This window comes from Rutidosis leptorrhynchoides, chromosome 1 (assembly GCF_046630445.1).
Source record: "Rutidosis leptorrhynchoides isolate AG116_Rl617_1_P2 chromosome 1, CSIRO_AGI_Rlap_v1, whole genome shotgun sequence".
Lineage (NCBI taxonomy): Eukaryota > Viridiplantae > Streptophyta > Magnoliopsida > Asterales > Asteraceae > Rutidosis > Rutidosis leptorrhynchoides.
The window spans coordinates 59,236,914-59,309,002 of record NC_092333.1 but is presented as its reverse complement, the minus strand read 5'-3'; the positions used below and the strand labels follow the sequence as shown (position 1 = coordinate 59,309,002).

Sequence of the window (72,089 nt, the reverse complement as noted above, 5' to 3'; positions counted from 1 at the left end):
CTTCAACCCCCAGAACTCAGCCTCCATTTTCTGTATCTCTGTTCTGGGGCAGTACTCTTCGATCATGGCTCCATTAAATTCTTCCCAAGGAGTAGCATAAGCCTCGTCAATACCTTTGGCCTGAGCAAGTGTGTTCCACCAGGTTAGGGCGCCGTCCGACAGCGTACAGGAGGCATACTTGGTTTTGTTCATCTCTGAGCAGTAGATTACACGGAACACAGCTTCTAGTTTTTCAAACCACCTAGTCAATCCAACTGGCCCCTCAGTACCACTAAAGTTGTGGGGCTTGCAGCTTTGAAACTCCTTATATGTACACCCGTTACGGATGGGCTGGTTAACTGGTGGAGCTTGTGGCTTGATTTCCGCAATAGCTGCGGCTACTCTTTCAGCAATCATTTCCTCAATTTGTGCTGCTGTGAGCGCTGCTCTTCCGTTTGCCATTGCTCTACTAAACAAAAATTTTGACTTAAGTCAAAATCCAGCATTTAATAAATAATAATATAGTATATGGCAACCAACATGGAATCAACGCAACACACGTTAACTAAGTAATGCAACAAGATACAGATACCACAGAATTATCATACAGTAATGTAATTAGAACACCGTACAAAAAGTAAACAACACTAAGTTCCATTCATTAATAATAAGTTGCATACATCCGCATAGGTTCGTACAATACATGAGTAAAACATGAAACTACAAACGAGATTACATAATGAAATCTACTACAATGCCCTATGGTGACGGTGGGTAAAGGATGTCCATTACGTGGGACATCTAGTCCTCGAGCTCAGTTACCCGAGCATGGAGGATCTCCACTTCCCTCGTCAGTTCCTCGACGGAGGGAGATGGTGGGGCAGGCGGTGCAGTCGGTACAGGTGGTGCAGGTGGTGCAGACGGTCCAGCGCCAGAAGTAGGTGGTGCGTAACGGTAAGTGTGACGACCCGGGAAATTCCGACCAAATTTAAACTTAATTCTTAATATAGTTTCGACACGATAAGCAAAGTCTGTAATGTTAAGTCACAAAAATTTTGAACTGTTTCATATATTCGTTTGACTTTCAACCATTCCCGACGATTTACGAACAACTATTTGTAAATAGATAACATATATATTTAAATAGGTATTTATAATTTGAAATATAATTTGGAATATTATATAATTTAATTATTAGAAATTATATTGTAAAGTAAATAAAATAAAATGCGATGTAAGGAAAACTATATTTAAGAATATATTGTTATATATAAATATGTATATAAATATTACTTGTAAATATATAAAGTTATATTAAATCTATTTGTTTGAAAATATATAATAAATTCGGTTTAGTAACTAAACTTGCTATTTAAAACTGTTTATATATAGAAAGAGAATATATTAAAAATAATTGATTTCGAGCCTAATTAGTAAACGTCAGGAACACTCGGTTAACGTTTCGTTAGTTTAAATATAGATATAATACATGTTCATGAATGATTAAGATAAAAGTTGGACTGTAAATTGATTACGAAGATTTTAGATTTGTTAAAAATATTTTTACATTTTTAAGTTTAAATATTAGTACTCCGTACACATAAATTGGAACAGAAAATAAACAATTATCGAACCTTTTTGATCATGTTTCAAACAGTTAATAAGTGAAATAATTAATTATATTTAATCTAAAAGTTTGGGATTTTTAGGAACACTTTTTATTTCGTAACTGTTTAGCAATGGACACGATATAGTTATTCGGGAAAAACTGTCGGCACATTAATCCAATTTTGAAGGCTGCTTTACTGTTATATACTATTTGGTACTGTTTGCTTTTTGATTTCAGTTCACAACTGAATTACATACATATTATAAATATGTAGATAGCATATAATTATATTTAGGCATTTGCATATACATAGATATATACTCGTGCACCATTTCAACTCTCCACCACCATCTTCAAACGGTTCATCCACCCTCCAACACTCACCACTGCAACCATCACCATCGGTTATTACTAACCAATCACCACAACCAAACACCACCACCGTCGGCCACCATCACCCCATATCCTTTCCTCTCTCTCTTGTCCGATGACACCCAACACACATATAACCGAAATCACCACCATGATTAACACAGCTGCATCATTTGTTTCTGTTTTCTGTTTACCTTTAAAACCCACACAACCACCACGAAACACCATCGATCCCTCCAACTACTTCTTCGCTGTTTATGTTAAAAATCATCACGAAACCACCATCACTGCCAGCTGCTACTGCACCTGTTTGCAGCCACTTTTATTACTGTTTCTTTCCGTTTTTCAATCCACAAAAACCACCACCTTAACACCATTCTATTACAACTTATCAATATTTGCTGCCACGTTGTATATCTTCTGTTTCTATTCAGTTCAACAGCCACCACCTACAGCCCTTTTTAACGTTAACTGCTACTGCTGTATACTTCTGTTTATACTTCTGTTTTGCTCCTATTAAAACCCACAATCCACGACCCAAAATGAACAAGGTGATATGGATGATGTAGCGTGAATGATGATTAAATGATGAATGCTGGTGACGATGGGATGCTGAGATGATGAAGACGAGATGATGCTCGATGAATTATGATGATGATGATGATGAACGAGGTTGATGACGATGAATAGTGATGAAAGATGATGATGATTCTAAAATTTAATGATAATACTGTGAAGATTACGAGTATTGATGATGAAGATGGATAGATGATGATGGACTGATAATGATGATGAGTGATGATGAAGATAAACGTTTTCATACATAATAAACAAATAATCAAACATGTTAAAACAAAAACAAATTAACGGTTCAATGGTTCGATGGGTGTTTGCGAAACGAGTGGTCTTGGGTTCGAAACCGGGTAGCTACATATTTTTTTTTTCCTTTAAAAGCTACCTTAAGAGAGTGGGCCTGTTAGGCCGAGATATGGAGTTTGCTGTTGGACTTAGTTTAGTTAATGGACCGATATTAAACTTCTACAAATTAAGCCGTTCCAGATGCTTGGTTTGATGACATACGGTTTAAATACAATTGGAATTTGATTATAATCAGAGAAGCGAGTGCAGCGTAATGGTTGAGAGTGTTTGTAGTTAAGCGAGAGGTCTCAGGTTCAAGCCCGGGCCATGACATTATTTTTTTAAGGAGCTTATTCTATTAAGATAGTCTTATTTTTATTATTATTATTATTATTATTATTATTATTATTATTATTATTATTATTATTATTATTATTATTATTATTATTATTATTATTATTATTATTATTATTATTGTTGTTGTTATTAATATTATTATTAGTATTATCCTTAAAATTATCAATTTTGAAATAAGTATTATTAACAAAGGTATCTTCATTAAAATTATCATTTTTATTATCATTATGAGTATTATTATTATTTTTATTATCATTACTAACATTGTTATTATTATTATTACTATTATTTTTATCACTTTTTTTATTATTATTATCATTATTAACATATAACATTTTATCATTTTATTATTAGTATTATCATTCTTATTATTATTATTACTATTATTATTTTTAGTATTATTATAATTATTATTTTCAAACAAGTGTTATCTATATGAAAATATATTACAAGTAAACTAATATTACATACTAATATGTTTTAACTAATATATTACCATTTATATTGATAAAACTTTGATTAAATTATATACCATATGTTTAATATAAGTGAATTTAGTTGATTAAATGGGATATGTGTTAATATATAATTGAATATAGGTTCGTGAATTCGAGATCAACCCTACACTTGTTCAAATGTCGTCATATGTATTTTTACTACAAAATACAGTATGGTGAGTTTCATTTGCTCCCTTTTATATATATTTTTGGGACTGAGAATACATGCGCTGTTTTTATAAATGTTTACGAAATAGACACAAGTACTTAAAATATATTCTACGTTGAGTTGTACCACCCTGCATATCTTCCCTAATAGCTTGGTAACTACTATTTACATGTGCTATTGTAAACGCGAATCCTGTTGATAGATCTATCGGGCCTGACAACCCCAATCGGACTGGACGACCAGCATTCAACGGTTGCACAGTACTTCGTTTCGGTGACTACTTTTGGTACAGTGTAGTGAGATTTCATAATAAAGGGAATATGCGACGTTGATTAAATGTTAAGTATGGTTACCAAGTGCTCAACCACTTAGAATATTGTTATTAAAATGTTTGTGTATATGAAATCTTGTGGTCTATTAAGATATTGAAATGATTGTTATGATAAATCTATGAACTCACCAACCTTTTGGTTGACACTTTTAAGAATGTTTATTCTCAGGTATTAAAGAAATCTTCCACTGTGCATTTGCTCATTTTATAGACATTATTTGGAGTTGATCATCGCAATGGGACCAGATGTTGGTGACTTCGTCCAGATGGATTAGCACGAGTCATCACAGGTGGTATCAGAGCGATATTCTTAGCGAACCAGGTCTTGCATTAGTGTATCCAACTGATAGTCGTCAGGATGCATTAGTGAGTCTGGACTTTGACCGTGTCTGTGTGTCAAAAGTTTTGCTTATTATTTAGTGTTGAAAATTATTTGCTTATCATCCATAAAGTCTAGACACGTCTTACTGCCTCTATTGCATAGACAGTGTATAGATAAATTCATATCTTAGCGTATCTGTTACTATAGACTTTTCCTGACAACTTCCGTAGATTTCTCCGTAACTTATGAGATTTTAGTATTACATATGCATATGTAAATTATGTATTGCAGGGTACTAATCTACATCCTATAATCTATTTCTTATCGAAAATCCTTCATCTGATCGTACGAGATGAATCCTGCAACCAGTTCGAGTCCCTCAGATTCCGATAACTATTCCGATAGTTATCCCGACAGCTATTCCGATAAGGATGTTCACCTAAGCTCCGAAAGCAGCGTTACCAAAATAAATCAACCAATCAGCCATCCCCAATTCATCTTATGGATTCGTAGTCTACTCAATCATTGAAGACAAGAAGAAGGCGATCCCTTCCATCCACCACATTGCCCTCTTGGTGATGAACCTGAAGCACTTACCGGCGAACCTGTTCGAGACACCATTTTCTCACTCATTGCTAGAGTATCTCGTCACAATTATATACTATCCCACATTCTGAACCTTATTCATTCACTCGTTTTGACCAACAATCATCCCGGAATAATATAAGAAATCAACGAGTTTCGCGCCCTAGTTGTAGCCCTGGAAAATATGGTGCAAAATGTACCAGCTTCAACAAAATCACCGGCACCAACAGTACCACTAATATCAATACCATTACCACCAACAACCTAAGTTTCAACGTCACATGCCTCAACCTCTCATTCTGTACCTCGAGTATAATCATCGTTCTACGAATCGTTCTACATAAACTATCTTCGTCCTTCATGGCAATTATGTAATCTCTAATGTTTTAGAGATTATGTACTCTAGTTTTAGCCATAAATCTGATGAGTTTAATATCACATTGACTCATTAAATCCATGATTACATCTGAAGAAAATATATACGTATATATGTTTTCATAAAGATTGTAATTAAAAATTCTTTTGTACAAACTGTTAATGGTGAAAATATTTTAACGGGTAGGTAATACCCGAGGAATATTTAGATTTCACATTAATAAGTTACACTGTACATTCTATCAAATCAGATTCAACAGTCATTTACTATCATATTTACATCCACTGATGCACGTATCCGTTCACCACATAATAACCATTTTCATTCAATTTCATATTTGGATTTTGACCTATCAGAATCCGACAAGTGGCATAATGAAGAAAACATTGGACAAAATAAAAATTGTTAGAAACAAACAAATTAACTATGAGAATTTTGATAAGAATCCACGCTAACTGTTCCTAGCTAACTATTCCTAGCTAACCGATTATATTATATTTATCGCAATTTATTTATCGCAATTTATATTCTCGCAATTTTATTTATCGTCATTTAATTTCTGTTATTTACTTTACGCACTTTATTTATCGTCATTTAATTTCTGTTATTTATTTTACGAACTTTAAATATCGGGACACGTATACAAGGTTTTGACATATCATATCGATGCATCTATATATATTATTTGGAATCACCATAGACACTCTATATGCAGTAATGATCGAGTTCTCTATACAGGGCTAAGGTTGATTCTACAATAATATATATAGTTTGAGTTGTGATCGAGTCTGAGACATGTACACGGGTCACGATACGTATTAATTAATTCTAATATTATATATTAAGCTATATATGAATGATTGGACTGTTAACTGTGGACTATCGACTGTGGACGAATAATATTGGACAATTAAAATGAATTAAAATACTGATTATAACATATGAAACTAAATAATTCTTCAAGTTTGCCACTTGATTTTATCTTAAACCTCATTTGTATTTTGACGATTATAATATGCGTTCAAACCTTTCATGATTCTTGAAAACACCTCAATCGAGAGGAAGGACCAACCACAATTCATCTACGGAAGAAAAGATTGATGCATATAGTTATGCACCTGAAAAACCCTCGGAAACTGAGTAAACGTTTAACACGTAGCTGTGCTAATTCCTTTAGTGTTATTATTACCCAAAATAATTTGGTAATCCTTTTCAAAGTAGCAAATTTTGTCACAGCTCCAGCAAGTCAACTCTGACTTTTCATCCGAAACAACCTTATTATAACCTTGATATATATGCGTACTCTTTATTGTTACTGGGGAACCTTTTATATTCCACCATATTACCATCAGCGTTTAATCATCTAAAAACACAATTCTCCTGAAACCACCTCGGATTGATAACCGACGATTCAGATATGGCGACAATAAATGCAGAGGAAACAGTAAAATTATAGATGGCCTAAATGGCCAAGAGTTTGATGATAAAGAATGGAGTGTTGGAAACACTCAATAGAAAATTTGGTACTGAAAAATGGATTGAGCTAACCATAAAGAAGACCAAGGACAAATACAAGGACCAAACCCTGTATTCAAAGAATCCAGGTAATTCTGGATCCGATGAAATCTTTAGAGAATATCTTGCTCCGAAGTCATGTTAAAATCTTGCGAAAAATCTTTCTTCATCAACCTTCGAACTTAGAAATTCCAAAATATCATCATAAATATCTTCGATATTTCTGAGGATATTTTCATAAATATTCTTGTCCGAAATTATCTACCTCTTCGTGTTTTCTGTATTCCATTATATTGGAAACTTCTGTAAAAATCTAAGTATAAATTATGAATGAATTGTGGAGAAGTGTTGGGAATTGAAGCATGTGTTAGTATAATATAATGACGCCCGGCCAACGTGGTTATATTACAGTAAGTCATGCTGAGTTTCTAATGGAACGTGATGATTCACAGATCCTAACGTCATCATGTGCCATGTTACATAACTCTTTCATTCTACTTAACTTCTGAACATATCAAGAAAATGTATTCTTGATGGTTCTATCTTCCGTGATGTTGATAAATTTGAAAATCAAATTGTGCTATCATGTTCTACCCTGCTTAGAACATTATAATCATTCGAAACTCTATATCTATGAATTCTGGACCATTATTCGCTTGACTTGGAGTTGGGAAGAGAAAACCAGAGCATGGAGCTCCGAAGAATAAAGGAAAATATAAATCCGATCACAAAAACAGGAATTACAAACCGTGTATATCAATGTTTATCGCAACATAAAGACACGGGAGAATTAAAAACATTATAACCCCAAGGGCGAAGTAGAAGAAAACAGATTCCTCCGGTGGTAATTGAAAAAGGAGAATGATTGTTGCGATAGTGAGGATAAGGATAAGAATCAGAACTGGATTAAGCATTTTCACAATCTTTTGAATTTAGGATTGAGTATAGAAGTGGTAAAAACTAATGGAACGGAAAAGGTAAATTTATACTGGAAATATCAGACGTAGTAATCGGGACAGATCACCGTATTTAATTAGAGAGATCCTAATTTCCTAAATCTCAAGGAAAATCAGATCTTATTCAGATTTCAAAGATTTTCTTTAAATCCCTTGAATTCCGAAATTCTACCATGACTACGTCAAAAGTAAAGACGAATAACTATTACCTTACCTCAATCTTTTGTGATAGCTTCACTTATACGCTTCGAATAACCGAATTGTTTTATGTATATTACTCAATAATGATAAAACTCTATTTATCAACTCATATTCGTCATAAAAACATTTTTATTGTTAACTATGACGACCTCGGTCAAATTTCGGGACGAAATTTCTTTAACGGGTAGGTACTGTGACGACCCGGGAAATTCTGACCAAATTTAAACTTAATTCTTAATATAGTTTCGATACGATAAGCAAAGTCTGTAATGTTAAGTCACAAAAATTTTGAACTGTTTCATATATTCGTTTGACTTTCGACCATTCTCGACGATTCACGAACAACTATTTGTAAATAGATAACATATATATTTAAATAGGTATTTATAATTTGAAATATAATTTGGAATATTATATAATTTAATTATTAGAAATTATATTGTAAAGTAAATAAAATAAAATGCGATGTAAGGTAAACTATATTTAAGAATATATTGTTATATATAAATATGTATATAAATATTACTTGTAAATATATAAAGTTATATTAAATCTATTTGTTTAAAAATATATAATAAATTTGGTTTAGTAACTAAACTTGCTATTTAAAACTGTTTATATATAGAAAGAGAATATATTAAAAATAATTGATTTCGAGCCTAATTAGTAAACGTCAGGAACACTCGGTTAACGTTTCGTTAGTTTAAATATAGATATAATACATGTTCATGAATGATTAAGATAAAAGTTGGACTGTAAATTGATTACGAAGATTTTAGATTTGTTAAAAATATTTTTACATTTTTAAGTTTAAATATAGTACTCCGTACACATAAATTGGAACAGAAAATAAACAATTATCGAACCTTTTTGATCAGGTTTCAAACAGTTAATGAGTGAAATAATTAATTATATTTAATCTAAAAGTTTGGATTTTTAGGAACACTTTTTATTTCGTAACTGTTTAGCAATGGACACGATATAGTCATTCGGGAAAAACTGTCGGCACATTAATCCAATTTTGAAGGCTGCTTTACTGTTATATACTATTTGGTACTGTGTCTTTTTGATTTCAGTTCACAACTGAATTACATACATATTATAAATATGTAGATAGCATATAATTATATTTAGGCATTTGCATATACATAGATATATACTCGTGCACCATTTCAACTCTCCACCACCATCTTCAAACGGTTCATCCACCCTCCAACACTCACCACTACAACCATCACCATCGGTTATTACTAACCGATCACCACAACCAAACACCACCACCGTCGGCCGCCATCACCCCATATCCTTTCCTCTCTCTCTTGTCCGATGACACCCAACACACATATAACCGAAATCACCACCATGATTAACACAGCTGCATCATTTGTTTCTGTTTTCTGTTTAGCTTTAAAACCCACACAACCACCACGAAACACAATCGATCCCTGCAACTACTTCTTCGTTGTTTATGTTAAAAATCATCACGAAACCACCATCACTGCCAGCTGCTACTGTAGTGACCCGAACTTTTCCATGTTTATATATATTAATTGAGATTGATATTTACATGATTAAATGTTTCCAACATGTTAAGCAATCAAACTTGTTAAGACTTGATTAATTGAAATATGTTTCATATAGACAATTGACCACCCAAGTTGACCGGTGATTCACGAACGTTAAAACTTGTAAAAACTATATGATGACATATATATGGATATATATATAGTTAACATGATACTATGATAAGTAAACATATCATTAAGTATATTAACAATGAACTACATATGTAAAAACAAGACTACTAACTTAATGATTTTTAAACGAGACATATATGTAACGATTATCGTTGTAAAGACATTTAATGTATATATATCATATTAAGAGATATTCATACATGATAATATTATGATAATATAATAATTTAAAATCTCATTTGATATTATAAACATTGGTTTAACAACATTTAACAAGATCGTTAACCTAAAGGTTTCAAAACAACACTTACATGTAACGACTAACGATGACTTAACGACTCAGTTAAAATGTATATACATGTAGTGTTTTAATATGTATTTATACACTTTTGAAAGACTTCAATACACTTATCAAAATACTCCTACTTAACAAAAATGCTTACAATTACATCCTCGTTCAGTTTCATCAACAATTCTACTCGTATGCACCCGTATTCGTACTCGTACAATACACAGCTTTTAGATGTATGTACTATTGGTATATACACTCCAATGATCAGCTCTTAGCAGCCCATGTGAGTCACCTAACACATGTGGGAACCATCATTTGGCAACTAGCATGAAATATCTCATAAAATTACAAAAATATGAGTAATCATTCATGACTTATTTACATGAAAACAAAATTACATATCCTTTATATCTAATCCATACACCAACGACCAAAAACACCTACAAACACTTTCATTCTTCAATTTTCTTCATCTAATTGATCTCTCTCAAGTTCTATCTTCAAGTTCTAAGTGTTCTTCATAAATTCCAAAAGTTCTAGTTTCATAAAATCAAGAATACTTTCAAGTTTGCTAGCTCACTTCCAATCTTGTAAGGTGATCATCCAACCTCAAGAAATCTTTGTTTCTTACAGTAGGTTATCATTCTAATACAAGGTAATAATCATATTCAAACTTTGGTTCAATTTCTATAACTATAACAATCTTATTTCAAGTGATGATCTTACTTGAACTTGTTTTCGTGTCATGATTCTGCTTCAAGAACTTCGAGCCATCCAAGGATCCGTTGAAGCTAAATCCATTTTTCTCTTTTCCAGTAGGTTTATCCAAGGAACTTAAGGTAGTAATGATGTTCATAACATCATTTGATTCATACATATAAAGCTATCTTATTCGAAGGTTTAAACTTGTAATCACTAGAACATAGTTTAGTTAATTCTAAACTTGTTCGCAAACAAAAGTTAATCCTTCTAACTTGACTTTTAAAATCAACTAAACACATGTTCTATATCTATATGATATGCTAACTTAATGATTTAAAACCTGGAAACACGAAAAACACCGTAAAACCGGATTTACGCCGTAGTAGTAACACCGCGGGCTGTTTTGGGTTAGTTAATTAAAAACTATGATAAACTTTGATTTAAAAGTTGTTATTCTGAGAAAATGATTTTTATTATGAACATGAAACTATATCCAAAAATTATGGTTAAACTCAAAGTGGAAGTATGTTTTCTAAAATGGTCGTCTAGACGTCGTTCTTTCGACTGAAATGACTACCTTTACAAAAACGACTTGTAACTTATTTTTCCGACTATAAACCTACACTTTTTCTGTTTAGATTCAAAAAATAGAGTTCAATATGAAACCATAGCAATTTGATTCACTCAAAACGGATTTAAAATGAAGAAGTTATGGGTAAAACAAGATTGGATAATTTTTCTCATTTTAGCTACGTGAAAATTGGTAACAAATCTATTCCAACCATAACTTAATCAACTTGTATTGTATATTATGTAATCTTGAGATACCATAGACACGTATACAATGTTTCGACCTATCATGTCGACACATCTATATATATTTCGGAACAACCATAGACACTCTATATGTGAATGTTGGAGTTAGCTATACAGGGTTGAGGTTGATTCCAAAATATATATAGTTTGAGTTGTGATCAATACTGAGATACGTATACACTGGGTCGTGGATTGATTCAAGATAATATTTATCGATTTATTTCTGTATATCTAACTGTGGACAACTAGTTATAGGTTACTAACGAGGACAGCTGACTTAATAAACTTAAAACATCAAAATATATTAAAAGTGTTGTAAATATATTTTGAACATACTTTGATATATATGTATATATTGTTATAGGTTCGTGAATCAACCAGTGGCCAAGTCTTACTTCCCGACGAAGTAAAAATCTGTGAAAGTGAGTTATAGTCCCACTTTTAAAATCTAATATTTTTGGGATGAGAATACATGCAGGTTTTATAAATGATTTACAAAATAGACACAAGTACGTGAAACTACATTCTATGGTTGAATTATCGAAATCGAATATGCCCCTTTTTATTAAGTCTGGTAATCTAAGAATTAGGGAACAGACACCCTAATTGACGCGAATCCTAAAGATAGATCTATTGGGTCTAACAAACCCCATCCAAAGTACCGGATGCTTTAGTACTTCGAAATTTATATCATATCCGAAGGGTGTCCCGGAATGATGGGGATATTCTTATATATATGCATCTTGTTAATGTCGGTTACCAGGTGTTCACCATATGAATGATTTTTATCTCTATGTATGGGATGCGTATTGAAATATGAAATCTTGTGGTCTATTGTTACGATTTGATATATATAGGTTAAACCTATAACTCACCAACATTTTTGTTGACGTTTTAAGCATGTTTATTCTCAGCTGATTATTAAGAGCTTCCGCTGTCGCATACTTAAATAAGGACAGGATTTGGAGTCCATGCTTGTATGATATTGTGTAAAAACTGCATTCAAGAAACTTATTTTGTTGTAACATATTTGTATTGTAAACCATTATGTAATGGTCGTGTGTAAACAGGATATTTTAGATTATCATTATTTGATAATCTACGTAAAGCTTTTTAAACCTTTATTGATGAAATAAAGGTTATGGTTTGTTTAAAAATGAATGCAGTCTTTGAAAAACGTCTCATATAGAGGTCAAAACCTCGCAACGAAATCAATTAATATGGAACGTTTTTAATCAATAAGAACGGGACATTTCAGTTGGTATCAGAGCGTTGGTCTTAGAGAACCAGAATTTTGCATTAGTGTGTCTTATCGAGTTTGTTAGGATGCATTAGTGAGTCTGGACTTCGACCGTGTTTACTTGAAAAATGATTGCTTAACAAATTTTGTTGGAAACTATATATTTTTAACATGTGAATATTATGTGATATATTAATCTCTTAACGCGTTTGATATTATATGATAGATGTCTACCTCTAGAACAAGTCCCATTGACTCACCTAATAATAATGAAGAGTCAAATGTAAATTGGAATGATTCGTGGACTGATTCACAAGTTCCCGAAGAGGAACCGGAAGAAGAGTCGGAACCGGAAGAAGAATCGGAACCGGAAGAAGAATCGGAACTGGATGAAGAAATAGAACCGGTGGGGGAAATAATAAAACGGTTAAGTAAAAGAAAATCCTCAACCAACCGACCAAGGTTAATTATGGTCAATGGTGTTTCCGCCAAGGAAGCAAAATATTGGGAGGATTACCAATTCTCCGATGAATCGGATTCCGACGAGAATTCCGATGATGTTATAGAAATTACCCTAACTGAATTTAAAAAGGTAAAAGAAAATAATAAGGAAAAGGGCATAAAAATAGGGAAATCTAATTCCAACCCCGATGAACTTTATATGTATCGTCAACCCCCGAAGTCCTTAAGTTGTAACAATGACCCGGGAACCTCTAAACCACCAGGTTTTTCTAAACCAATGTGGAAAATTACGGCTCGTATTAGGGGAACATCATATATCCCTAGAAACCTGGAAAAACAAACCAAAACCGAAGAAGAAGAAACGAGCGAGTCGGAATAAGATAGTTGTATTCGTGTGGTGTAATATATGTAATATAGTGTGCTTATGCTTTATGATATATGTAAAAATTGCTTGTATTAATAAGTATTTTTTTATGAATCTAACTCTTGTCTATTTTACAGTTTAAAAACACAAAATGGATAGACAACCCAATATTTTAAGAGACCTACCCGGAGACATGATTGATGAAATCTTGTCTAGAGTCGGTCAGAATTCCTCGGCACAACTATTTAAGGCGAGATCAGTTTGTAAGACATTCGAAGAACGTTCCAAGAATGTCTTGGTTTATAAGAGACTTTCGTTTGAAAGATGGGGGATATCACATTGGGAAACCCATAAGTTACGATATGTTTACTTTGACGCATATATTGCAGGGAACCCAAATGCTATTTTACGCAACGGGTTAAGAAATTATTTTGACTCAATATATCCGAATATTGGACTTCGTGATTTAGAAAAAGCGGCTAACATGCAACATAAAGAAGCATGTTATGCTTACGGATTAGTAATGTTCGCTTCTCACCAAAGTGAGAACAAGAACATTGGACTACAACTATTAAACAAAACGTTTCCACAAGTGACGGAGTCGGTAATTGGGGTAAGAAATGAGGTTTTTAGATTGTTACGGGACTGTTGGACATTACGTAACCCTCGTCCCTTTGACGACGTTACAACACGCTATCTTATCAACGGCCATAAAGGTTATGTTGCACAAGACCAAGGATGGGAAGTAGTCCTAGTAAAACCAGAATGCATGACTTGTTTCTGGACGTATGAATTACGTGTCTTTATTGCCTTTGCTGAACGACTTGTGTACTAGCTAGAATTATCTTCACAACTATCTTGTATCAAAGTTATTGTGTGCTATATTTCATGCTTTATGTAAAATAAGCGGTATTGTAAGTTTGTAAAATATTGTATAAAAGTTTGAACGCGAAATATTATTATAATCAGTTTTTCATATAGAATTGTAGTAGTTGAATTGTATATTAGCTACTAAGTATGAACTTAACGGGTAGGTACTACCCGAATTTAAACTTATAAAACGCTAATATGAAGAAAAAGCTTTTATAAAAGAGTTCATATTATGCTACGAAATACTATTAACTACTCTTAATATTCTGTATGATTAACTTGTTCCATTTGACTATTTTGAAGGAAATGGCACCGACTACTCGACACACAGTGAATATGAATGAAGAGGAATTCCGTACTTTTCTAGCTTCAAACATAGCCGCAGTACAGGCTGCGCTACATACCAACAATAACCTTGGATCTAGCAGTACAGGAAATCGTGTAGGATGCACCTACAAAGAATTCACTGCCTGCAAACCTTTGGAATTTGATGGAACCGAAGGACCGATCGGATTGAAACGGTGGACCGAGAAGGTCGAATCGGTGTTTGCCATAAGTAAGTGTACTGAAGAGGACAAAGTGAAGTACGCTACGCATACCTTCACAGGTTCTGCGTTAACATGGTAGAATACCTATCTAGAGCAAGTGGGACAAGATGATGCGTACGCACTACCGTGGTCAGCATTCAAGCACTTGATGAACGAGAAGTACCGTCCCAGAACCGAGGTCAATAAGCTCAAGACAGAACTTAGATGGTTAGGAACCCAAGGATTTGATATTACCACGTATGAAAGACGATTCACAGAATTGTGCCTATTGTGTCCGGGAGCATTCGAAGATGAGGAAGAGAAGATCGACGCGTTTGTGAAAGGATTACCGGAAAGAATCCAAGAAGATATAAGTTCACACGAGCCCGCCTCCATACAACAGGCATGTAGAATGGCTCACAAACTAGTGAACCAGATTGAAGAAAGAATTAAAGAACAGACTGCTGAAGAGGCCAATGTGAAGCAAGTCAAAAGAAAGTGGGAGGAAAATGGTGATAAGAATCACCAATACAACAACAACAGCAATCGCAACAATTATCCCAACAATCGCAACATCAATCGCAACTACAACAAACGGCCCAACAACAACAACAACAACAACAACAACAACTACAACAATCATCCCAACAACAATAATAACCGCAACAACAACAACAACAATCAGAAGCAGCTATGCCAAAGGTGTGAAAAGTATCACTCGGGGTTCTGCACCAAATTTTGCAACAAGTGTAAAAGAAATGGTCATAGCGCGGCGAAGTGTGAGGTCTACGGACCAGGGGTTAATAGAACGAAAGGAACAAATGGTGTCGGAACGAGTAATGGCGGAGCAAGTAGTGTCGGAGCAAGCTATGCCAATGTAGTTTGTTATAAATGTGGAAAATCGGGCCACATTATTAGAAATTGCCCGAACCAGGAGAACACGAATGGACAAGGCCGCGGAAGAGTTTTCAATATTAATGCGGCAGAGGCACAGGAAGACCCGGAGCTTGTTATGGGTACGTTTCTTATTGACAATAAATCTGCTTACGTTTTATTTGATTCGGGTGCGGATAGAAGCTATATGAGTAGAGATTTTTGTGCTAAATTAAGTTGCCCATTGACGCCTTTGGATAGTAAATTTTTACTCGAATTAGCAAATGGTAAATTAATTTCAGCAGATAATATATGTCGGAATCGAGAAATTAAACTGGTTAGCGAAACATTTAAGATTGATTTAATACCAGTAGAGTTAGGGAGTTTTGATGTGATAATCGGTATGGACTGGTTGAAAGAAGTGAAAGCAGAGATCGTTTGTTACAAAAATGCAATTCGCATTATACGAGAAAAAGGAAAACCCTTAATGGTGTACGGAGAAAAGGGCAACACGAAGCTACATCTTATTAGTAATTTGAAGGCACAAAAACTAATAAGAAAAGGTTGCTATGCTGTTCTAGCACACGTCGAGAAAGTACAAACTGAAGAAAAGAGCATCAATGATGTTCCCATTGCAAAAGAATTTCCCGATGTATTTCCGAAAGAATTACCGGGATTACCCCCACATCGATCCGTTGAATTTCAAATAGATCTTGTACCAGGAGCTGCACCAATAGCTCGTGCTCCTTACAGACTCGCACCCAGCGAGATGAAAGAACTGCAAAGCCAATTACAAGAACTTTTAGAGCGTGGTTTCATTCGACCAAGCACATCACCGTGGGGAGCTCCTGTTTTGTTTGTCAAGAAGAAAGATGGTACATTCAGGTTGTGTATCGACTACCGAGAGTTGAACAAACTTACCATCAAGAACCGCTACCCACTACCGAGAATCGACGACTTATTTGATCAACTACAAGGCTCGTCTGTTTATTCAAAGATTGACTTACGTTCCGGGTATCATCAAATGCGGGTGAAAGAAGATGATATTCCAAAGACTGCTTTCAGAACACGTTATGGTCATTACGAGTTTATGGTCATGCCGTTTGGTTTAACTAATGCACCAGCTGTGTTCATGGACCTTATGAACCGAGTGTGTGGACCATACCTTGACAAGTTTGTCATTGTTTTCATTGATGACATACTTATTTACTCAAAGAATGACCAAGAACACGGTGAACATTTGAGAAAGGTGTTAGAAGTATTGAGAAAGGAAGAATTGTACGCTAAGTTTTCAAAGTGTGCATTTTGGTTGGAAGAAGTTCAATTCCTCGGTCACATAGTGAACAAAGAAGGTATTAAGGTGGATCCGGCAAAGATAGAAACTGTTGAAAAGTGGGAAACCCCGAAAACTCCGAAACACATACGCCAGTTTTTAGGACTAGATGGTTACTACAGAAGGTTCATCCAAGACTTTTCCAGAATAGCAAAACCCTTGACTGCATTAACGCATAAAGGGAAGAAATTTGAATGGAATGATGAACAAGAGAAAGCGTTTCAGTTATTGAAGAAAAAGCTAACTACGGCACCTATATTGTCATTGCCTGAAGGGAATGATGATTTTGTGATTTATTGTGATGCATCAAAGCAAGGTCTCGGTTGTGTATTAATGCAACGAACGAAGGTGATTGCTTATGCGTCTAGACAATTGAAGATTCACGAACAAAATTATACAACGCATGATTTGGAATTAGGCGCGGTTGTTTTTGCATTAAAGACTTGGAGGCACTACTTATATGGGGTCAAAAGTATTATATATACTGACCACAAAAGTCTTCAACACATATTTAATCAGAAACAACTGAATATGAGGCAGCGTAGGTGGATTGAATTATTGAATGATTACGACTTTGAGATTCGTTACCACCCGGGGAAGGCAAATGTGGTAGCCGATGCCTTGAGCAGGAAGGACAGAGAACCTGTGACGATCGCTCCAAATCCATTTGGCCGAATACGTCATTCATTGATTTCATTGCGAGGTATTTGACCTCTATATGATACGTTTTATAAACATTGCATTCTTTTGAAAAGGCACACCATAAATGAATATTAAATCAAAGGTTTTCGACATTTGATGATTTCTACATATAAACAATCACCTTATATAATAGTTTACAACAGTACTTTCGTTGACAATGCAGTCTAAATAAGGTACATGGTGATGAATTGGTGAATGCAACGTTTTCTTGAAAAATATGCCATGTAAGACTCCATGCACATAGCTTGTCTATCATATAAGCAAACAGCGGAAGACTTCTAGGGAACCTGAGAATAAACATGCTAACAAGTGTCAACACAAAGGTTGGTGAGTTCATAGTTTTAGTGTTTCGCATAATCTGCATATAAAAGTGGATAACAAGATTTCAGTTGTTTCATCCAGAAACGTTTATCAAAATATTTTACGAAATTGAGCACCCTGGTAACTAAACTTAACGTATATATAATTTGTACCCTTTGTATAATCATCTTAATAGTACACGCAAACCAACGTGTACGCTTCTCAAATAGCATACGTCCGTTAAAAGGCTAGTGCTCTAGCTCGGACGGGGATATCAAGCCCTATGGATCCATATACTACTACTCGCGCCCACCAGTTCTTATAACTGGCAGTTAACAGTTACCAAAGCTAAGGGATTTTCGGTTCAAACTCGGTGTAGAATTTAGTATGTACTTGTATCCATTGCGTTTAAAATAAAGTGCATGTATTCTCAGCCCAAAAATATAAATAAAAAGGGATCGTATGAAACTCACGCATATAAATATTGTATATCGGTTAATAAAGCAGTTGCATGTATTCTCAGTCCAAAAATATTTAAAGTATTTAAAAAGGGATACTATAAACTCACACAAATCAGTTTTAGTTTTTGTGTTCATTTCATAAAACAGCGCATGTATTCTCAGCCCAAAAATATGTATAAAAAGGGATCAATGAAACTCACTGTTTAATATTGATATACAATATTGTAGGAAAAATATGTAGATGCAATGACAACAGCGAATGCATGGTTGGTCTGAGATTCACGAACAATACACCCGAACATTATCCATAACCTCCTTAGCTATAACCCACTTGAAACTCGTTTTCAAAATCACCCGAACATAACCCCATCGTTGTATTTTATGTATATTATTATTTTTGTATCATAAAAATAATAATACTAATAGTAATAAGATTGATAATAATAATATTAAGTATAATATTAAAATATTGATACTATGAAGTAACAAGTGTGTTTTATAAAAAAAATGATTGAGTGTAATCCATCTATCTATCCATATGCGTATATATATAGAGATATAGATGTAGATATTTTAAATTTAATAATATAATAAAATATTACTATAATATAATAAAATAATAAAATAATAATCATTTTTGTTGTTTTCCTTATCGACATAATTAAATATAATATATATAATAATATAATAATATTGAAATAAAATATAATAATATAATAATAAATTTTGAATCGTAAATGTTTTTAAAAGTCGTATTTATCGAATACTTCAGGGTTATATTATGTAACTTATAATTAATAATTTCTATTATGTCGCTTTCATGTGAATAGTAAATTAATTAATTTCGTTTCATTTACTATTCAATGAATAGTAAATGAATTAATTTAAATTCAACTATTTAAGCTACACGTTGTTGTACGTTGTGCTTTACAAATTGTACATTTTTAATTTAACTTCGTTTCTTAAAAAAAATTACAAAAATTATATCATAAAAATAAAACGACTTAATACGTAAAATTTTTAAATTGAAAAAGTATCGTTTAATAGTAAATTTTTATCATTTCATATAAAAATATTATAAAATCTAGTTTTCTAGAACTAATTATATTCAATATTCATAAACACGTTTAAATACACATCGCAAGTTATTCATACAATTAATACCTTATTACGTTTTCAAGTTATAGTATATATATGTATCTATTTACATATAATTGTTCGTGAATCGCTGAGAACAATCAAACGGTAATTGAACAGTTCAAAATTTCGAGATTCAACTTCATGGACTTTGCTTATCGTGTCGGAAACGTTAAAGATTAAGTTTAAATTTGGTCAGAAATTTTCGGGTCATCACAGTATCCCCCCGTTTAAGAAATTTCGTCCCGAAATTTGAGTGAGGTCGTCATGGCTAACAATAAAAATGTTTTCATGACGTATATGAGTCGATAAATAGAGTTTATCACTGCTGAATAATATGTATATAACAATCCGATTACTCGAAGCGTATGAGAGAAGTTATCGTATAATAGTGAATTGAAGAAATAGAGATTCGTCTTAACTCTTGACGTAATAACGATTGATTTTCGGAATTTAAGGAATAGAAAATCTTCAAAATCTAAATAAGATTTGATTCTTCGGAATTTGCGGAAATTAGGATTTCCTTTGATTAAATGCGTAATCTGCCTCGATTTCTATGTCAGATATTTCGCTATAAATTGACCTCTTCCGTTTCATTTATTTTCACCACTCCTACTTTCTTTCCCAATTAATACACTCAAAAGATTGTGAAAATGCTCAATCCGTTTTCCAGTTCCAAACTTTCTCTTTTTCTCAGCTTTACCACCATACTATTCTTTATCATCAAACTTTTGACTGTTAAGGTCGTTTACAGTTTTTGCTGCTTCATCAACATTTTTCCAAAATTCGGAGAACTAGTTTAGTAGTTTGGGGTGTTTTTCGGAAACTTCACATTCGAAGTATGTAAGTCCAAGAGGTAGACGTTATATGTACACATATAACTGTTGGCGTAGACGTGCTACAAGATTTCAAAATACTGATTGCTAATTCCTGATAGTTGGTATGGCAATTGCCGTTACAAGAAGTGGATGAGTACATGATACGGTTTCAATGAGTATAAGGATTTTTCGGAAGGTCAAAGATCAATGAAGTTGTTGATAAATTTACTGCTAATGTGGTGGAACATGAAAGGTTTCCCAGTAACAAAAACGTATATGCCAAAGTTATAAGTCTGAAAGGTCGTCGTTGACTGGTTGAACGGTTGATAATACTGGATACTTTTGGAAAGGAATTGCAAGGTTATTTTCAGTAATAACAATGCTAAAGGATCTTTCACATTTTTGAAGTCAAAGTATAGCTTTGAAAGATGTAGAGATCTAAGAATGATGTCACCCGTTAAATCTTGACTTAGATTCTAATCCGTCAATATCAGAATATGTAATTGAATTTGTATGGAAACGATTGTATATCGCTGTGAGCATAGTTAATAATTTTTGAATCAAAGTTGAAGAATGTACAGTGTAACATATTAATTGTGAACTTAAATATTTCCCGGGAATTACCTACCCGTTAAAGATTTCACAAGTAATATTTTGTACAAAAGAATTTTTATTACCGTCTTTATGAAAATATATGTATGTATATTTTCTTCAGATGTAATACAGATTTGATGAGTTAATATCATATTAAGCTCATTTGATTTTTGACTTGAATTAGAAATGAATAAAACATTAAAGATTTAATAATCTTTACGGAGTATTTCACTAATGTAATCAATACTCAGTTTTATTGATATTTTCTCAGGGAATCATGTTGGTGCTCATGGAACTCTTGCTAACTTCGCAAGGTACGAATGATGTTTTCTAGAAAGTTTCGAATACATCGAAGATGAAAGTATAAAATCAACCATATAATTGAATAATATACTTAGTTTATTATGAAATGGAATTCATTGAGTTGGAAACAGAGATTGTAGTTAACGATGGTTAAGTCATTAACGAAGTATGTACATCATAGCATATTAGTAATATGAATTAACCGAGTAGTACCTACCAGTTAAGATTCACACGTAATAACTTGGTACGAAAAGATTTATTTTGATTTCAAAATTCATATATATTAAATATACATAAAATTTCTTCAGGGGAAATGAGTTAATACTTCATCGGTTTTTGTTGCTGGTATTTCTTGGTAACTACGGTGCGTATGACGTTGATGCTCGTGGAACAGATTGTGAAGTTGAGGTTTGCGATGCGGATGTTGTTGGTGGTGGTAATGGTACTGTTGGTGTTGTTGTCGGTGGTACTGTTGATGCCGGTGATGCTGCTGGTGCTTGTAACCTTTGCACCATATTCTCCAAAGCCACTACCCGAGCGCGAAGCTCGTTGACTTCTTCTACTACACCGGGATGATTGTCGATTCGGACGAGCGGACGAATAAGATTTAGAATGTGAGATAGTATATAATCATGACTAGTTACTCTGGAAATGAGAGAGAAAATGGTATTACGAACAGGTTCGCCGGTAAGTGCTTCAGGTTCTTCGCCAAGAGGGCAATGTGGTGGATGGAAGGGATCGCCTTCTTCTTGTCTCCAATAATTAAGTAGGCTACGAACCCATCCCCAATTCATCCAGAATAGATGATGGCTAGTTGGTTGATCCATTCCAGTTACACTTTCTTCAGAGTTCAGGAGAATATCCATATCGGAATAGCTGTCGAAATTTAAGGAATTTGAACTAGATACGGGATCCATCTTGTATAATTAGATAGATGATTTTTGATATGAAATATATTATAGAATTTAGTTTGGTATTCTTCAATACATAATTTACATATGTATATATAATACCAAATTCCATAAATCACGGAGAAATTTTCGGAAGATGTCAGGAAAAGTTTACAGTAACAGATACGCTAAGATATGAATTTTTGTCTATACACTATTTATGCAATCAATGCAGCAAAATGTGTCTAGACTTAAGAATGATAAGCATGTAATTTTCGACAAAAAATGATAAGCAAAACTTTTAACATGCAGACACGGTCGAAGTCCAGACTTACGAATGCATCCTAACATCTATCAGTTAGACACATTAATGCAAGACCTGATTCGCTAAGACCAACGCTCTGATACCAACTGTGACGATCGCTCCAAATCCATTTGGCCGAATACGTCATTCATTGATTTCATTGCGAGGTATTTGACCTCTATATGATACGTTTTATAAACATTGCATTCTTTTGAAAAGGCACACCATAAATGAATATTAAATCAAAGGTTTTCGACATTTGATGATTTCTACATATAAACAATCACCTTATATAATAGTTTACAACAGTACTTCCGTTGACAATGCAGTCTAAATAAGGTACATGGTGATGAATTGGTGAATGCAACGTTTTCTTGAAAAATATGCCATGTAAGACTCCATGCACATAGCTTGTCTATCATATAAGCAAACAGCGGAAGACTTCTAGGGAACCTGAGAATAAACATGCTAACAAGTGTCAACACAAAGGTTGGTGAGTTCATAGTTTTAGTGTTTCGCATAATCTGCATATAAAAGTGGATAACAAGATTTCAGTTGTTTCATCCAGAAACGTTTATCAAAATATTTTACGAAATTGAGCACCCTGGTAACTAAACTTAACGTATATATAATTTGTACCCTTTGTATAATCATCTTAATAGTACACGCAAACCAACGTGTACGCTTCTCAAATAGCATACGTCCGTTAAAAGGCTAGTGCTCTAGCTCGGACGGGGATATCAAGCCCTATGGATCCATATACTACTACTCGCGCCCACCAGTTCTTATAACTGGCAGTTAACAGTTACCAAAGCTAAGGGATTTTCGGTTCAAACTCGGTGTAGAATTTAGTATGTACTTGTATCCATTGCGTTTAAAATAAAGTGCATGTATTCTCAGCCCAAAAATATAAATAAAAAGGGATCGTATGAAACTCACGCATATAAATATTGTATATCGGTTAATAAAGCAGTTGCATGTATTCTCAGTCCAAAAATATTTAAAGTATTTAAAAAGGGATACTATAAACTCACACAAATCAGTTTTAGTTTTTGTGTTCATTTCATAAAACAGCGCATGTATTCTCAGCCCAAAAATATGTATAAAAAGGGATCAATGAAACTCACTGTTTAATATTGATATACAATATTGTAGGAAAAATATGTAGATGCAATGACAACAGCGAATGCATGGTTGGTCTGAGATTCACGAACAATACACCCGAACATTATCCATAACCTCCTTAGCTATAACCCACTTGAAACTCGTTTTCAAAATCACCCGAACATAACCCCATCGTTGTATTTTATGTATATTATTATTTTTGTATCATAAAAATAATAATACTAATAGTAATAAGATTGATAATAATAATATTAAGTATAATATTAAAATATTGATACTATGAAGTAACAAGTGTGTTTTATAAAAAAAATGATTGAGTGTAATCCATCTATCTATCCATATGCGTATATATATAGAGATATAGATGTAGATATTTTAAATTTAATAATATAATAAAATATTACTATAATATAATAAAATAATAAAATAATAATCATTTTTGTTGTTTTCCTTATCGACATAATTAAATATAATATATATAATAATATAATAATATTGAAATAAAATATAATAATATAATAATAAATTTTGAATCGTAAATGTTTTTAAAAGTCGTATTTATCGAATACTTCAGGGTTATATTATGTAACTTATAATTAATAATTTCTATTATGTCGCTTTCATGTGAATAGTAAATTAATTAATTTCGTTTCATTTACTATTCAATGAATAGTAAATGAATTAATTTAAATTCAACTATTTAAGCTACACGTTGTTGTACGTTGTGCTTTACAAATTGTACATTTTTAATTTAACTTCGTTTCTTAAAAAAAATTACAAAAATTATATCATAAAAATAAAACGACTTAATACGTAAAATTTTTAAATTGAAAAAGTATCGTTTAATAGTAAATTTTTATCATTTCATATAAAAATATTATAAAATCTAGTTTTCTAGAACTAATTATATTCAATATTCATAAACACGTTTAAATACACATCGCAAGTTATTCATACAATTAATACCTTATTACGTTTTCAAGTTATAGTATATATATGTATCTATTTACATATAATTGTTCGTGAATCGCTGAGAACAATCAAACGGTAATTGAACAGTTCAAAATTTCGAGATTCAACTTCATGGACTTTGCTTATCGTGTCGGAAACGTTAAAGATTAAGTTTAAATTTGGTCAGAAATTTTCGGGTCATCACAGAACCCATTCGAGTAAAATCTATGAATATAATGATTCATAATAACCTTACTACTCAAATAAAGGAGGCGCAACAAGGAGTTTTAAAAGAGGGAAATTTAAAGGATGAAATACCCAAAGGATCGGAGAAGCATCTTAATATTCGGGAAGACGGAACCCGGTATAGGGCTGAAAGGATTTGGGTACCAAAATTTGGAGATATGAGAGAAATGGTACTTAGAGAAGCTCATAAAACCAGATACTCAATACATCCTGGAACGGGGAAGATGTACAAGGATCTCAAGAAACATTTTTGGTGGCCGGGTATGAAAGCCGATGTTGCTAAATACGTAGGAGAATGTTTGACGTGTTCTAAGGTCAAAGCTGAGCATCAGAAACCATCAGGTCTACTTCAACAACCCGAAATCCCAGAATGGAAATGGGAAAACATTACCATGGATTTTATCACTAAATTGCCAAGGACTGCAAGTGGTTTTGATACTATTTGGGTAATAGTTGATCGTCTCACCAAATCAGCACACTTCCTGCCAATAAGAGAAAATGACAAGATGGAGAAGTTAGCACGACTGTATTTGAAGGAAGTCGTCTCCAGACATGGAATACCAATCTCTATTATCTCTGATAGGGATGGCAGATTTATTTCAAGATTCTGGCAGACATTACAGCAAGCATTAGGAACTCGTCTAGACATGAGTACTGCCTATCATCCACAAACTGATGGGCAGAGCGAAAGGACGATACAAACGCTTGAAGACATGCTACGAGCATGTGTTATTGATTTCGGAAATAGTTGGGATCGACATCTACCGTTAGCAGAATTTTCCTACAACAACAGCTACCATTCAAGCATTGAGATGACGCCGTTTGAAGCACTTTATGGTAGAAAGTGCAGGTCTCCGATTTGTTGGAGTGAAGTGGGGGATAGACAGATTACGGGTCCGGAGATTATACAAGAAACTACCGAGAAGATCATCCAAATTCAACAACGGTTGAAAACCGCCCAAAGTCGACAAAAGAGCTACGCTGACATTAAAAGAAAAGATATAGAATTTGAAATTGGAGAGATGGTCATGCTTAAAGTTGCACCTTGGAAAGGCGTTGTTCGATTTGGTAAACGAGGGAAATTAAATCCAAGGTATATTGGACCATTCAAGATTATTGATCGTGTCGGACCAGTAGCTTACCGACTTGAGTTACCTCAACAACTCGCGGCTGTACATAACACTTTCCATGTCTCGAATTTGAAGAAATGTTTTGCTAAAGAAGATCTCACTATTCCGTTAGATGAAATCCAAATCAACGAAAAACTTCAATTCATCGAAGAACCCGTCGAAATAATGGATCGTGAGGTTAAAAGACTTAAGCAAAACAAGATACCAATTGTTAAGGTTCGATGGAATGCTCGTAGAGGACCCGAGTTCACCTGGGAGCGTGAAGATCAGATGAAGAAGAAATACCCGCATCTATTTCTAGAAGATTCGTCAACACCTTCAACAGCTTAAAATTTCGGGACGAAATTTATTTAACGGGTAGGTACTGTAGTGACCCGAACTTTTCCATGTTTATATATATTAATTGAGATTGATATTTACATGATTAAATGTTTCCAACATGTTAAGCAATCAAACTTGTTAAGACTTGATTAATTGAAATATGTTTCATATAGACAATTGACCACCCAAGTTGACCGGTGATTCACGAACGTTAAAACTTGTAAAAACTATATGATGACATATATATGGATATATATATAGTTAACATGATACTATGATAAGTAAACATATCATTAAGTATATTAACAATGAACTACATATGTAAAAACAAGACTACTAACTTAATGATTTTTAAACGAGACATATATGTAACGATTATCGTTGTAAAGACATTTAATGTATATATATCATATTAAGAGATATTCATACATGATAATATCATGATAATATAATAATTTAAAATCTCATTTGATATTATAAACATTGGTTTAACAACATTTAACAAGATCGTTAACCTAAAGGTTTCAAAACAACACTTACATGTAACGACTAACGATGACTTAACGACTCAGTTAAAATGTATATACATGTAGTGTTTTAATATGTATTTATACACTTTTGAAAGACTTCAATACACTTATCAAAATACTCCTACTTAACAAAAATGCTTACAATTACATCCTCGTTCAGTTTCATCAACAATTCTACTCGTATGCACCCGTATTCGTACTCGTACAATACACAGCTTTTAGATGTATGTACTATTGGTATATACACTCCAATGATCAGCTCTTAGCAGCCCATGTGAGTCACCTAACACATGTGGGAACCATCATTTGGCAACTAGCATGAAATATCTCATAAAATTACAAAAATATGAGTAATCATTCATGACTTATTTACATGAAAACAAAATTACATATCCTTTATATCTAATCCATACACCAACGACCAAAAACACCTACAAACACTTTCATTCTTCAATTTTCTTCATCTAATTGATCTCTCTCAAGTTCTATCTTCAAGTTCTAAGTGTTCTTCATAAATTCCAAAAGTTCTAGTTTCATAAAATCAAGAATACTTTCAAGTTTGCTAGCTCACTTCCAATCTTGTAAGGTGATCATCCAACCTCAAGAAATCTTTGTTTCTTACAGTAGGTTATCATTCTAATACAAGGTAATAATCATATTCAAACTTTGGTTCAATTTCTATAACTATAACAATCTTATTTCAAGTGATGATCTTACTTGAACTTGTTTTCGTGTCATGATTCTGCTTCAAGAACTTCGAGCCATCCAAGGATCCGTTGAAGCTAAATCCATTTTTCTCTTTTCCAGTAGGTTTATCCAAGGAACTTAAGGTAGTAATGATGTTCATAACATCATTCGATTCATACATATAAAGCTATCTTATTCGAAGGTTTAAACTTGTAATCACTAGAACATAGTTTAGTTAATTCTAAACTTGTTCGCAAACAAAAGTTAATCCTTCTAACTTGACTTTTAAAATCAACTAAACACATGTTCTATATCTATATGATATGCTAACTTAATGATTTAAAACCTGGAAACACGAAAAACACCGTAAAACCGGATTTACGCCGTAGTAGTAACACCGCGGGCTGTTTTGGGTTAGTTAATTAAAAACTATGATAAACTTTGATTTAAAAGTTGTTATTCTGAGAAAATGATTTTTATTATGAACATGAAACTATATCCAAAAATTATGATTAAACTCAAAGTGGAAGTATGTTTTCTAAAATGGTCATCTAGACGTCGTTCTTTCGACTGAAATGACTACCTTTACAAAAACGACTTGTAACTTATTTTTCCGACTATAAACCTATACTTTTTCTGTTTAGATTCATAAAATAGAGTTCAATATGAAACCATAGCAATTTGATTCGCTCAAAACGGATTTAAAATGAAGAAGTTATGGGTAAAACAAGATTGGATAATTTTTCTCATTTTAGCTACGTGAAAATTGGTAACAAATCTATTCCAACCATAACTTAATCAACTTGTATTGTATATTATGTAATCTTGAGATACCATAGACACGTATACAATGTTTCGACCTATCATGTCGACACATCTATATATATTTCGGAACAACCATAGACACTCTATATGTGAATGTTGGAGTTAGCTATACAGGGTTGAGGTTGATTCCAAAATATATATAGTTTGAGTTGTGATCAATACTGAGATACGTATACACTGGGTCGTGGATTGATTCAAGATAATATTTATCGATTTATTTCTGTATATCTAACTGTGGACAACTAGTTATAGGTTACTAACGAGGACAGCTGACTTAATAAACTTAAAACATCAAAATATATTAAAAGTGTTGTAAATATATTTTGAACATACTTTGATATATATGTATATATTGTTATAGGTTCGTGAATCAACCAGTGGCCAAGTCTTACTTCCCGACGAAGTAAAAATCTGTGAAAGTGAGTTATAGTCCCACTTTTAAAATCTAATATTTTTGGGATGAGAATACATGCAGGTTTTATAAATGATTTACAAAATAGACACAAGTACGTGAAACTACATTCTATGGTTGAATTATCGAAATCGAATATGCCCCTTTTTATTAAGTCTGGTAATCTAAGAATTAGGGAACAGACACCCTAATTGACGCGAATCCTAAAGATAGATCTATTGGGTCTAACAAACCCCATCCAAAGTACCGGATGCTTTAGTACTTCGAAATTTATATCATATCCGAAGGGTGTCCCGGAATGATGGGGATATTCTTATATATATGCATCTTGTTAATGTCGGTTACCAGGTGTTCACCATATGAATGATTTTTATCTCTATGTATGGGATGTGTATTGAAATATGAAATCTTGTGGTCTATTGTTACGATTTGATATATATAGGTTAAACCTATAACTCACCAACATTTTTGTTGACGTTTTAAGCATGTTTATTCTCAGGTGATTATTAAGAGCTTCCGCTGTCGCATACTTAAATAAGGACAAGATTTGGAGTCCATGCTTGTATGATATTGTGTAAAAACTGCATTCAAGAAACTTATTTTGTTGTAACATATTTGTATTGTAAACCATTATGTAATGGTCGTGTGTAAACAGGATATTTTAGATTATCATTATTTGATAATCTACGTAAAGCTTTTTAAACCTTTATTGATGAAATAAAGGTTATGGTTTGTTTAAAAATGAATGCAGTCTTTGAAAAACGTCTCATATAGAGGTCAAAACCTCGCAACGAAATCAATTAATATGGAACGTTTTTAATCAATAAGAACCGGTTCAAAAACCAATGACTAAACGTTACCGAGCTAAGGGGAAAGTTTATGCCGTTGTATAACCCACACATATATAAAGTTTAAGTACTCATGCCTAGTATGTAAAACTTAAAAAGCGCATGTATTCTCAGTCCCAAAATAATTAAAGTAAAAAGGGATGCAATAACTCACAGTGATAAGAGCGGTAAAGTCGATAATGAAAGTATGCAAGTAGTAAGTCGGTCCGAAAGGTCGTCAACCTAAGTCAAAGGTTACTAGGTCAGTATATTATCCTCATAAGTTCTAATATTGCATAAAATAAGTTTAAGTGTCATCATCATCATCATTCATCATTTTAAAAGTTAAGTAAGTTAAACAAGTATAGATGTCGAAACAATAGGCTGACTTTGATCAACTGCTACGGCCTCTACGTAAATCGAAAAGACGTGTAATCAGTGGCTATGGCTCTGTATGGGAGTCCTCTAGTTGCTGAACAATTTCCAGAACCAAACTCGTCTTTGTTTGACCGTGGTGACGGTTTATGTGTGAGTAGGTCAGATATTTCAGCACAACGTTAATAGGGTGTAGTGACTTTCGGAAGGCCATAAATCCTAAACCGTAACTCGGATTAAGACGAGGTCTAAATGGAAAATCATCTACTCGAACCGAAATAACTGAAAATTTACTGTCCAGTAGCCCAGGTAGTCTGATCAGATCCCTAAAACAGTAAGCAAGGTGCTCCGGTGGAGTTCTTAGTGCTTGATGCTCATCACGGTTCTCATCCTTGATGCTTGTAGCTTCAAGTGTACAACTCGTTGATGGGTTAGCATCACCTTGACCAAGATTCTACCATAAATACACAATATATTAAGACCAAGTAAGAACACAACTCATTTAAGAGTCTTAGATGGATGATGAACCAAGGTTACATCATATCCTTAGTCTTAACACAATTACAAGGTACATTTACAACTAAAGCTACGAACTTTACTTCAATCAAGCAAGTATGAACATAATCTAAGTCAAATAAAGTGATAGAACCCTAAGCTAGAGAACTTGGATTCTTTTCACACAAGTTATAAGGTCATAAAGCTAGAAAGCTTGAACCTTTAGTGTTCTTGAAGACCTTTAAGCATAAAGCTTAGATCTTTAAGTTATATGAAGATCATAAACACAAGTTTTGATCTTTATAACAAAAAAATGAGATCATAAGTTAGGAAACTTAGATCCAATAAAAGATATGAAGATTCAAGCTAGAAAGCTTGCATCTTGGTTGTTCTTGAAGATCTTGAAGCATAAAGCTTGGATCTTTAAGTTACATGAAGATTACAAACACAAGTTTGAATCTTATAACAAAATAACAAGATTAAAGTTAAAAGATATAGATCTACAAAGTAGGTGAAGATTCAAAGCTAGCAAGCTTGAATCTTCCATGTTCTTGAAGGATTTAAATCCAAGTTTGAATCTACAAGATGTAATCAAGATCAAAGCTAAAAAGCTTGATCCTTTATTGATGATGATGAACACGAAAATGATAAGAGAAGAAGAAGAAGAAGAAATTCAAAAACTTACAAGTTTTAGAGTGAGAAAGACTAGAGAGGAAATAAGAGAGTAAGTGTGTGTGAAATATAAATGAGAGTAAGTGTAAAATAGATTGAATAAGGCTTGTATTTATAGGTGAATGAGGTGAGGGGAGGGGGTATGTGGCCGTGATTTTCATGGGGGAACAAGGGGGACAAACTTTTACTTTTTGGTTAATGGTTGTCTAAAGTTGGTGCTTATGTTAGGATCCCATGCAACATTAAGAATAATACTTGACAAAATTGCTAGCATGTTCCCTCTAATAAATGGGCATTTGTCTTACATATTAATGGGTCACTAGCTATTAATAATTGGGCTAATTAAATAGTCCACTAACTAGTGTAGGGTGGGCTAAGACCCAACAAGGTAGAAAGTCCAACAAGACTAACTAGTAAGCATAAGTAAATTACTACGCGTAATTAAGCATCCAAAAACCCAAGTAATTATTATTATGAAATAATAATTAAGATTTCGTAGTCATAATATTCCGATTACGACAAAAGTTAAACGTGTACGCAGTACGCAGTTTGTTCGTAACGTCAAGTGACACTGACGGTCATAAAGGCTTCCGGTGATCAAGTTAAGCATCCTACGTACTTAAAGGCACGTTTTAACACATAAATGAAAGTAAGCCATGTGTATAAAGATTCCAGATTATAAAGTAGCACAGTACGCACAAATACGCAGTTTCGTAAAAACACAAGGCACAAAAACAAGTCGAAAAAGTCGGGTCGAAAAAGTCTCAGTTGGGATAAATGGACCATCTGTGGCAATACCAGGCATAAGTTGGTCAATAGACTCCAGGTGAAGCATGAACCTTGCCTTTCAAGTTTCATACCCATCTTCATCAAATTTGGGTGGTCTATTGGATGATTCATTTTCAAGGTAAGCTGTATTTGAGTATGCAGCCATGAGAGAATTCAGATCCAAGATATTAAATTATCAAGACTGAAGCTCTGATACCAGTTGTTGATCCCTTGAATAACAACATGAGTATTGTAGAGGGGGTGAATACAATTTCTTTTAATTAACTAACCAATTAAACACAGTTTAGTATTCTTTAACTGTTATTCTTTATTGATTAAATCACAAAGAATTACAACTATCCTTGGCGGAATGATAGTTGGTTGATACAGATTTACCTATGTATAGCTATGAGGATAAACTTAAAGCTATTACACGTTTTGGACTCTAAATAACAAAATCCACACCACTAGTTGTTACAATAGTGGATACAACAATTTATAGTAGTCCTATTAACCGTGTAATGGTTCTATTGTCCACTGGTACATAGGATGTCTGTACTTGTGGGGACAACTGCATCAGAGAGCGTGCTCTCCTCTTTCCTCTTTGGTAGCTATTTGCAGGAACACCCCAATTCGGTTTGGCACCACTATTTGTTTAAACAAATAGAATGTTGTGTTCCCTAGGCATTGACAAAGTATAGCACATGTCTGCACATGCGTTAAACTTCTGCATTCCCACGTAGTCTTGTAAGGTCACTTGTCAGCCGCCGACGCGTGTCCTGTCCTGTTCAACTTTGTCTTTGACTTATGTTGAATAGTACAATTGATGTAGACCACTCTGGAAACCACCATGCTTATTGTAAGACCCAAATATTTATCTTGCATACTCGTGTACTTATAACATTCGAGATTGGGTTTCGTTGGCTATTTATGGGAGTTAAAATGCAAAAGAATCTGTTTCAGTTATGTCGCGCGCCGCGCGGGGATTTGGCGCGCCGCGCCGTTTGCTGCTGACAGAATCCCTTGTTTTTAATTGGCTTAAATGAAGGGCAAATGGGTAATTTCACTTGAGGCCGGATTTGTGAGGCTTATGAGCTAGTTTGGATCAGTTTTGGATCCCATTCACATCCACTCATCATCTTCATCCATTTTTAGAGAGAGAGTAAGAGTTTAGAGAGAGATTGGAGGTTTTGGTGAGGAAGAAGCTCGAATCGTGCAAAGTCTCGGGTTTTAAAGTTGTTCCTTTCGTTCTCGGCTACACGGTGATAGTATTGGTAAGCTCAAACTCCGAATTTCAATTATCTAATTTGATATTCAAGTTAGGGTTTTGAGTTAATTAGTTGTAAAACCCTTTTATGTGATGAAATGGGTTTAGTGAAGCTAGTAATCGGGTTGTTGTTAATTGTTGGTGGATTTTGGGTTTGGTGAACTAATTGGCCATGTTTAGAACTTTAATTTGAGTTTAATCACTTAAGTTAGTGATTATGGAAGTGTTGAAACCCATTTAGGGTATTTGGTTGACTAACTTTGACTTTGGGTCAAATTAGGGTTTCGTGGTGATTATGACCCAATTGGCGATTTAATGAAGTTTATAAACTTAAAATGGATTAAGTTGAAGTATAAAACCGAGTTAAATGTGTTTTGGTGTCAAAACTTGCAAAGAATGAGATTTTGACCTTTATGGGCCAAAATTAGGGTTTAAGTGTCAAAATGGGTATGACACGTGTTTAACACTTGTGTTCGGGTTTAATTGGCATATTAGGACCATTCTCACTTGTGTTAGTGACTATTGGTTAGTTTGGGCACGGTTTGTGCTTGGAAGTGCATTTGGGTCGAAATTGAACTTAGTGACGAATTGGGTTGATTTGTAAATCCACTCTAAGTGTATTGTTGTAATTGTGATAATGGAATAGGTATTTTCCATTGGCGAGTTGCGGATTACTTGGAAGCTTTCTTCAAGACTTCAAGGTGAGTGATATTATCCTATGTACATATGTATGTGTAGGATGGGTGCGGGTCGGGTGAAGTGAATCTCGGCTATAGAGCTCACTTCACGTGTAGGTGGACTTGATGGACTTTTGTATAAGTCCAATTGGCACGGTTGTGCGTTTTGGTTGACCATCTTTGGCGAAGTACACGTTCGTGTGTACATTATCACACGTGATTGTGATTTGGATGTTTTGGCCCCGATGTGGTGGATTATATAATCCCGTGACTGTGGGTTTGAGTTGGAGAAGTGAATCGCGTGTGGTTTCGGATTCACGATGACGCGTGTAGTTTCGGTCATCTTATCGAATGAATCTCGTGTAGTTCGGATTCATGGTGACTCGTGTAGTTCGGTCATCTTATTGAGGTAGTAATCTCGTGTGGTTTCGGATTACTAAGGCTCGTGTAGTTCGGCCAACCTCGATGTTGTGAAGATAGTAATCTCGTGTGGTTTCGGATTACTAAGGCTCGTGTAGTTCGGCCAATCTTCATTGTGGTATTTGGTTCTCGGTATTGGGTTAAGGTGTTAACCTTGTTCGTTTATATTGTTATATATTAATGTATTGTTGTGTTGTAGCTAACCCTCCGGGTGTAGCTATTTGGCGTTGCTCACATCGTCGTTGGTGAACTTATATTGTTATTGTATCTTTAGCTCGTTGCTTAGAGATCGTACGGTATGCTTAGTGTAGTGCCTTATATGGATGCCTCGGTATGCGGTATTTGCTATTTTGTGGCGTGTCCATTTTATACATATATATGTATGTAGTATATTATCATTCACTAAGCATTAGCTTACCCTCTCGTTGTTGACTCTTTTTATAGATTGCATGCGGATGGTGGCTCGGGTAAGCGCGAGGATTAGAGGACTTGCATAGTTTGCGCAGAAGGCTTGCTTTTGGATTTATTAGGATTGGGTAGCGTGTCCCCAATCGCCATGCTCGGCTTTGTTTTGTATTAAAAGTCTTATGGTCGAAAATTGTATTTTGGTACTTAAGGGGTAATTTGGGTCAATGTGGGCCCCGCTTCGTAAATTTGATTTTATTAATTAAACGTGCTAGTTTTTCATATATGAAGTCATGGTTAAAAGCGTTTGAGCTAAATGTGTCGGGAACTAGTCAAACATTTTCATTAAATTGACTTCCGGGGACAGCGGGCTGTCCAGGTGGTTTGGCGCGCCGCGCGGCCACCTGGCGCGCCGCGCAGATGACCTGCACCAGAAATTTTTTTTTTTGTTTGAAATTTCGTCGAGTTTGGTCGGTTACGGTTTGGGTTGTTACAAGTGGTATCAGAGCATGGTCTAAGGGATTTAGGTGACTTGAGATAGGTGCCTAGACTTAGACTTGTGTGTGCTTAAATTGTTGCGGGACTTGTAGGATTACGGGTCGGAATGGGTTGGTTAGTGCCTTGGCTATAGATTGACTAACGTTTATATTAGTAATGCGGATATTATTAATATGTTGTTGTGTTGTGATAATAATTCTCGCGTGTGTTTGTACCGCGTAGAATTTTGGTTGTGTTTGTGTATATCATCGAGCGAGACGGTCGTTGTACTAACGAGTCGATGCGGCATGTGTGCGTAATAAGAACTTGCAAACCTTATTACGGGTGCAAATCGTGTCTAACAAGTGATGTACGATGAGTGTTTAGCAAGATGGGGTTGTGTCGTGCGTACGGTTTTACACGTTCGTGGACTAATCGTTTTGCATTCTTTAGAATGGCGACGCGAAACGAGATCGAGACGAATGACGAGGAGTTTAATACTAGAGTTGCGGCCGCCGTTGCGGAGCAAATGGGTGCGTTAGAAGAAAGAATGGAAAGGAGGTATTCCGAACTTCAAAGTAGTGGTGAAATGGAGCGTTATCTTAAGAGCTTCATGAGGACTAAACCCCCGATGTATGACGGGAAACCGGATCCTTTGATAAGCACAACTTGGATTTCGGACGTCGAAGGGTGTTTTCGTACTATTGATTGCCCTCCCGAGAGGAAGACGAGACTCGCTACGAGTTTGTTGCGGGGTAGGGCAAGGGATTGGTTGGATGGTAAGATTGATCTTGTCGGTGGTGAGACGTTTATGGCCTTATCATGGGACGAGTTTAAGGAAGAATTCTTTGAGGAGTTCCGGACTTCGGCCGATTTGTGGGAATTGCGTAATGAGTTGCGAAATTTGCGACAAGGATCTATGGATTTGAGTACTCTTAAGACGACCTTTATGGCGAAGGCTCGTTTTTGTCCGGAGTATTTGGGGAATGATCGTTTGTTAATGGGGGATTTCTATCGGACCTTGAATGATGACTTGAAGGGTAAGATTAGTCGGGGTCAAGCGAAATCGTTTTCGGAATTATTCGACTTGGCTAGAGGTTTCGAGTCGTATTCACGATCGAAGAGGGGTGAATCTTCAAGTGAGAGAAGAGTTGTTTCTTATGGTGCTCCGAGTAAGAGGACTAAGGGTCCGAGTGTGAGCACGGGTGGTACGCGAACGGGTATATCGGATTCTAGTACGGCTAGATGTTACAATTGTGGCGTAAGGGGTCACAAGTCTTGGGAATGTTCGGTACCAAAGGGTGGTAGTATGGTGTGCTTCAATTGCCAAAAGGAAGGACATCGTAAGTCGGAATGTCCCAAGTTAGCGGGGACGGGTGCGGCCAGGAGACGTTAAGGTACGTTTAATTTTGATAAATATGTCTTTTGATTATTTATTAAATGACCGTTTGAGTTTGAGCTGCGTGCCTTTGTTGTGCATGTTATGCTACGGGTGACGTTCCTAATGGAAGTACCCTGTGTTGATGTTTGATTGACGGGCGAAGGGCGTAAGACTTGGCGTAACCAAGCATTCCTTAGTATTTGGGAAACGTTTCTACCAAGCCACAGAAATGGTTTTGGTGTTTGGTTGTTAAGCGCGTGTTCGCTTTGATGTTGAAGTGACGAATCATGAGGTTCGTCGGTTGGTTGGAACCCTTGAGATCGAGTGTTTTAAATCTCGATGGGTGTTGGTAATGGAGTCTTTATGACGCGACATTAGGTGCCTCTTTTATACCTACTAGCGTGGTGTTCGACTCCGATTGTGTTGCGGTACACTTTTCGTTCAAAGTGTTTAAGGGTTGGTTAAAATCCTTCGTGTGCTCAAGGTTGGAGCAAGAAGTGGTAATGGGTCGTGCGAACCCAATTATTGGTAAAGTCTACCTTTGGTAGCATTGTACGAGTGTACGAGATGCGGTTATGGAACGTAATTCTAAGTGGGGGAGTTACACTCCCGCACGAGGAAGTTTTAGTGTGAGATTTCGGATGATGCTATTGGTAGATCCGGAAAATGTTGTCGAGACCTGGTTGGGTCGATTTGTGATAGAGTACAATTTCGGATAAATTGTACTTATGGTTTGGATTTGAATCATCACCGAGGTGGTAACGTGGTAAATCTCATTGAGAGATAATGGACGTGTTTGACGAGCAAGGTGAAATCCTCCGGTTAAGGGAGGTGTGTGTCGGGTTCTCTTGTGGAGAATTATTGTTTGGTACCTATGTTTGGTATAGGTGGTTCTTGCTTGATTATGGATGGTTAGTGTTCCGCTAGGGTTCACTATAGTGTAGCAGAGCGCGATGTTGCATTACTCGTTGTTTGAGGCCGAAAGTGCGTATGTGATCGATGAAGCATGATCTTCGGGTCCGCTGACTTCATCGTGGTGTTGAGATCGGTGAAGCATGATCTTCGGGTCCGCTGACTTCATCCGGTGTTGAGATTGGTGAAGCATGATCTTCGGGTCCGCTGACTTCATCATGGTTGTGAATCGCGTGTGGTTTCGGATTCACGATGACGCGTGTAGTTCGGTCATCTTATTGGAATGAATCTCGTGTAGTTCGGATTCATGGTGACTCGTGTAGTTCGGTCATCTTATTGAGGTAGTAATCTCGTGTGGTTTCGGATTACTAAGGCTCGTGTAGTTCGGCCAACCTCGATGTTGTGGAAGTGAATCTCGTGTAGTTCGGATTCACAAATGACTCGTGTAGTTCGGTCATTCCTCCGGGATAGTGACTCTCGTGTAGTTCGGATTCACTATGGCGCGTGTAGTTCGGCCATTCCCGATTGTTGTTGTGGTGAAGGTAGTGAGTCGCGTGTAGTTCGGATTCACTAAGGCGCGTGTGTTTTCGGCCAGCCTTCGTATGTTGTGTGATCCGTCGGTTGTTTTATACACCGATGGTGGGGTCGTAAGGACCGGGATGTTTGATCTATTGGTTGTTTTATACACCAATGGTGGGGTCGTGAGGACCGTGTTGTTTGATCTATCGGTTGTTTGATACACCGATGGTGGGGTCGTGAGGACCATGTTGTGTGATTAGTGATGCGATAGCCGTGTTTCGCTCACATGTTGTTACGGGTGTGACTAGAGTCGATTTTGTACACCTTTGGATTTAGCGTTGCCATAGTCGGTTGGGCGCTATCGGTTCTAGCCGTTGGATTATATGTTACGGTAGTTGCGTATTGGTCGTATTGCGCACTACAAAGGATGTATTGTGATTGGTGCTATCCGTAAGGATTCGTTTGGATCGGTCTTCATCGGTTCGGGTTGTTGACCTTAGGTTGGGACTTGGGTGCTTTTAGCGTTGTACTCGGTAATAGTACGCTAAGGGATTTATATCTCGGTACGAGATTGGTTGAGTTTTCCCGATGTTAGGGAAGGAGCATGGTTTTAGTGCTCGGATTGTGTATTTGAGAAAATCGCGGATGACGATTTTAGTGTTAAAGGTGCTTCAATGAGAATAGTTGCCTAGGAAAGTCGGGTTGGAACTTATGTTTAGGACCGTAAGTGGGGTCCGTTTGGTTAAGTGACGAGGATCACGAGGACGTGATCGAGTTTAAGTGGGGGAGAGTTGTAAGACCCAAATATTTATCTTGCATACTCGTGTACTTATAACATTCGAGATTGGGTTTCGTTGGCTATTTATGGGAGTTAAAATGCAAAAGAATCTGTTTCAGTTATGTCGCGCGCCGCGCGGGGATTTGGCGCGCCGCGCCGTTTGCTGCTGACAGAATCCCTTGTTTTTAATTGGCTTAAATGAAGGGCAAATGGGTAATTTCACTTGAGGCCGGATTTGTGAGGCTTATGAGCTAGTTTGGATCAGTTTTGGATCCCATTCACATCCACTCATCATCTTCATCCATTTTTAGAGAGAGAGTAAGAGTTTAGAGAGAGATTGGAGGTTTTGGTGAGGAAGAAGCTCGAATCGTGCAAAGTCTCGGGTTTTAAAGTTGTTCCTTTCGTTCTCGGCTACACGGTGATAGTATTGGTAAGCTCAAACTCCGAATTTCAATTATCTAATTTGATATTCAAGTTAGGGTTTTGAGTTAATTAGTTGTAAAACCCTTTTATGTGATGAAATGGGTTTAGTGAAGCTAGTAATCGGGTTGTTGTTAATTGTTGGTGGATTTTGGGTTTGGTGAACTAATTGGCCATGTTTAGAACTTTAATTTGAGTTTAATCACTTAAGTTAGTGATTATGGAAGTGTTGAAACCCATTTAGGGTATTTGGTTGACTAACTTTGACTTTGGGTCAAATTAGGGTTTCGTGGTGATTATGACCCAATTGGCGATTTAATGAAGTTTATAAACTTAAAATGGATTAAGTTGAAGTATAAAACCGAGTTAAATGTGTTTTGGTGTCAAAACTTGCAAAGAATGAGATTTTGACCTTTATGGGCCAAAATTAGGGTTTAAGTGTCAAAATGGGTATGACACGTGTTTAACACTTGTGTTCGGGTTTAATTGGCATATTAGGACCATTCTCACTTGTGTTAGTGACTATTGGTTAGTTTGGGCACGGTTTGTGCTTGGAAGTGCATTTGGGTCGAAATTGAACTTAGTGACGAATTGGGTTGATTTGTAAATCCACTCTAAGTGTATTGTTGTAATTGTGATAATGGAATAGGTATTTTCCATTGGCGAGTTGCGGATTACTTGGAAGCTTTCTTCAAGACTTCAAGGTGAGTGATATTATCCTATGTACATATGTATGTGTAGGATGGGTGCGGGTCGGGTGAAGTGAATCTCGGCTATAGAGCTCACTTCACGTGTAGGTGGACTTGATGGACTTTTGTATAAGTCCAATTGGCACGGTTGTGCGTTTTGGTTGACCATCTTTGGCGAAGTACACGTTCGTGTGTACATTATCACACGTGATTGTGATTTGGATGTTTTGGCCCCGATGTGGTGGATTATATAATCCCGTGACTGTGGGTTTGAGTTGGAGAAGTGAATCGCGTGTGGTTTCGGATTCACGATGACGCGTGTAGTTTCGGTCATCTTATCGAATGAATCTCGTGTAGTTCGGATTCATGGTGACTCGTGTAGTTCGGTCATCTTATTGAGGTAGTAATCTCGTGTGGTTTCGGATTACTAAGGCTCGTGTAGTTCGGCCAACCTCGATGTTGTGAAGATAGTAATCTCGTGTGGTTTCGGATTACTAAGGCTCGTGTAGTTCGGCCAATCTTCATTGTGGTATTTGGTTCTCGGTATTGGGTTAAGGTGTTAACCTTGTTCGTTTATATTGTTATATATTAATGTATTGTTGTGTTGTAGCTAACCCTCCGGGTGTAGCTATTTGGCGTTGCTCACATCGTCGTTGGTGAACTTATATTGTTATTGTATCTTTAGCTCGTTGCTTAGAGATCGTACGGTATGCTTAGTGTAGTGCCTTATATGGATGCCTCGGTATGCGGTATTTGCTATTTTGTGGCGTGTCCATTTTATACATATATATGTATGTAGTATATTATCATTCACTAAGCATTAGCTTACCCTCTCGTTGTTGACTCTTTTTATAGATTGCATGCGGATGGTGGCTCGGGTAAGCGCGAGGATTAGAGGACTTGCATAGTTTGCGCAGAAGGCTTGCTTTTGGATTTATTAGGATTGGGTAGCGTGTCCCCAATCGCCATGCTCGGCTTTGTTTTGTATTAAAAGTCTTATGGTCGAAAATTGTATTTTGGTACTTAAGGGGTAATTTGGGTCAATGTGGGCCCCGCTTCGTAAATTTGATTTTATTAATTAAACGTGCTAGTTTTTCATATATGAAGTCATGGTTAAAAGCGTTTGAGCTAAATGTGTCGGGAACTAGTCAAACATTTTCATTAAATTGACTTCCGGGGACAGCGGGCTGTCCAGGTGGTTTGGCGCGCCGCGCGGCCACCTGGCGCGCCGCGCAGATGACCTGCACCAGAAATTTTTTTTTTTGTTTGAAATTTCGTCGAGTTTGGTCGGTTACGGTTTGGGTTGTTACACTTATAATGGAGCATGGCTGTCTTGTGTTGTATGATGCTTTCCAGGTTTACTGGTTCTTCTTATGCTGAGTCACTTGATATTTTTGAATTGCTGAGTACTCATCATGTACTGATTCGAAGAATACACTCTACCTTGTGCTGGTAGACTAGGCAGCATACTGAACACTTGACACAGCAATATTTGCTGTCTATACATAAACAAACTTGTGCTGACTGCACATAACATTTTAGTGCAAATAAATTACAATTTTGTCATAATTAAATCCTTAATTATTTTGGGGACTCAACACTTTCTTTCTACCATATGCATGAAAAGTTATACATTATATTAATTAATTAATTTAGGTGAGTCCATTTTATGGTGAACGATATGTCATGGTACTAGATAAATGTAATGGGTCAGTGAGAAAAATAATATGTTAAGGTGGTGTTGATGTAATATGGTGTTAATGTAAAATACCTACATCATGGGTAATTGTAACGTCTATAAAGTGAGAAAAGAATACAATGAAAAATTTATACTGTAACTCATAAATTTCCCCAAATTTCATTATTTAAGCGGATACCTGAAATACATACACACGCAAATAGTATACATAGTAATATGTAGGAACATATTAGGGCTTCATTTGGTTGAGATAAAAAAAATACAAGAATTTTTTGCTCCGATGGTCCCTTGGTTCTACACCGATTTGCATGCGGCGTCCTGTCGTTTTGTAGCAAACTTGACCCCTTCATTTTACAAATGTTGTGTGGTGGTCCATTCGGTCAACTTTCGTCAGTTTCTTCTGTTAGCTTGAATTATGTACCAGACATGTGAGGATATTTTAATCCTTTTCCCTCTCTTATTATTTGACTCATCATTTTTTTCTATTTAACTTCATCTTCCACTTTACCCAAACTCAAAAACATTAATTTTATTAACTTTTACAAAACCAAAATCTCATTAAAATAAAATCAAAATAAGGAAAAAAATTAAAATACCCTTGAGAAAAATAAAAATAACACTTCGTAATAAGATTACTCGAAATGTCATATATTAGCACGCCGTTATAAGAGTGCTCCCAACGGTTTGTTCTTCCACCCCGTCCAGCCTTTAGTCCAGGAGGACGATGTTGGCAGCAAATAGTCCAGCTCTTAGTCCATCATTTAGTCCAGTTTTTAGTCCTTTTCCATGTTCATTTCAAGCAGATTTGTGGACGGAGGAGTGTGGTTATATGTGTGGTACCATTTGCTTCTTTAATTTTACATTTAATTAATTAATTAATATACAACAACAACAACAACAACAATACCCAATCCCACACTTGTAGGGTATGGGGGAGGTGAGACGTAGACAATCCTACCTCTACCCTAGGACAAAGAGAAGTCATTTCACCACCCCGAGTGAAACACTCACAAGGGTAGGGAAAGTCCTCCCTCTCTATGTTCGACGGATAAAGAGATTGCTTGCAACGGACCTCCGGCCAAAAAAAAAAAAAAAAAAAAAAAAAAAAAAAAAAAAAAAAAAAAAAAAAAAAAATGCCAACGCCATGAAAATGGTGGAACGAATTTCCATGGGTTTTAAAATGTTGCCTGGAATTCGATTTAGGCTCTAAGCGACAGTCAAGTCGCCAATAATTAGACGCTTGCTGATGGCTCCCGAAACAGCGCCGTAAAAAAGAAAAAAGAAAAACGTACCTTAGAGTGTACTGCGGAGCACAGGACGAATAAAGTAAAGCTGCATTAAGTGAGAAATAAACATATATGTCCACATACAGATAAAAACACAACATAGCAAGCCATTCTATAAGAATTAACATACAAACATACATAAAACAGTATCTACCCAACAAGCATACATACGGGAAAACCAACATACGCATACATAGATATAAAACATACAAACATACGAATATACATACCAACATACGGATATACATACAAACATACGAATATACATACAACCAAACATATAACTATACATACATATAAACATACAACCATACATAAATACAAACATACATAAATACATAAATACAATCAAAGACAAGCAGAAAAGCAAAACAAGCGAACATACAAACAACCAAACATAAACTTGCGAACAAAGTTAAATACATACATACAAACACGAACATCCATACATACACATAGAAACCCACATGTCCAAACTTACACCATCGATGCATGGGTCTAGAAAAAAAAAAAAAAAAAAAAAAAAAAAAAAAAAAAAAAAAAAAACCAGCAAAGAGCAAAGAGCAGAGTGAAAGAAGATACCCACACAGACCCACAAAACCACAAACACACAAACAAAACCAAAAAACCTACTCGTCTATTCTAATTCTAGTCCTCCACGCAACCCTATCAGAGGTCATGTCCTCGGTCAATAAGAGCTCCTTCAAGTCTAGCTTTATCCTATCTTCCCACCTACGCGTAGGTCTACCCCTTCTTCTTACGCCGTCAACCGTAAGTGTCTCGACCCTCCTAACAGGGGCAGTAGGAGGTCGTCTTCTCACATGCCCAAACCATCGAAGTCGTTCTTCTCTAAGCTTGTCGATGATGCTTCTAACTTTCAGGTTCTCCCTAAAAACACTATTAGGAATCATATCTAACATGGTTTTACCACATGTCCACCTAAGCATCCTCATCTCTGCCACCTCCATCCTCCTCTCTTGTGCTTTCGTCATAGGCCAACACTCTGATCCGTATAACATGGCAGGTCTAATTGCCACCTTGAAGAATTTCCCTTTCAGCTTAAGGGGGATCTTCTTGTCGCATAAGACTCCAGTCGCTGCTCTCCACTTCACCCACCCTACCTTAATTCGGTGCGACACGTCTTCATCTATCCTCCCCGATTTGTGTAGCACCGAGCCCAGGTATCTAAACGAAGTTTGTGGATGCAAGATCTGGTCTCCAATACAGATGTTCACTCCATCACTTTGTTCATCAACATTCCTATCAAAATCGCAACTAAGATATTCTGTCTTTTGTCTACTAATGTATAGACCGTTACTTTCTAAGGCCACCCTCCATTGCTCCAGCCTTCTATTAAGCTCCTCCTTAGAATCCGAAACGAGCACAATATCATCGGCAAAAATCAGGCACCAAGGGATGCATTCTTGTATCCCTCGAGAAAGTTCATCAATGATCAAAGCGAAAAGGAAAGGGCTAAGGGCCGATCCCTGGTGCAGGCCTACTTCTATTGGGAAAACTTCAGTATTTCCCACCGGTGTTCGAACACAAGACTTCGCCCCTTCATACATATCTCTAATAACATTAATATACCTACTCGAGATACTTCTGCCCTTAAGGGTCTTCCAAATCAAGTTTCGTGGCACGCAATCGTAGGCCTTCTCTAAGTCTAAGAAGACCATCTCTAGGTTCTTTTGCTTTTCTCTATACTTCTCCATAAGGTTCCTAATAATATGGATTGCCTCTATCGAAGAGCGCTTTGGCATAAAACCAAATTGGTTCTCCGAAACATTGGTTTCGCGTCGAAGTCTAGTCTCAATCACTTTCTCCCAAAGCTTCATAGTATGACTAAGTAATTTTATGCCTCTATAGTTACCGCAACATTGAGCATCCCCCTTGTTCTTATAGATGGGAATAGTCTCACTCAGTCTCCATTCCATAGGCATTTTAGAGCTTCGAAACGTCTTGTTAAAAAGGCAAGTCAGCCATCTAACACCAGTGTCGCCCAGGCACCGCCACGCCTCAATAGGGATCTGATCCGGTCCCACTGATTTATTTCTCCCCATCTTTCGTAGTGCCAATCTTACTTCCTCTTCGCTAATCCTCTCGCAATCTATGCTGTTATGGGATTGTTCTATATCAGCGTCTTGTAAGTCCTCGTGGCGCTCTGGTCTTCCCACTACGAAGAGAGATGAGAAATACTCTTCCCATCTTTTCCTAATTTCGTCTTCCTTAACTAAAGTTTGACCATCTTCATTTTTGATAAACTTGATGTTATCAAGATCCATGCGTCTTCGCTCCCTAGCTTTGGCTATCTTGTAAATATCATTAGCTCCCTCTTTGGAGTCAAGTTTCTTATACAGATCTTCATATGCATTTTCTTTTGCTAGGGCTACAGCCTTCTTAGCTTCTCTTTTGGCTTCTTGATATCTCTCTACAGCCCTAATTCTATCCGTCGGAGTCCCCTCCCCACCAGCAATGAGCTCCCTAAACCTTAGTTGCTTAAGCGCAACTTTGCTTTGAACCTCTTCACTGAACCACCATGATTCTCTAACAGCCCTATGGCCTCTACATGTACCTAGAGCCACACCTAGGGTTTCCTTGGCTACCTCTCTAATGGAGGACGCCAGACAATTCCACATCTGATCCGTGTCATCATTGGATATCATTTCTAATTCAGCATCCACTCTACCTATAACCGTAGTTTTAAAGGTCTCTGCCTTCTCTCCGTTCAACTTCTTCCACAAGATCTTAGGTTGGGCTTGTCTCACACTCTTGGTGGCCCGTCTCTGGAGAACCAAATCCATGACCAACAGTCTGTGCTGGGAGGAGCATGTCCAGGCAGTCAGGACCTTACAGTCTCCACAAGTCCTAAGATCCCCTTTGCGAATTAACAGGTAGTCAATCTGGGTACTATGGCCTCCGCTATGAAAAGTTGCTAACTGAGCATCCCTCTTCTTGAAAAACGAATTCACAACTGCCAAGTCGTGGGCAACAGCAAATTCAAGAATAGAGAGTCCTTCCTCATTTCTAGCTCCGTACCCAAAACCCCCGTGGACTCCCGCATATCCCTCAACATCAGATCCTATATGGCCATTGAGATCTCCACCAATAAGTAAACTATGGTCCGAAGGGCACATCCTCACAACCGCGTCTAACGATTCCCAGAAGTGTCTCTTTTCAGCATCTCCACGGCCCGCATGGGGTGCGTAAGCGCAAATTACCGTGAAAGTCACCTCCTGAATAACCAACCTAACCGACATAATCCTGTCGCTCCGTCTACCTACATCCACAACATACTCGTTGTAGGGTGGGCCAATAATGATTCCAACCCCATTCCTAGCTACTCTCGATCCCGAGAACCACAACTTGTAGTCATTGATCCTAGCCGCCCCTCGACCTTTCCATCTAGTCTCTTGGACGCACAAAATGTCCACTTTGCATTCTCGTAAAGTCTCGACCAGTTCATACCGCTTGCCGGTCAAAGTTCCCACATTCCAACTACCCACTCTAATCCTACCCAACCTCGCTAACCTATTGCCGCTTCTAGGCCCAACCGACCTACCCGCCCCAGAACCAGAAGGACATGACCTTAAGAAATCATAAGAACGTCTAGTGTCTATCTTACCAAACTACGAGCAGCTAGTAGTAAAAAAGATAAAGTAATAATAACTATAAGCAAGTAGAAGAAATATAAATAAAAAACAGGGAGTAAATAACAACGAAATTACACCAACGAAAAACAGTAGGTAAATTATTATATTATATATATTATATATAGAATTATAAGTAACCTAACCAAAAATTTAGCTTATAACAAGTTAGAAGGAAAAATACAACAATTATAATATGAAATAAAAGATGAGAAAAAAAAGTTGTTATATATATTAATATAATACAGTAATAAACTATCAAAAAAGCACAAATAGCATCCCAATACACAATCTACGATTAAAAAGATATGAAATAATAAGTTATTAATTTAATACTTAATTATAAATATAAAAATGGATAAAATAACTATCTATCTTGATCAAAGTACCGGCCAGTCAACCAAAACAGTTTCCAAAAAATACTAACAAAGAGGCAATTACTTGCTAACAAGATTAAAATAATTATATGAACATGTGCAAATAAAATAAGCAGCAAAGCAAAGTTAAAAAAAAACAGCAAATAGCAGGTAACTAGATAAGCGTAAGACAGAAGAGGTGGTGTATCAAGTTTCATAAATAAAAGCAATAAATCTAGGCAGGTGAATAATGAATTAAAACAGGAACGTAGAAGCAATGGAGAAAGTGGAGAATGTAACCGGCCAGGAGATAATTTTTCCGGCAAGGTGGCCGGCGGTAGCCTAGCAACAGCAGTCCGGGAAACCTACAGCACCAGACCGTCGCCGGATTCAGACCGGAGAGGTTTGAGATAGGCCGGGAAACAAACACCAAGTCTTGCCGGAAAATTTTTCGGCGCGTGGCTAGTCCGATTAGTGGACCCAAATTATTTGAGGAAGTATGTCATTGTTAGTAGTGTTTAGTCCTGAAAAGTAAGTGCTGATGTGGCAGTTAGTCATTGAAAGGAAGTGTTGTCACCATTGGTAGCAGTATAAGAATCAAGTTTGTTTCATCGGTCAAGATTATATTTTAGTTTTTCATGTTTGATGTGCAACTAAAATAACGACGAGAGTATCAATTCTAATTTTACTATTTTTTCCTGCAATCTACGTATCAGCAACGAATCCAGCTCCTAATTGTCTCTCAAGTTCAGATTTGCTCCCATTAATATCAATTCGTAGGCTTCTGCAAGATGAAGTAGCTGTATCTAAGATTGTGGTAATTAGTTAAGTTGAATTCATATTCAAAGTATATGATTCTTCACTTTATGTTTTTTGAGTTTCGATCTTTCATTATTCTTTTTCAAATATCAAGGTTTTTGTAGCTTCTTTTTATGTGTTTAATTGTCTTCCTCAAAAGAAGGTATTACACTAGCGAGAATTGAAGAACAGATAGCTAAAGCAAGACGTCAAATTCTCAAATCGATTGTTGAAAAAAGCTTTGTATTGAATGAAAATAATGGGAGTTTGCTAATGTGTTTCAGAAAAAAAATTTCTCTTTATTTAGGTTTTCTTTTAAATGGGAATTTGATTTGATTTGATTTTGAGAAAGTTAAAGAAATTTTTTTCAGTTTGGAAATTAGAATATTTCAGTTTGGAAATTAGAATATTTCAGTTTGGATAAAGTAGAAGATGAAGTTAAAGAGAGAAGATGAGTCAAACAGAAAGGTGATAGTATATCCACTTACTAAGTTGATGGATACACTCAATATATCTGTAAATCTGTAATACCCTTAATGGTGCATTGGACAATTTTTTTTATGTTAGGAATAATTTAACGGTATTATTGGAAGAGAGTGTAAAATAATTGTAGATTTATCAAAAAAAAAAATTGGAAATACCACTATCCAAGAAAATGACTAAAATACTCACATTTGACACATGCTTCAAACTAACATAAGAAATTGATGAAAGTTAGTCGGAGAGACTACTCATGCAATATTTTTAAAATGAAGGGATAAGTTTGCTAAGAAAAAAAATAACAGGGACTCCACATGCAAAACAGGTAAAACCAAAATAAACAACGGAGAAAAAAAAAGTCAAAATACAATGCAAAAAACATTATTCATCTTCACCGATTGCAACAATCTACCTCCGCCGCGTCGTCGCCGTCGGCCACGCTGTCATCGCCTCTGCCGTCATGTATTTTCCGTGATTTATATGTTCGATCGATCAGGTAAAACTTTGTTTATATTACGAATTAGTAGAATTTAGGGTTTCAGATCTGCGATTGCTAACGAAAGAATAAGTTATTGATTTAACGAAATTAGGCGTTATCATAGTAAAATGATCGTGTAAGGGTTCCTGACTTCTGTCAAACGCATATGTAGTTTATAAATAAGCTTTTGAAAACTTGTAATTGAATTTTGATTTTGAAACAGTAAAAGCTTAAGTAATGGTGTCAGGTATCATGCAGGCATGTAGCAATATAAGCTTAGGTGAAAAGAAAAAAAAAAGAAAAAAAAAGGTGTGGTGGTTTAATCTTTATTTACTTTCACTTACTGGAAGCATCAATTAAGACAATCTTTATTCGTATTAGTTTGGATATCATCTTCGTGACTTCGTTTGTTTTGTTTAGGTTTGTTCTCTTTTGTTGGTTTAGTTGGGTCAACTCTCATTATTTCGTTTTGCATCTTTCATTATCTTTGAGTTCTTAGTTTTATAACATCAGTACAACTCAGTAATTCATCAAGACAAGTGTACAACAACTACCACCAATCCACCATAACCTCATGAGTCATGAACTTCACAAATTCGAATAACTCATACCAATTTGGTCTTGCAGTCAAGATGAACATACAATTGTAAACATCATTTCACACATTTCGTAGAAGTAGTAGAATATATAATATCTGAATTTACACCCCTTCTGTTTGAAAAAACATATCTGACCTAAAAAAAGTCTTTGACCAATAATAAAATGCTGAAACTACCCTTTAACAACCATTAGACTTCTGGACCATAATCGATTTCATAAAAAATATCTAACGCTTTTAAAAATTTTTTTTTCTAGGTTCAGCATTCTATAAAAAATAATGGATAGTTGCGTCACCCGAACACCAAGGAGATGGAAAAAAGTTGCATATGGAGGGATGCAGCCCGGGTTTGACGATAATCATACAGACGAGACTTTCCTTCAAGAAATGGTCATGAATGCAAATGTCGTTAAACGAGACATGTTAAAGGTGATGTTAGACTCGATTTCCATTTCTCAATATCTTTGCATCGTAGCACTTGTAGTTACGGTTTGGACCTACACTTTAAGTTCCACCATAACTTCAAGTTTTCTACTAATTCTTGATGTCACCCTTCTCGCATCAGGCTTTTTTATTCTTTTTTTAACTGCCAATATGCTTTCATTCATTCTCCTTCTCAATTATGTAATCAAAATATCTTTTTTCATAACGGGTCTATACGTCCTGTCTCCAATATACCACACATTGACCCGATCGATTAGCTCCGACTCCATATGGGCGTTAACTACATCACTAATTATTCTCCATCTCTTTTTACATAATTACTCTGGATCAACCATAAAAGCTCCAGGAGCTTTAGAAAATCCAACATTAACTAGTAATATTTCTCTTAATTCTTCCATTGTAGCTTCACTTTTAATTGCTTCTCGTCTTCCTTCAAGGCTTCTTGTATTTGCTATCATTTTGTTTTCTTTGCAAGTTTTCCTCTTTGCACCATTAGTGACCTATTGCCTTAAAAAGTACTCGTTTCGGTTGCACCTATTTTTCTCGTTTGTGTTGATGGCAACAACTTTGACTTGTGTTTATCAGCTGCACAAACTACTGTTTGTGGTTTTGTTAGGGTTGATGGTATTTGTTAACTTGGTGTGTCCTTACTGGTTAATCAGAGTTCAAGAGTACAAGTTTGAGATTAACGGTCCATGGGATGAAGCAAAGTTGTGTTTCAACATAACAGACTGAAAAGGCTTGTTCTTTCTTATTTTTCCAAAATTTTGTACAACTCCATAGAGTTATTTTTAGCTTCTTCACTACAATTTTTGTATTTATCATTTTATAGTTCATGTCTTCCTCATGTTGTATTAATTTCCCTTCTTTGATTCAACTTAATGTATGTTGCCATGTTTGTATAATATGATAATTTTTGGTATATATGATAAAAAAAAAATCTGGTTGCTGTTAAAAAATTAGCCGTGGACATAATACCTGCTGGTTCATTTGACATAAACAAAAGTACAAATACCGAACTGTTATAAATAAAAAGCTACATTTTTGTTGTAACCATATTTAGCAGACTTGTTTATAACAAGCTAGACTACAAAAATTTTCTACCAATTTTCAGGGAAGCAACTGGCTTGACCAACACAAACTTATATTACCCATTTTGACATTAACCAACACAAACTATATTATTACCCATTTGACATTAACTTGAGTTATTAACCAATTTAGATTACCATTGTTTGGCGCACGGATGATTGGTTGAATACCTTAAAACACTTCTAAATGTGCAAGTTGTTTAAAACAATATTTGATTTATGATTCCAATGTATTGTTAGATTACCAAATGGCAGCAGCATTTGAGCAAGACATCACCAACGTGCACTGGTTAATATTTATATAGTTCAACGAGCCAAACCAGACCAGACTGATGTTTCGACATCAGACATATCAGTCTTTCACGCAACGTTCATGGCTCACATGGAGATTCAATTCAACCACCCAAAACACCTCAGGAGGAGATACTGAGTTTAAACGAGGGTTTCTAAACCTAGCTTGAATTCAGAATGATTCTCCCAAACCAAGAAATATAATAAACGAACACAAAAGTTAAATTTCAATGCAATGCAAATGCACCAAGAAAATAAAACCGGCAGTAAATGAAGTACAAATAGAAATACGAAAAACATTGTCATGGGGACAATCAAGACAGACATGTCTCATGGAGTGTTAGCTCAATTATGTAAGCTTTAATAAACATAGCATAATAGCAGCAGTAGCAGTAGCAAGCGGGTCAGTCAGCATCTTTTAAAGATTACCAACCACCTCTTAGAGCAAGAACTAGATGCAGTACAGACCCTCCTTCAATGTTGTAGTCCTTAGCTGTCTTGTCATCTGCAAGCTGCTTCCCAGCATAAATCAACCTGCACAATACACTTGGACTATTTAGTTACCCACTTCAACAACCAAAATTATATCAATTTACACAAAAAAAAATCTTATGTGTACTTGTGGACGAATATGTTTGGACCTAGATTGCTTAACTTAACCGACGTTTATATCATCAATTAACTTAGGCAACCCCAAATTGTATGCATATTTATATCCTATGATGTTTAAAACTTGTATTCAATATGCACCCCAGTACCCCATTAGTAAGAAGTGAAATTATTATTTGTTCCTTTAATAAGAGGCGAGAAAAAAACCTTTGCTGCACAGGAGGGATTCCTTCCTTCTCTTCAACTCTTTCCTTGATTCTATCAATTGTATCAGTTGGCTCGATGTCGATTTCAATTTCTTTCCCAGTAAGAGTCTTGACCTTGATCATAGTTCCTCCTCTCAATCTTAAAACAAGATGAAGTGTTGACTCTTTCTGAATGTTGTAATCAGCAAGTGTTCTTCCATCCTCTAATTGCTTCCCAGCAAAAATCAATCTTTGTTGGTCCGGTGGAATGCCCTCTTTGTCCTTCATAATACCAACACAACCCTCAAATCATCAACTAAACTTACATCACAAATGAAACGTATCCACATAATTCAAAGATAACGTGAAAAAGTACAAATTGTATATAACAAAAACTGAATAAGATTCATATATTTACCAGGGGAGGCAGTTCCCAACCCAACAACAAAAAGAATGGGCTATATAATTATGTATTATCGTTATATTTTCATATTAATGGTGTACCTTCAAAGCATTTTATACTGTTATTTATCATGTGCCCTCAAAATATTCTGACACTCCCCTATTATTCACTCGTAACATGATTAAAACCATCACAGAATCAGATTCTACAATAGCCTGAAACGATATGATATATACATACACAAGTATCTATAGAAGTAAACTAGCATACAACATCATTATCCAAAAGAGGAGTTTCATTGATCAGTCATCTCCATCTACGACCTGCAGATGATGAACCATAAGGTCTGTCTTTCGGATGATCGTTCTAGCAAAATAAATTCATAGCCAGTCATATGAACTTTATTAATGGATTCTATTGACGAGAGATTGGGCTCTAATAATCGTGATTTTGTGAAACAGATGCGAGTAAATTATACATATATTCAATTACGAAACAGGTCTGAATTTAAAGCTAAATCAACGCATAAACATATTACTTAATTTAAACAGTCGAGTAATAGCAAAAGTAAAACCCTAATTCTAAAAATCAATGATTCGTAAAATCAGGATAGGAAAGTAGAACCTGGATCTTGGCTTTGACATTATCGATGGTATCGCTACTCTCGACTTCGAGGGTGATAGTTTTTCCGGTTAGGGTTTTGACAAAGATTTGCATTTTTTCTTCTTCTTCGCGGTTTAAGTTTTTGTGTTAGGGTTATTGGATTTTAATTGAAGGGTAGATACGAATACAATACGATTATTTATATGGATCTGTACACGATTACCGTACGATTTTACGAGAATATATATATATATATATATATATATATATATATATATATATATATATATATATATATATATATATATGTGCACATCAAAGCTGCGTTTAAATAACGCGGGCCGTTTGACTCTTTAGGTCAGAATGCTTATTCCCGATTAATACTATTTTGACCAAATATGTTAATCAATATAAATATAAACTAGTGAAATAACCCGTGGAATCACGAGTTTGTTTAAACGAAACAGTTTAATGATATATTTTAGTTATTAAGTGAATTTAAATGCTAAAGTCATTTAGTTTAATGACCCGGCGGATTTCGACTAAGAAACTTCTCGTTGTTTTTACAAACACATTGATGTACTTAACTTGGTCGGAATAAATGAGCTACATTTATTCTCTCACCATCATCTTTCAATTTTCATCACAATTAATATTTTCCTTGTCATAAAAAGCCTACATTAGAACCTTTTATTCAGACGTGTATTTCGCATACATATATAACGTAATGAATCTCGTAAAGAGAACTCATATTTGAATTTGAATGATAATATAATAATAATTAATAATTAATGAGAGTGAACTTTTCCCCGAAAAACATAAAATAAATAAATAAGTAGATTTAATTTAATTAATCATTAATTAGATTAATGACATCACCTTAAGGGCTTAGATTTTTTTTTTTTTTTTGATTTTTTCTTATCAAAGGAATTAACTTAATAATGACATCATTATTATAGAATTTTAATAGAAACTATAGATTAGTCCAACCTTATACAATTTTTTTTTTTTGGGAATTAATTACTATTACTATTACTATATTATCTAATACTCCCTCCGTCTCATTCCAATAGTCCACAGACAAAAAACACGCAGTTTTAGGAAATCACACTAACTTAATTTCTCCACCAATGAAATATCTTCTCTCTCCAGATCTACCAATGAAATATCTTATTTCCTTTCTATTTATGGAAGTGGACTATCAGAATGAGACAGCCCAAAATGGAATACTGCCATATTGGAATGAGACGGATGTAGTAGATAAATATGATGAATAGTAACTAGGGGCATTTTGTCCTTTCACCTTCTTTTTTGTTCTAATTAAATTTCACTACACCAACAAAGACCCCACACTTTTTTCAAATATTCAAATCGACCCCCCAAACAGGGGGTAAAGTGTAAAATAATCATTTTCATAAAAAAATCTTAAATAAACTCCAACCAAATATTCAACGTGTCATATCTTCTCGCTCGCAATGAGTTAAATTTTTCCGACAACATCGTTAAACTCGAAATAATTTTAGAAACACAATGTCACTAACTATACGCAAAACGGACGCTTTTTAAAAACGCTAAATATTTGGGGTACTTTTCATACACGTTGATTTTGCGTTAAATTTTTAAAAGTCGATAATTACATAGCTAAACGCGGAGATGGACATATATTGTTAATTTAAAATAACATTTAAATCTTTCACGGGTTATACCTTTTAGTTCGACTCGAGTTGCGCTTCAACGACATCATTCTTTAGCCACGAAATAATTTTACAAACTAAACGCACTAAAATACATTGAAAACCGAACCCCCGACGCGAAGCGAGGGTTCAACAATTAGTTTTTATCTATATATCACAAGTCACAAAAGTAGAGTTTTTTTTAACTTATGTTTGTGTTGTGGAAACTTATTTGAGAGAATAGAGTACTTTCACAAATAATTGTCGTTTACTATTTTCTTTTTGTTTTTATTGAAACTATAATAATAATTTACATGGATGGAGGTACAATTTAAAAAACATTAAGAAACAAGCTACCAACGGCCTTCAATCTTCTCCCGGTAGCCACTGTCATCATCTTCCTCACTTACCAAAGCCGACTCACATTATTGACTACCCTCGTAACTGTGACGACCCGGAAATTTCCAACCAAATTTAAACTTAATCTTTATATGTTTCCGACACGATAAGCAAAGTCTGTAATGTTGAGTCTCAAAATTTATGAACTATGTACATGGATTCATTTAACCTTTAACTACTCCCGACGATTCACGAACAATTGTGTGTAAGTATATATATATATATATATATATATATATATATATATATATATATATATATATATATATATATTGATAATGCTAAAAACGAACATATATTTCATAGCATTATCCTTCAAGAAAGACAAGCTTTTAATTGCAATTGTTCTATTTACAAGTGATATTCGTTTAAATATTAAAAGGTGAAGACAAAAGACAGATTCGACGATTTGAAGACGCAAATGACCAAAAAGCTAAAAAATACAAAGTACAATCAAAGTGGTTCAAATTATTGATGAGAAACGTCTAAAAGTTACAAGAGTACGAGCCGCGGAACGCAAAGTACAAGATATTAAATAGTACGCAAGGACGTTCGAAAATCCGGAACCGAGACATGAACCAACTATCAACGCGCGACGCAACGGGCCTAAAATTACAAGTCAACGATGCACAAGAATATAATATAATATATATATAATTATATAAAAATATATATATTATATTATATATTGAATAAATACGAGCAGCCCACGTTTAAAATGCAATGTGATCAGGAGATGGCTGTCATGCGATCGCATGGCCTGGTAGCCTTAAACCCATGCGATCGCATGGCTCACTGTAGCTGGCCAGGTTCTATAAAAAGGCAGTTTGCTTGACGTTTTATATACACAATATATTATCTATCTCTCACTCTCTTAAATATATATTTATATTTATATATTAATTATAATTTTAATATTAAAGTTTAATAATAATAAGGTTATGTTAGCGAATGTTTTAAGTTTGTGAGTCGAAACTCTGTCCGTGTAACGCTACACTATTAATACTCATTGTAAGTTATGTTCAACCTTTTTAAATTAATGTCTCGTAGCTAAGTTATTATTATGCTTATTTAAATCGAAGTAATCGTGATGTTGGACTAAATATTAAGACGGGGTAATTGGGCTTTGTACCATAATTGGAGTTTGGACAAAAGACCGACACTTGTGGAAATTAGACTATGGGCTATTAATGGGCTTTATATTTGTTTAATTGAATGATAGTTCGTTAATTTAATATAAAGATTTACAATTGGACGTACCTATAAATAACCACATACACTCGATCGGACACGATGGGCGGAATATTTATAAGTACTAATAATCATTCATTTAACCGGACATGGGAATTGATTAATAGTCAATGAACTCATTAAAACAGGGGTGAATTACATATAAGGACACTTGGTGTAATTGTTAATAAAGTATTAAAACCTTGGATTGCACACAGTCGATAACCTGGTGTAATCATTAACAATGTATTAAAACCTTATTACAGTTTAAGTCCCCAATTAGTTGGAATATTTGATTTCGGGTATAAGGATAATTTGACGAGGACACTCGCACTTTATATTTATGACTGATTTCGGGTATAAGGTTTAGGTATATCCACTCTATAAATAAATAAATAACTTGTGTAAAATTGTATCGTATTTAATAGTATTTCGTAGTAAAAATATAACTATTTCGTATACACCTCGCATAACATCAAGTATTTTTGGCGCCGCTGCTGGGGAACATCTTTAACGCCGAAGCGAAACGCTATTAAAAAAAGATTTTTTTTATTTATTTTTGTAAAAATACGTTTTAAATTTTAAAAATACAAAAATATAAAAACAGAGAATATATATATATATATATATATATATATATATATATATATATATATATATATATATATATATATATATATATATATATATATATATATATATATATAAGAGTTTGTTTAAAATATATAAAATTATAAAGTATTCCTATTTCTATTTTAGTTTTTAAAATATAAGTTTTTATTTATATAAATATTTTATATAAGTTAAAAACAAAGAAAAAAATATATAATAGAATTCGGGCCTGGTACTGTAGAAGCCCAACATTCAGGCCTGGTATCCAACACCATGCGACCGCATGGATATATAACACTCAACTCATGCGATCGCATGAGTTGATGTGACAGGTCTGGTACCTTAGTTGATCCAATTAGGGTTACGATTTAATAAATATAATTATAATTAATTAATTAAATTAGGGTTTTATATTTTATTATTTAGTTTTAATTTTAGTTTTATTTTAAGTTTTATTTTAAGTTTTAATATTATTATTAATTATATAGATTAATACTTTTATAAAATAATAATATAAAAATAATATTTTTATAAAATTGTAATTTTATCATTTTTTTAGTATTTTTATATTTTGTATATTTATCGTTCGTAATTAGTTTTAAGATATAGTTTTTGCCGTAGTTATTTTTATTTCTAGAATTCTAAGATTTGCCGTAAAATCCCTTAAGTACTCTTTCTTTAGACTAAGATTTAGGTGCTTTAAAATTTTACGACGTCGCTTATCACTTTAATATTTTATAAATTTTAGTGCCTTTTAGGTTATTGCCGTTTTGGATATAGAATTCCTTTAAGTTTTAATTCCTTTAGACGCAACTTTTAATATTTAGTTTGTAGACTTTTAAGTTTCGACGCTGCATTTTATTATTTTTCGACGCTTATTTTTTGACCTTTTATTTTTCGACATTTTTCGATGCGCTCTTTTTCTTTCTCATTTCTACGCTCTAGTTTTTAGGACATAGAATTTTCTTTATTTTCTTTAAATTTCGACGAAAAATTATTTTAAGCGGTTAAATTGATAGACATCCAAAATTTTCTGGTTCGTAGTAATAGTTGGATTTGTTAGTGGCAAGTTGTGGGCTTCCGATTTAAAGGGTCCTGGCTACCTGCTGCATCTATTGGCTATTCGAAACGTGGGCAAAATCAGAAAAGTCTATTAATTTGATAGCTTATATAATTTTTATCTTTTATAACTAATAGGATATTCAGTGAATGCACCGAGCAAAACGTTCACCACCTTTCATACGTTCACCACCTGTAACTCGATCAAGACATCTAGTCAACATTGTCGCCGTTGATTTTTCTTTAGAAATGTCATCTAGTCGACCAAGTACTCCAATTCGAATTTTCGATAATCCATTTTTTGAACCCGACCTCACAATTGAGAATCCGGAGGATATTCAGGGACAGTTCAGAGATCCTGAACCACTAATCATTCCTCCTGAACCACAAATTACTCATCCAGAGATTGTCGAGGAAGAAACCATTAAATCAGAATCCTCTAGTGATTCAGATTCAACAATTTAATCATGAAAAATCTGGAACCTCTAAGTATGGAAGACCGAATGAGGGCTAAACGCACTGGCCAAGGTCATGCAATTACTCAACCAGACATTAATGTGCCAGATTATGAAATCAAAGGACAAATCCTACATGTGATGCCCCGTACAAAACCATCGTGTACGAATTATCAACAACAAGATCATTACAAAGTCAAACACTATATGCGTTTTCAAAACAGGTTTGTATTCAAGATAAAAGGTGACGTCATAACTAACGTCAAATGTTTTACAATCAAAAGTGTGCTTCAATGAACAGAAGCAAATAATAGCAGTACGTGACCCTTAGGTCGTTACAAATCATTGTTCAAAAGTATTAAAGTTATGAATGCGGATAAACAGTTCATGCGGTGATAACTCTAGAGCAGCGGGTGTCTACAGCAAGACTAGTACACAGCGGAAGCAACCTCAAGCACCTGAGAAAAACATGCTTAAAAACGTCAACACAAAGGTTGGTGAGCTATAGTTTAAGTATAACAGTATGTAAGGTAGGCCACGAGATTTCAGTACTACAAAGAGTGTTTCAAAACAGTATGATAAAGTATATGTTAACCGTGGGCACTTGGTAACTAACTTAATTTATACCCCCTGAAAATACACTTGGCAAGTGCGTATGTATACGAAGTATTAAACACTCGTTAAATGCTAGCGCGACTAGCCCGAGTGGGGATGTCAAACCCTATGGATCCATATCTAAGATTCGCGTTCATCGGTTCAAAAACCAATGACTAAACGTTACCGAGCTAAAGGGAATGTTTATGCCGTTGTATAACTCACACATATATAAAGTTTAAGTACTCGTGCCTAGTATGTAAAACGTAAAATGCGCATGTATTCTCAGTTCCCAAAATAGTTAAAGTAAAAAGGGATGCTATAACTCACAGTGGTAAAGTAGTGGTAAAGTCGAGTAGGGAAATAAGCAAGTACGTAGGTCCGGAAAGTCCTCAACCTAAGTCAAATAGTACTAAGTCAGTAAATCGTCCCAATAGGTTTAAATGTATATAAATAAGGTCTTAAAGGTCATCATCAATCATCATCAAATAAAAGGTGTAAAGTAAGTTTCGTTTATGAAAGAAGTTTAAAACAAAGGCTGACTTCGGTCAGTCACCACGGCCTATAAACCTACTGAAATAAGGTGAGACCAGTGGCCATGACTCCGTATATGAGTCCTTTAGTTGTGGTAAAAATCCCAGAAGCAAACTCGTCTTCGTTTGACCGTGGCGACGATCTAAGTGCGAGTAGGTCAGAATTTTCAGCACAACGTTAAAAGACATAGTGACGATCGGAGGGCCATAAATCCTAAACCGTAACTCGGATTAAGACGAGTCCTAAATAAAAAGTTATCTAATCGAACAGAGCTAACTGAAAATCATCTTTACAGTAGCCCAGGTCGTACTGATCAGACCCAGAAACAGTAAAACTGTAGGTTTCGGGGTTTCTTGGTACTTGATGCTTATCACGGTTCTCATCCTTGATGCATATAGCTTCAAGTGTACAACTCGTTGATGTGGTTGCATCATATTAACCAAGGTTTCACCATCATAACACTTGTGTAAGTCCAAGACATGTAGCACAACTCATTTAAGTGTTGCAAGTGTTTTGATGAACCAAAGTTACATCAAAGTCTTAGATCCGACACATACATGAACTATAAAAGTAATATTGAATTATAAACTTGAAAGTAACTAACTAATCAAGATCTTAAGATGTAGAACATAGTTCTTAGTTAGATCTTGAAGATCCAAGACCCAAAAGTCTAGATCTAAAGTTATTAAGTTAAATCTAACAAAAGTGTATGAAGTTATAACTAAAAAGTTATACTTCCATGTTCTTGAACTTTTAAAGTTAACCTTTTAGTTCCTAGAAGTATGAGATCAAGACTAACTTGTAATACTTGACCAAATCACAACTTTAAAGTACATAAAATGAAGAAATAATCTAAATAAGCAAGTAACAAGTTCATGGGTTTCATACTTTAAAGATTCAAGCCAAAGCTTGATCTTTAAGAATGTAAACTTTTAAGTTTACAAACATGAATTACAAGTATGATTTTACAACATATGAACTTACAATCTTTTGAAACAATAAAAGTAGAACATAAACTAGAAAGTTTTGTTCTTGTTTGTTCTTGTAATACAAGATGATAAGAAGAATCAAACTAGAAAGCTTGATACTTGTATTAATAAGTAAATAATAACTAAGAACAAGTAACAATCAACAACAATTACAACTACAAGTAAATAAATAACAACAAAGAACAAATGATGATGATGATTATGTAAGTATGTGTTTCGGTTTTAGATGAAGAAAAAGAAGAGAAGAAATGCTCAAGATACTTACAAAGTTTAGAGAGAAAAGAGAGAAAAATGAGTTGCAAGTATTGTGTGTGTGTAATAAAATGGAGACTAGTGAATGAAGTAATAAAAAAAATGAAACCAAAAACCCTCTAAAGGCCTTCTTGGCCGTTGGTTTGCAAAGAGGAAAGGGGGGAGGGAGTTGTCTACTAGATCCATGCATGTAAGGCTTAAAAAGTGGTTATTAGAGGTATTCTCATGGGAAAGAGTTGTAACTAGATTCTTTAAGTATTAAACTAACTAGTTAAGTCATAAGTGATACTTATATGAAGTAATGGGCTAAATAATCCTTTAAGTGAGTAGGGTGGGCTTATAAGCCCATTAACATTAGCAAAAGCCCAAGTTCAAGTATTTAACAAATAAATCCAATAAAGCCCAAGTAATTAACTAGTAACCTTAGTTAATTAAAATGATTAATAAAACTTAATCATGAATGTAAATAATATCTGAAAATATTATTCGTATAATGTACGTGTGTCACTAAGACATTTCGGGCATTTAAAGTCAAGTATGATCAATCATGGTAACAAGTAAATGTAATAACATACATTCGTTAAATCACAAGTATTAATAATAACAATTATTAATAAATAAATGTTGGAAAATCCAGGGTCGTTACATTACCCACCTGTTAAAGAAAATTTCGTCCCGAAATTTTAAGCTGAGGTAGATGGAGGAGTCGGGAAAATATGAGGATACTTCCGCATCATTTGATCCTGTTGTTCCCAAGTAAACTCAGGTCCTTGTTTGGCATTCCATCGTACTCGGACGATCGGAATCTTGTTGCATTTCAAAGTTTTGATCTCACGATCCATAATTTCAACAGGCTCTTCCACAAAGTGGAGTTTGTCATCAATTATAAGTTCCTCAAGTGGTATGATAAGTTCAGGTGCAGCAAGACACTTCTTCAAGTTTGACACGTGGAAGGTAGGATAAACTGAGCTCAATTGTGCTGGTAGATCCAAACGGTAAGCAACGGGTCCAACACATTCCAAGATTTCAAAAGGACCAATGTATCGTGGGTTCAACTTTCCACGCTTTCCAAAACGAATCACACCCTTTCAAGGTGCAACCTTCAACATTACACGATCACCAACGTTGAATTCAAAGTCTTTACGTTTAAGATCGGCATAACTCTTTTGACGAACGCAGGCAGTCTTAAGTCTCGCTTGAATCTGAGCAATCTTCTCCGTTATTTTGTGGATTACCTCGGGTCGGGTGATTTGCTTTTCGCCTACTTCGGCCCAACAAATAGGAGATCGGCACTTGCGGCCATACAACGCTTCAAAAGGTGCGGCATTAATGCTCGAGTGATAACTGTTGTTGTAAGAAAATTCAGCGAGTGGCAAATGCCTTTCCCAGGCCTTTCCGAAATCAATGACACATGCACGCAACATGTCTTCCAAGGTCTGAATCGTTCGTTCACTTTTCCCGTCGGTCTGTGGGTGATAAGCAGTACTCATGTCGAGACGGGTTCCCATGGCTTCTTGCAAAGAACGCCAAAATCTGGAAGCAAAACGGGGATCGAGATCTGAGATTATCGATAAAGGTACACCATGACGAGATACAACCTCTTTGATATATAATTGAGCAAGTCTCTCCATTGTATCCGTTTCCTTCATAGCCAAGAAGTGTGCAGATTTGGTAAGACAATCAACGATAACCCAGATGGTATCGTATCCGCCCACCGTCTTTGGTAGCTTGGTGATAAAATCCATCGTGATCCTTTCCCACTTCCATTGTGGGATTTTCGGTTGTTGAAGTAACCCAGAAGGTCTCTGATGCTCGGCTTTAACCTTTGAGCAAGTCAAACACTTACCAACATAAGTTGTAACATCCTTCTTAAGATTCGGCCACCAATACTGTTCCTTAAGGTCATGGTACATTTTGCCCGCTCCGGGATGAATCGAATATCTCGATTTATGTGCTTCATCAAGTATAAGGTTCCGTAGATCTCCATAAAGAGGTACCCAAATTCTTCCGGCATAACATCGGAGTCCAGACTCCCTAACCTCGAATCGAGAGACAAGAATGTTCAAATGTTCATGAGATATATTCTCCTCCTTGAGAGCCTCATCTTGGGCTACTCGGATCTGACTGTTGAGATTCGAATGAATGGTGATGTTCAGAGCCCTAATACGAAGAGGTGTCATCCTCTCCTTTCGGCTTAAAGTGTCAGCTACAACATTGGCCTTGCCAGGATGATAACGGAGTTCACAATCGTAGTCATTTAGCGTCTCAATCCATCGACGCTGTCTCCTGGAGACTCTTGTGATCGGTGAAGATAGTACTTTTCGTTCCATACAAATAGTGTCTCCACAATTTGAGCGCAAAGACAACGGCTCCGAGTTCAAGATCGTGAGTAGTGTAGTTTCGTTCGTGAATCTTCAGTTGACGAGAAGCATAGGCAATAACCTTTGATCGTTGTATCAGTACACAACCAAAACCACTTTTCGAAGCATCGCAATAAATAACAAAGTCGTCACTGCCCTCAGGAAGTGATAAGATAGTCGCGGTGGTTAACTTCTTCTTCAAGGTTTGAAATGCTAATTCGTGTGCGGGTTCCTAAATGAACTTCTTCCCTTTGTGAGTCAGCGCGGTCAAAGGATGCGCAATCAGAGAGAAACCTTCGATAAACCTTCGGTAATAACCGGCGAGACCTAGGAATTGGCGAATATGCGTCGGAGTAGTGGGGGTCTCCCACTTGCTGATAGCTTCAATCTTGGCGGGATCAACTTTGATACCCTTGTCGCTCACAACATGACCCAGAAATTGGACTTCCTTAAGCCAAAATTCACACTTGGAGAATTTGGCGTAAAGTTGCTCTTGTCTCAAGAGTTTAAGTACTAGTCGGAGGTGTTGCTCATGCTCTTCTTCACTCTTAGATTAGATGAGGATATCATCTATGAAGACGATAACAAACTTATCCAAGTACGGCTTGCAGACACGATTCATGAGGTCCATGAACATGGCAGGTGTATTTGTCAAACCGAATGGCATCACGAGAAACTCATAATCACCATAACGGGTTCTGAATGCAGTTTTCATCACATCACTTTCCTTCACCTCAACTGGTGATAACCGGATCGCAAATCGATCTTTGAGTAAACTCTCGATCCTTGTAGTTGATCAAAAAGATCGTCAATGAGGGGAAGAGGATACCGATTCTTGATCGTCAATTTATTGAGTTCACAGTAGTCGATACACATACGGAAGGATCTATCCTTCTTCTTCACAAACAACACAGGTGCGCCCCAAGGCGAGAAACTTGGTTGGATAAATCCACGGTCTAACAGCTCTTGTAGTTGACTCTGTAATTCTTGCATCTCGGAAGGTGCGAGTCTATAAGGTGCGCGAGCTACAGGTGCAGCTCCTGGCACTAAGTCGATCTGAAACTCTACTGCTCTGGCAGCAGTAATCCAGGTAATTCTTCAGGAAAGACATCGGAGAATTCGTTCACAATTCGAACGTCGTTCACACTCTTCACCTCGGTTTCTACCGTTTTCACATGTGCTAGGACAGCAAGACGTCCCTTCTTCATGATCTTTTGCGCTTTCACACAACTGATGAGGTTCAGCTTCGAGGTACATCTCTCTCCGTAAATGATCAGTGGCTCACCATCTCCTTGTGGTATGCGAAGAGCTTTATCTCCACAGATAATGTCAGCCTTTATCTTGGTCAACCAATCCATGCCGACGATCACGTCAAAACTTTCCAATTTGATAGGTATCAAGTCAATCTTGAAATCCACACCAGCTATGTTGATAATAGCTCCTCGACTAATATGGTCAACTTTCTCAAGTTTTCCATTGGCGACCTCGACAAGCATACTTTCTTTTAACGGGACTAACGATCAATTAATCTTATCGCAAAAGTGTCTACATACATAACTTCTATCGGCACCAGTATCAAATAGGACAGAAGCTAAAAGATTGTTGATAGTGAATATACCTGTCACCAAGTCGGGATTCTCGCGTGCATCCCTTCCATTAACGTTGAAAGCTCTACCACGGGGTGGTCCGCCATCTTTTCTTTTGTTGGGGCACGCATTTCTGAAATGGCCCGTTTGTCTGCATTCGTAGCATTTTTTCGGTCCATTGGTGTTCGGCTTCCCATTCAAAGTGGTGACCTTGCAGTCCGTACCGATATGTCCTGTCCGTTGGCACTTTTCACAAACAACGTTACAATACCTAGTATGGTGCTTATAGCACCTCTTGCATTGTGGTAAGGTTCCCTTATAGTTCGGGTTTGAGTTGGTGTTCGGATTGGGGTTTCCACCGTTGTTGTTTCCTCTGAAACCCTCATGTCGTTTCGCCGGGTTCTGATCATAGGTTCTTCCCCTGTTGTTATCCCATTTGCGCTTGTCACTACTACCCACTTCAGACTTAGCCTTCTCCGGTTCATCGATGATAATTTGATTCATTAAAATATGCGCCATGCGCATCGCTTCCGGGATACTTGGTGGCTTGGACGAGGTGACGTTTCCCTTAATGCTCTTAGGAATTCCCCAGAATTACCTTTCCATTCGTTTGAACTCCGGTGTAACCATGGTAGGACACATCAGGGCTAGTTCCAAAAATCTCTTTTTGTAGCTATCAAGGTCGTTCCCAACGGCCTTTAACTGCATAAATTCCATTTCTATCTTCTGGATCTCGGTCCTAGGGCAATATTCCTCAATCAGGGCCCCTTTGAATTCCTCCCATCGAGTAGCAAACGCCTCATCAATACCTTTTGCTTGAGCCAACGTGTTCCACCACGTTAGTGCGCCATCAGATAGCGTGCATGAAGCAAACTTGGTCTTATTCTCCTCTGAACAGTTACTAACTTAAAACACAGATTCTAACTTCTCGAACCATCTAGTGAGACCAACCGGCCCCTCTGTTCCACTGAAGTTGTAGGGTTTGCAGCTTTGGAACTCTTTGTACATACACCCTTTACGAACGGGCTGAATAACCGGTGGCGGTGGCGGTGGAGCTTGGGGTTGCATTTCCGCAATGGCTGCGGCTACCCTTTCGACAATCATCTCCTCGATTTGTGCTGCGGTAGGTGTTGATGTTGATCATCCGTTGGCCATGGTGTTCTAAACAAAAATTTTGACTTAAGTCAAAATCCAGTATGCAAATAGTAATAATACAGTATGTGGTAACCAACATGGAATCAACACATCACATGTTTATTAAGTAATGCAATCCAGGTACAAATACCACAGAATCATACAGTAACATAAATAGAACATCGTGCAAGAATTAAATAATGCAAAGTTCCATTCATTAATAATAAGTTGCATACATCTGTATAAGTTCGTACAATTGATAATGCTAAAAACGAACATATATTTCATAGCATTATCCCTCAAGAAAGACAAGCTTTTAGTTGCAATTGTTCTATTTACAAGTGATATTCGTTTAAATAATAAAGGGTGAAGACAAAAGACAGATTCGACGAATTGAAGACGCAAACGACCAAAAAGCTCAAAAGTACAAAGTACAATCAAAGTGGTTCAAATTATTGATGAGAAACGTCTCAAAATTACAAGAGTACAAGACGCGAAACGCAAAGTACAAGATATTAAATTATACGCAAGGACGTTCGAAAATCCGGAACCTGGACCAAAGTCAACTCTCAACGCTCGACGCAACGGACTAAAAATTACAAGTCAACTATGAAATGTCCCGTTCTTATTGATTAAAAACGTTTCATATTAATTGATTTCGTTGCGAGGTTTTGACCTCTATATGAGACGTTTTTCAAAGACTGCATTCATTTTAAAACAAACCATAACCTTTATTTCATCAATCCTGTATAGCTAACTCCAACATTCACATATAGAGTGTCTATGGTTATTCCGAAATATATATAGATGTGTCGACATGATAGGTCGAAACATTGTATACGTGTCTATGGTATCTCAAGATTACATAATATACAATACAAGTTGATTAAGTTATGGTTGGAATAGATTTGTTACCAATTTTCACGTAGCTAAAATGAGAAAAATTATCCAATCTTGTTTTACCCATAACTTCTTCATTTTAAATCCGTTTTGAGTGAATCAAATTGCTATGGTTTCATATTGAACTCTATTTTATGAATCTAAACAGAAAAAGTATAGGTTTATAGTCGGAAAAATAAGTTACAAGTCGTTTTTGTAAAGGTGGTCATTTCAGTCGAAAGAACGACGTCTAGATGACCATTTTAGAAAACATACTTCCACATTGAGTTTAACCATAATTTTTGGATATAGTTTCATGTTCATAATAAAAATCATTTTCTCAGAATAACAACTTTTAAATCAAAGTTTATCATAGTTTTTAATTAACTAACCCAAAACAGCCCGCGGTGTTACTATGACGGCGTAAATCCGGTTTTACGGTGTTTTTCATGTTTCCAGGTTTTAAATCATTAAGTTAGCATATCATATAGATATAGAACATGTTTTTAGTTGATTTTAAAAGTCAATTTAGAAGGATTAACTTTTATTTGCGAACAAGTTTAGAATTAACTAAAGTATGTTCTAGTGATTACAAGTTTAAACCTTCGAATAAGATAGCTTTATATGTATGAATCGAATGATGTTATGAACATCATTACTACCTCAAGTTCCTTGGATAAACCTACTAGAAATGAGAAAAATAGATCTAGCTTCAAAGGATCCTTGGATGGCTTGAAAGTTCTTGAAGCAGAATCATGACACGAAAACAATTTCAAGTAAGATTTCCACTCGAAATAAGATTGTTTTAGTTATAGAAATTGAATTAAAGTTTGAATATGATTATTACCTTGTATTAGAAAGATAACCTACTGTAAGTAACAAAGGTTTCTTGATCTTGGATGATTACTTGGAATGGATTTAGAAAACTTGGAAGTAAACTTGCAATCTTGGAAGTATTCTTGATTTTATGAAACTAGAACTTTTGGAATTTATGAAGAACTCTTAGAACTTGAAGATAGAACTTGAGAGAGATCAATTAGATGAAGAAAATTGAAGAATGAAAGTATTTGTAGGTGTTTTTGGTCGTTGGTGTATGGATTAGATATAAAGGATATGTAATTTTGTTTTCATGTAAATAAGTCATGAATGATTACTCATATTTTTGTAATTTTATGAGATATTTCATGCTAGTTGCCAAATGATGGTTCCCACATGTGTTAGGTGACTCACATGGGCTGCTAAGAGCTGATCATTGGAGTGTATATACCAATAGTACATACGTCTAAAAGCTGTGTATTGTACGAGTACGAATACGGGTGCATACGAGTAGAATTGTTGATGAAACTGAACGAGGATGTAATTGTAAGCATTTTTGGTAATTAGAAGTATTTTGATAAGTGTATTGAAGTCTTTCAAAAGTGTATAAATACATATTAAAACACTACATGTATATACATTTTAACTGAGTCGTTAAGTCATCGTTAGTCGTTACATGTAAGTGTTGTTTTGAAACCTTTAGGTTAACGATCTTGTTAAATGTTGTTAACCCAATGTTTATAATATCAAATGAGATTTTAAATTATTATATTATCATGATATTATCATGTATGAATATCTCTTAATATGATATATATACATTAAATGTCTTTACAACGATAATCGTTACATATATGTCTCGTTTAAAAATCATTAAGTTAGTAGTCTTGTTTTTACATATGTAGTTCATTGTTAATATACTTAATGATATGTTTACTTATCATAGTATCATGTTAACTATATATATATCCATATATATGTCATCATATAGTTTTTTACAAGTTTTAACGTTCGTGAATCACCGGTCAACTTGGGTGGTCAATTGTCTATATGAAATATATTTCAATTAATCAAGTCTTAACAAGTTTGATTGCTTAACATGTTGGAAACATTTAATCATGTAAATATTAATCTTAATAAATATATATAAACATGGAAAAGTTCGGGTCACTACAGTACCTACCCGTTAAATAAATTTCATCCCGAAATTTTAAGCTGTTGAAGGTGTTGACGAATCTTCTGGAAATAGATACGGGTATTTCTTCTTCATCTGATCTTCAGGCTCCCAGGTGAACTCGGGTCCTCTACGAGCATTCCATCGAACCTTAACAATTGGTATCTTGTTTTGCTTAAGTCTTTTAACCTCACTATCCATTATTTCGACGGGTTCTTCGATGAATTGAAGTTTTTCGTTGATTTGGATTTCATCTAATGGAATAGTGAGATCTTATTTAGCAAAACATTTTTTCAAATTCGAGACGTGGAAAGTGTTATGTACAGCCGCGAGTTGTTGAGGTAACTCAAGTCGGTAAGCTACTGGTCTGACACGATCAATAATCTTGAATGGTCCAATATACCTTGGATTTAATTTCCCTCGTTTACCAAATCGAACAACGCCTTTCCAAGGTGCAATTTTAAGCATGACCATCTCTCCAATTTCAAATTCTATATCTTTTCTTTTAATGTTAGCATAGCTCTTTTGTCGACTTTGGGCGGTTTTCAACCGTTGTTGAATTTGGATGATCTTCTCGGTAGTTTCTTGTATAATCTCCGGACCCGTAATCTGTCTATCCCCCACTTCACTCTAACAAATCGGAGACCTGCACTTTCTACCATAAAGTGCTTCAAACGGCACCATCTCAATGCTTGAATGGTAGCTGTTGTTGTAGGAAAATTCTGCTAACGGTAGATGTCGATCCCAACTGTTTCCTAAATCAATAACACATGCTCGTAGCATGTCTTCAAGCATTTGTATCGTCCTTTCACTCTGCCCATCAGTTTGTGGATGATAGGCCGTAATCATGTCTAGACGAGTTCTTAATGCTTGCTGTAATGTCTGCCAGAATCTTGAAATAAATCTGTCATCCCTATCAGAGATAATAGAGATTGGTATTCCATGTCTGGAGACGACTTCCTTCAAATACAGTCGTGCTAACTTCTCCATCTTGTCATCTTCTCTTATTAGCAGGAAGTGTGCTGACTTGGTGAGACAATCAACTATTACCCAAATAGTATCATAACCACTTGCAGTCCTTGGCAATTTAGTAATGAAATCCATGGTAATGTTTTCCCATTTCCATTCCGGGATTTCAGGTTGTTGTAGTAGACCTGATGGTTTCTGATGTTCAGCTTTGACCTTAGAACACGTCAAACATTCTCTTACATATTTAGCAATATCGGCTTTCATACCTGGCCACCAAAAATGTTTCTTAAGATCCTTGTACATCTTCCCCGTTCCAGGATGTATTGAGTATCTGGTTTTATGAGCTTCTCTAAGTACCATTTCTCTCATATCTCCAAATTTTGGTGCCCAAATCCTTTCAGCCCTATACCGGGTTCCGTCTTCCCGAATATTAAGATGCTTCTCCGATCCTTTGGGTATTTCATCCTTTAGATTTCCCTCTTTTAAAACTCCTTGTTGTGCCTCCTTTATTTGAGTAGTAAGGTTATTATGAATCATTATATTCATAGATTTTACTCGAATGGGTTCTCTGTCCTTCCTGCTCAAGGCATCGGCTACCACATTTGCCTTCCCCGGGTGGTAACGAATCTCAAAGTCGTAATCATTCAACAATTCAATCCACCTACGCTGCCTCATATTCAGTTGTTTCTGATTAAATATGTGTTGAAGACTTTTGTGGTCGGTATATATAATACTTTTGACCCCGTATAAGTAGTGCCTCCAAGTCTTTAATGCAAAAACAACCGCGCCTAATTGCAAATCATGCATCGTATAATTTTGCTCGTGAATCTTCAATTATCTAGACGCATAAGCAATCACCTTCGTTCGTTGCATTAATACACAACCGAGACCTTGCTTTGATGCGTCACAATAAATCACAAAATCATCATTCCCTTCAGGCAATGACAATATAGGTGCCGTAGTTAGCTTTTTCTTCAATAACTGAAACGCTTAATCTTGTTCATCCTTCAATTCAAATTTCTTCCCTTTATGCGTTAATGCAGTCAAGGGTTTTGCTATTCTGGAAAAGTCTTGGATGAACCTTCTGTAGTAACCAGCTAGTCCTAAAAATTGACGTATATGCTTCGGAGTTTTTGGGGTTTCCCACTTTTCAACGGTTTTGATCTTTGCCAGGTCCACCTGGATATCTTCTTTGTTCACTATGTGACCGAGGAATTGAACTTCTTCCAACCAAAATGCACACTTTGAAAACTTAGCGTACAGTTTTTCTTTCCTCAATACTTCTAGCACTTTTCTCAAATGTTCTTCGTGCTCTTGATCATTCTTTGAGTAAATAAGTATGTCATCGATGAAAACAATGACAAACTTGTCAAGATATGGCCCACACACTCGGTTCATAAGGTCTATGAACACAGCTGGTGCGTTAGTCAATCCAAACGGCATAACCATAAACTCGTAATGACCATAACGCGTCCTAAAAGCAGTTTTTGGAATATCATCCTCCTTTACTCACATTTGATGATATCCAGAACGTAAATCGATCTTCGAATAAACCGACGAGCCTTGTAGTTGATCAAATAAGTCGTCAATTCTCGGCAGTGGATAACGGTTTTTGATGGTAAGTTTGTTCAACTCTCTGTAGTCAATACACAACCTGAATGTACCATCTTTCTTCTTGACAAACAAAACAGGAGCTCCCCACGGTGATGTGCTTGGTCGAATGAAACCACGCTCTAAAAGTTCTTGTAATTGGCTTTGCAGTTCTTTCATCTCGCTGGGTGCGAGTCTGTAAGGAGCACGAGCTATTGGTGCAGCTCCTGGTACAAGATCTATTTGAAATTCAACGGATCGATGTGGGGGTAATCCTGGTAATTCTTTCGGAAATACATCGGGAAATTCTTTTGCGACGGGAACATCATTGATGCTCTTTTCTTCAGTTTGTACTTTCTCGACGTGTGCTAGAACAGCATAGCATCCTTTTCTTATTAGTTTTTGTGCCTTCAAATTACTAATAAGATGTAGCTTCGTGTTGCCCTTTTCTCCGTACACCATTAAGGGTTTTCCTTTTTCTCGTATAATGCGAATTGCATTTTTGTAACAAACGATCTCTGCTTTCACTTCTTTCAACCAGTCCATACTGATTATCACATCAAAACTCCCTAACTCTACTGGTATCAAATCAATCTTAAATGTTTCGCTAACCAGTTTAATTTCTCGATTCCGACATATATTATCTGCTGAAATTAATTTACCATTTGCTAATTCGAGTAAAAATTTACTAT

At 35.6% G+C, this 72,089-nt stretch overlaps 3 protein-coding genes and 2 long non-coding RNA genes across 6 annotated transcripts; 3 read left to right on the top strand and 2 right to left on the bottom strand.

The window, feature by feature from the left end:
- Window positions 1-33,276: 33,276 nt before the first annotated feature.
- Window positions 33,277-35,026, top strand: LOC139860284 (uncharacterized). Its single transcript, XR_011763200.1, has 3 exons — window positions 33,277-33,450; window positions 34,090-34,144; window positions 34,985-35,026. It is a non-coding gene; the product is annotated as an uncharacterized lncRNA (long non-coding RNA).
- A 4,242-nt stretch (window positions 35,027-39,268) lies between these two features.
- Window positions 39,269-41,018, top strand: LOC139860280 (uncharacterized). The gene is made up of 3 exons (XR_011763199.1): window positions 39,269-39,442; window positions 40,082-40,136; window positions 40,977-41,018. It is a non-coding gene; the product is annotated as an uncharacterized lncRNA (long non-coding RNA).
- A 964-nt stretch (window positions 41,019-41,982) lies between these two features.
- On the bottom strand, window positions 41,983-46,366 carry LOC139872766 (uncharacterized). The gene is made up of 6 exons (XM_071860714.1): window positions 44,980-46,366; window positions 44,332-44,664; window positions 43,548-43,604; window positions 43,337-43,390; window positions 43,113-43,218; window positions 41,983-41,998 (listed from the first exon to the last, which is right to left on the bottom strand). The coding sequence occupies exons 1-6, from the start codon at window positions 46,364-46,366 to the stop codon at window positions 41,983-41,985; spliced, it is 1,953 nt and encodes a 650-aa protein (XP_071716815.1).
- A 2,321-nt stretch (window positions 46,367-48,687) lies between these two features.
- On the top strand, window positions 48,688-50,887 carry LOC139860272 (phosphatidylinositol N-acetylglucosaminyltransferase subunit C). 2 transcript variants are annotated; one of them, XM_071849041.1, is made up of 2 exons: window positions 48,688-48,886; window positions 49,724-50,887. In XM_071849041.1, the coding sequence occupies exon 2, from the start codon at window positions 49,746-49,748 to the stop codon at window positions 50,643-50,645; it is 900 nt and encodes a 299-aa protein (XP_071705142.1). In that variant the 5' UTR covers window positions 48,688-48,886; window positions 49,724-49,745; the 3' UTR covers window positions 50,646-50,887. The 2 variants fall into 2 exon arrangements, with proteins under 2 accessions (XP_071705142.1, XP_071705146.1); XM_071849045.1 differs by lacking the exon at window positions 48,688-48,886 and adding an exon at window positions 49,164-49,288.
- Window positions 50,888-51,512: 625 nt separating this feature from the next.
- LOC139860266 (ubiquitin-NEDD8-like protein RUB1) lies at window positions 51,513-53,329 on the bottom strand. The gene is made up of 3 exons (XM_071849036.1): window positions 53,114-53,329; window positions 52,109-52,368; window positions 51,513-51,826 (listed from the first exon to the last, which is right to left on the bottom strand). Exons 1-3 carry the CDS (start codon window positions 53,204-53,206, stop codon window positions 51,718-51,720), a joined length of 462 nt encoding a protein of 153 aa, XP_071705137.1. The 5' UTR covers window positions 53,207-53,329; the 3' UTR covers window positions 51,513-51,717.
- Between the last annotated feature and the right edge of the window lie 18,760 nt (window positions 53,330-72,089).

Bases quoted from the DNA above. Each gene is read 5' to 3' on its own strand.
- LOC139860272 (XM_071849041.1), top strand. From the start codon at position 49,746: ATGGATAGTTGCGTCACCCGAACACCAAGGAGATGGAAAAAAGTTGCA.
- LOC139860266 (XM_071849036.1), bottom strand. From the start codon at position 53,206: ATGCAAATCTTTGTCAAAACCCTAACCGGAAAAACTATCACCCTCGAA. The intron at 52,369-53,113 runs GTTCTACTTTCC...GGTATTATGAAG, and splicing joins ATGTCAAAGCCAAGATCCAG to GACAAAGAGGGCATTCCACC. The intron at 51,827-52,108 runs GTTTTTTTCTCG...TGTATTGTGCAG, and splicing joins ATCCCTCCTGTGCAGCAAAG to GTTGATTTATGCTGGGAAGC.
- LOC139872766 (XM_071860714.1), bottom strand. From the start codon at position 46,366: ATGTCGGTTAGGTTGGTTATTCAGGAGGTGACTTTCACGGTAATTTGC. The intron at 44,665-44,979 runs GTAACTATAGAG...ATATGTATGAAG, and splicing joins GGGGGATGCTCAATGTTGCG to GGGCGAAGTCTTGTGTTCGA. The intron at 43,219-43,336 runs GTATGTATATTC...TAATTCTTATAG, and splicing joins GTATGTATATCCGTATGTTG to AATGGCTTGCTATGTTGTGT.